Here is a 72,089-nt window from a genome sequence, read left to right on the forward strand (position 1 = left end):
TGCCATCTGCAATCCCACACTTGATGCGCGCCAAGGAACGCTACACGACCGAGCCACCCAGCGTCATCAGTCGCATGCTATCTCGCTATCTCAGTTTCGCTACGCAACGTTCCTATGCGCCCACGCGCTGCCTCCCGCGCTCCCGATAACTTAACTGCTCTCTTCGCCCTCCTCCAGTGACACCCCTACCCTGTGCGGCGGCAATCATATGATCATAGCTCCGGATCGGTGGCTGCGGATCTCGATACGTGCACCGCCCGAGCCGAAACGCACACCGTTCGTCACTGCGAATTCTACATTTCCTGCGGCTCGCGTTGACCGCCAATCGATTCACCAATGATAAACAGGAATTTATTTATAAGGGCGAACATCCCTTTCCTCTCGCTCGTAACGCCCTTCACGCCTGTGACAACCTCGCGAAATACTTGCATAGACCTCGCCTTTGAGAACCAGGCATTGGTGCTTCAAGAATTCTCCCACCACGAGGATTCCTTCATGACAGTCAAGAACTGTTAGTGGAGTGTTTCTTGCAGAATAAATTGTGTGAGAAATAAGTTGTCAGTAATTGTACATACGTGTCTTGCTCGAATTATTTGCTCCTATCTATCGAAAAGCTGAAACAGCTGATGAGCTGCGCTCATTTCGTTAAACATGGACGCACACTAATTTCTACCAAATAATGCAATTATGTTACCTGACATAACAAGAATATTAGTTGCAGAGATTTCCGTTCGGCTTCCGTCAGTTATCCATGATTCGGAGCCGATCGGTACGCGCGGCAAGCGCACCTCAGACATCGACACGGCATATGCGCAGCGCTATCAGCAGAACATGACCAAAACACATACCTCTGCTCTGTTTTACTTTTACAGCAGACTTTCCAACCTCTTGTTTCCCTTCGTTAAAATCAGTTCTCTCGGCGCCTTCCTTTTCTTTTAGAGAGCAGCAGTGTTGCCAGTGTTGCCACGTACGCTACGTCGCTACCATGCATTCCATGTGCATTCGGCAAAAACAGGTTCCAAGTCCGCTAAGCTAAGTATCTGCTGAATATTTTTAGAAACCACTCAAACATATCAGCTAATATTCACTTCGATGCTCGAATAAAAATACTTGAAGAGCGCGCTCTGTACGGCTTAATCACAGAATCAAATGTAAAACAACCGTTACAGCCTAGATTGAACAGGGAAACCGAAAACGAAACAAAATACGCAGCGTCTGCTTGTGCGCGTATGACAACCTGCTATGGGTAAGGTCAAGAAAAAGTGGCATATTTTATGGCTCTGAGATAGGGCCACCATACCAGGGAGGGGACGACAGTAATTTCTTCTAGCTTTCACGCATTCAATGTTTGGCAAATTGTTTATCATCCTGCAGCGTCCATGGGCAGTGAGCCTTCGATCCCACGTGCTTAATTCTGTTATGCACAAAAACCAACATAAATAGGCTTTACGAGTTTTTGCTTAAATTCACGTACCACACTATCGATCGAGAGTGTCGGAAGCAGCTAGGATGTCTCCGCGGCTTCTTTCAGCATGCAGAAAACCTTCGCGCCTAGCGCCGTACGTGATGACACGGCAAAAGAGCACAAAGCGTTGTGAAGTGCGCGTTGCGCGTGCATGCACGCCAGAGCTGCGCAGGAAACTGTAATAAAAAGCACTCCACAACCAAGGATAAATTGGACAATCGTTTGCAGAGCAGGTCGTACACGGTAGCTCGGCCCAATCGACCGCTGCTTAGCAGTGGGGCGTCCAAATACACCAGCTTCTGATGCCACTGCAGAATATTATACGGGTGTTTGACAATATACAGTGTTGTGCAACTTTATCGAACCCCCGTTTGAAAAATTCTCCCGCCTCAACCGGAGGCTAATTTGCGCTGAAACTGCGCAGAAAGCTTGCGCGTTGTTGTCCCTTTCTTTACAAGGTAAGTTTGGCCATGGTGTTTACTTGGTTTGGCAGCGCGTGATGAGAAACCAGAACCGTCTGCGACGAGACTGAGAAGCAAAAGAAGGAAACGTAAATTTCCCGCCGAAGGGCAGCAGTAGCGCCATTTAGTGTCATTACAGGAATGTGCTATGTTTGCCTCGGCGCTTACCGCAGCACTTTCCTCCAGCTACGCCAGATGACGCTACAGCTGCCCTTTGCTTAAAAGTTTATCGAGGGGCTTTACCTTTGCTAGAAAAACTGCGCTGGCGTTTCTTGCTCCTCAGTCTCGTCGCAGACGGCTCTGGTTTCTCATCATGCGCAACCAAACTAAGTAAGCACCATGGTCAAACGTACCTCGTAAAGAAGGGGACAACTCGCAAGCTTTGTGCGCAGTTTCAATCGTAAATGAGCCTCAGGTTGAGGCGGGATTTTTCAAACGGGGGTTCGATAAAGTTGCTGAACAGCTGCACGACGGTCCAAATTATCTGAATTAATAGGGGCCAAATTAACAATTGGTTGTTTAGCGTGCATTTCTAAGAGCAGCAGTAAAGACTGATGACAGCAGAGACAGCTGCAGCGGTATTTTAGTAATACATTTGTATTGTTTTGAAAACAAAATGACAACTGTTAGCACAGTTGTAGCTGCTGAGCCATAATCCTGTCAGTAGGGTGCGCAAGTCATATGCATAAGGAAATTTCAATTTCTTGAGGTTCAAAGTTCGGAGTCTGGGTTATACAATACAGCAAGTCCTGAAATTACAGGCCATTTTCTGAAATGAAGGCACTCTAACAACGATACTGTGCTAAATGCAAATTGACTGTTAATCAGAAAGCAGTAGAATATGGCAAAATGTACCTGCAAATACTTTATTTGAGCACAGTAAAGTGCAAGCAATGGTCATACACAAAAGGAAACAGTAAAAATTATAGGAATATTTAAGAAACAATGAGAAACTGATTTCACAAAGTGGACAGTATTGAATAGAGTGGGGAGTTAGACATTATCAGTGAATGGCTGACACAGAACCTCTCCAAGAATGCCTAAAAATAAATGCATGTGTCCTTTCAAGCCAGAGGTTATTTCTTCCATTTTCAAATTGTCCTGCCACGATACTCAGGGGCTAGGGTTTCTCAACTGGTGAACTGAAGAGTACGGAATCAATTCCTGGCCGCAGCAGTTTACAGGGATGTTAAACACTGTAAACTAAACCATTTCAAAACCAACACACACAGCACCAGAGGCACACTAACTGCATGCACTCCACGTAACTGAATATAAAGCAGGATAATTCTGCATCAACAGGACATATGAAGAACTTTGAATCTGAAAGAAGCATTCACAATAGATACCACGTGCAGATTCTTTAAATCAACATTTTTTATCAGCATTTTTTTTTGTCAAGCAACAAGTCAAGCAAATTATGAGGAAACCATATTCTGCACTATATTACAACGTTAACATGCAAACATCGAAGAAGCCTCATCATCTTTGTAATCACGTCACAAAAACCATAGTTAACCGCCGTTCAAGTGCCCACCCCTCATGTAATGTCCCACCTGGGGGCCCTTGAGGTTCTAATAAATAAAAAAAAACACTGCTGCTTACAGCTATTTTGTGGGAAAACATATCTTTAGTCACTCTAAAATTTCAGCATCAGATCTAAAGACATCACACAATGTAGTACATACACTGTTAGCATGGTCAAAATATGTTCCAGGACCCTTTACTTTGTGGTTGAATTTTCGGATTAATAAAATGCACAACAGTTCAAGCAGAGCATCCCCGAGCGTTGGAAGAAGTGCTACGGCATTACTCAATGGCAGATGCCTTAGCAGCAGAAAGTATTGTTCTCATGTTACCACTGAAGAAGCCTGTCCACAAATTTAGCTGAACAATTTTAAGCTACAGTGTTCTATTCTTGTGTGTTTTCATGTGACGATCTCTGTCTGCCTTCCATGCAAATGCCATGGGACAAAGGTGGCACTGGTATGGCTTCTCGCCAGTGTGCTTGCGGAGGTGATGTGTCAGGCCAGCACGCTGTTTGAACTTTTTGCTGCAATGGCTGCACTGATAGGTCTTTTCAGCCGTATGCGTGTGAAGGTGTTGTGTCATGTTGACCTTGTATGTGAAACTTTTGCTGCAATGACTGCACTGATACGGCCTACCACCTGAGTGCGTGTGGAGGTGATGTGTCAGGCCAGCACGCTGTTTGAACTTTTTGCTGCAATGGCTGCACTGATAGGTCTTCTCAGCTGTATGCGTGTAAAGGTGCTGTGTCAGGTTGACCTTGCTTGTGAAGCTTTTGCTGCAATGACTGCACTGATACGGCCTATCACCTGTGTGTATACAGAGATGGTGTGTCAGAATAGCCTTCTGTGTGAAGCTCTTCTTGCAATGAATGCACTGAAAGGGGCGCTCTCCAGTGTGCATCCTCTGGTGGTATGCGAGGTGGTAGTGCTTATCTGTGGCGTAGGTACACTCTGAGCACTGATACTGCAGTCTTCCTCGTTGAGAGTTTTGCTGAGACAGTGAAGCAAGCCTGCTGGCAGTGGTAACTGAGCCTGCACAATGAAACAAGACATACGTGTGTTGATTTGTAAGAGATGCACTTCAAGAAGTTGTATGAGCTTGACCAACTGTCAAGAAGAATTAACAAATGGTGGAGATGCTCTTGCTGATACAGGTGATATCAAAATCAGCAAACATTAGCAATGCATACAAACAAAAAAAACCTGCTCTTTCAAACTTGCAATGCACTTTTATGAACACAACAGATAATAAACAATGCCATCAAAACAAAAACAGCCTATAGAGAAGATGAGCAAGAACCTGCATGCAAGCACTATGAACCACTGCAGATGTTACCAATCTCTCTCGTGACTTGGTCAAAGAAAGGAGCATGCCTTTTTGTCACATGTTATGTCCCCAGCAGGGTTTGTACAGGTACTTACAGCCTTTGTCAAAAGTTTAGAGTCCAGAGGGTTAGCTTTTATGCCATATATTATGACTTCTCTAATAATTGTGGAAGTCCTAGTTATTGCAGAGGGTAGGACACAAAATCGCCTAGCCCTCAGCAAGTTTGGAAACCTGGGAATGCATTACGAGCCATATAGTATGGCCCAGAAGTAGACGCCCTGGGCTCTAAATTTTCGACAAAGGGTGTACTATAAGAAAAAAAATTCACGGATAATCAAGGACTTTCAAGACCATTTAAACATTTTCAAAGACCTACATGGAGCTATATTTCAAATTTTCAAGATATAAGCATATGCACAATTAAAACAAAAACAGTTCCTGTGCTCAACGAAAAAAGCCTGTCCATCTTGGCAAAACTGAATCCTGAAATATTTTTACACTGAATTCCACTTCAACAGCTGCCTAGCCACAGCTCAGGAGAAGCAATGATTTTAGTTTTCTACAGCTCTGCAATAGCTCACAAATATATATATATATATATATGTCTAGCTAACACCTTTCTCAAAACAAATTTTTTTTTTTTTCTGAAACAGCTCCATAACCTCCAAACAGTAAAGAAAATTGGGCAAATTGGCAGATTCATGGTAAACAACAGTGTGACAGGTAAACAACACACACTGAAAAAAAAAGAAGCGAGAATGAAAATTTTCTGCAAGTACAGTCAGTGTCTCTCTGTTGGGAAGTCAATTTTTCTGTAGCAATGGACACTGCTAACAACTTCGCGAGGTCTGCTTGACACGTTTTTATTGCTTTTTTTGTGTGTGATTTTTTTTTATAGCATGCTTGCTGACCCGAGTAAGTCAATTTGCCTCATGGTTTGCATTTTGCTCTGCAAATCTGTAGCATTCGGCACCACCAAGTCTATAGTCATTGTTATCGGGCCACACACTTGGAAATTTACTTTTCAGCCATTCTTTAACACTGCAGCATAGGTGCATTCCCACGGAGAGAGAACTATGTAAATGTTATGAAACTGAAGTCTGTGTATGGAGACAAACGTCAACACACGAGCAGTGCAACACTACAACACAGCAGTGGCTGGTGCCATAGTTGTCAAAAATAGAACAGATGAAAGCAGCAATGGCTTTAGCATGGCCAGCTGTGTAACTTGCATCCGTCTAACCTGTGAAACAATGGAGAAAATACATTAAAAAAGTAGAAATATTTGCCCCGAGGGAAAAAAATCTTTTCTTATTCACTGATTCGGTGATATTTTTTAGCTGTAATCAGCGACTTCCATTTATGGGGCAAGATTATTCAACAACTTTTAAAGGTAAAAAAAAAACATATCAAGTATTTTCAAATTCAAGGCTTTTCAAGTTTCAAAGACCTGCATGCACCCTGTCACAGGTACTGAGGTGACCATAGCATAAGACTACATCAGATATTCATTTTTTTTTTTTTTTTTCAGCAGTGACTTCCTTCAAAAAAACAATAAACAAGTATCTGACATGGAACAAGCTTGAACTCTCAGCTTTCATGACCAAAGGTGCACAGAGTAATGCAGCATGCCTAACCGTGAAAACACACCTGCAAAAAAAAAAGGAAGAAATGATGTGAGGGATACAATAAAAAGGAGGTTACAAGACAGAAATGTGAGACACCGCATATTTGGTTAAAGGTACACTAATGACAAAGGGAAGGTGGCCTCAATCAACAGAATACCACATTTCAATTGCAAACAGATCAATGGCATTTAAAGCAGAGCTTTTATGAACCTGAAAAAAAAAAAAAAGAAAAATGAGATACAAAAGTCCCTTTTATTGGCTGATATTGCAAGTGACACGCTTGCATCATCACTGATTTCTGGTGCAGTTTATGTGCCACAGAACTAAGCATAGCACAGCACAACACAAACATCAACTTTTGGAACTGATCCCGAAAGATATGCTACATTGCCATTCAGTTTAAAACAGTGGCAAACTGTAACTTTAATAAGGGCACCATGAGCTTGCATCGAGACAGGCGGGACAATTTTTCAATTTACTTTTCTCAGCGATAAACGTTCGTTTTGATGCTGGGAAAATAATTTCCAGAAAGAGCCACAGAGTCAACAGTGGACAATAATTGGTTACAGAACCCTTAGCACCACCTTTACCACCAGATGATGCAATGATACAGTCCAAGTTACCTTCATCCGTTCCACTATTCCTACTTTCCTGATAGTGCCAACCTGACCTGACTGGTAATCCCGTTGCCCAAGTAGTCTCCAGAACGTACAACCACCTTCACGACAATGCGTGAAGTTGCAACACAGGGAGCTCTAGGGGTACTTCAAGATGCATTCTGAATGTTGCAAGCGAAGCCAAACATAAAATTTAGGTACAGCAACTGCTCCTGCAAAACCAATGTGAGAACATGCGCAAGTTTCATGAATAGAAAACAAGGAAGGGTTTGCTCCAACTATCTAAACTTGGAGCACATGTCACTGTTAATGCTCAAAATGCTGCACAGTAGGAACACCGGGCGACCAAGAATGCCCTGGGCATGAATAATGCACATAATAGCAGTGCAGCTATGACTTGCACTAATCCAAAGTGCCTGTAAAAAGGGTTGCCACCTGAAAGCAAACAAAAAAGAACAGCACCATTATTAAGCATAATTTTTCATGAAAGTATTTTAGTGGGTTAGTTGAAGCATGATTAGGTAGGGGACGGCTAATTACACCACTGCAGTAGCTTGCAGCCTTAGCTTCAAAAGGATGCGACAAGACTGCGCAGCACCTGTAGTCTTGTCACGTCCTTGTCTTTATTGCATCCCCCCCCCACACACACACACGCGCACACACACGTTTTTTTTTCTGCCTTTTCCCACACTTTCTTGTTTTTTACATCTCCCCACCCCTCAAAAAAATTGCAGAACAGGCTGTCACAACCCTCTGTTGCTTGTTACAATTGAAAAATACAGCTATAAAAAGGACCAAAAAGCTACAACCCTTGATTAAGAATTTCAATTTGCTTTCGTTATCTTACTGATCTTGTTATTGAGGAGAGGAAATCTGAATGCTAGGTAATGATGACAAACACAATCATCACACAGGAAGAAAGCAAAAGTGGTCGAAAAAAAATTGTTACAAGCACTTCACCCCAACACTTTAGCATGAGGATATGCATCACACAGAGGTGGCATCCATAGTGACCATACTTGATATCACCTAGAAATTAGCAAATTATTAAGAGCAGATTGAATTCTATCCATCGAAGTTCCAAATGCTGTTAAGACTGCTTACATGTAGAAAATAACCTAGCAGATCACTCTCAACTGTGCACACCATGCACAAATACAAGTCAATCCAGAGTTGAGGAGAAAGTCATTGGCCTCAAAACTTGACACCTGTGATGCATGTTACCAGGTATGGCTGCATTGCTACGTTTTTGCTCTGTACTTATCAGACTTGAGAAACTGTCAATCATAACTTGCATTCTCAATTCCTTGTACACAAGCCACTGCTTCTTTCACAAGAAAATATCTGCGTTGAAACACTCATGGAATCATGTCCTGCAAGCCATGACAATTAGTGCGGTAACACAACCTGTAAAAGGTCCCTTCACAGTGCGAACAAGTTTGTTTCCCAGTTGGTTCACTATAGTGAGATATTTAAGACAAGTCATCATTATAGCAAGAGCACACTGAGTAGTTTCCGCTTAACACAAAAGCAAAACACTGCAAAGGCAAGAGTAGGAGTCATGCAACAAATAGGCTTTTAGCTGAAATTTAATCTGTGATTACAGTGACTAAACGGCTAATTAAGACTTTGCTTGTGCATTAGAGTACCTGCGAATGCACAAAACTGCAATGCTCATAGCAAGACAGCCAACCACCGACTGAGCTGGAATCACAGAGTGTGTCTGCAGGAATTCGTTGAAACACAATGCTGCTGAAAGCTAGTAGAAGATTAAATGACATTGGTAATAAATTCAATTGCGACCATAATGCAAAAGTGTACCAGAAAAACAGTAGCTCTATTTTACTTAGTCAAAACGGCAAACAAGTCTAAAAGAAATAATTAAACATGCTTTTTCAGTACTGAAAGGCATCAGGGGAGAAAAATTGGCAATGGGGGTCCAAGAAAGATTAACATGAAATATCCTGTTAATATATTCATTACACAGTCAACATAGTTGAGTAGCAATGGCTTGGCAATAAATTGTACTCCAAAATTGGGGTAGTGGAGAGCATCTCAGTAAATATGTGAAAAATGAGCTTCCAACCTCAGAAATAAAGAGAAAATACATCAACTTTAAATAGAAACTACCTTCATTGTTCCTCATGCATTTTTATCAGTACTTTCTAGAAGAAAATGTATTGGATGTTACAAAGTGCATCTATTATGAAATGCTACAGCATAAAGGAAGCAACTCAATTGTTTATTGAAGAAGGAAAAATATACTGGATCTTAAATCCTTTCTGAAAGATACTTAATTCTGCATGTACTCTAGCTAGAAAAAAAAAAAAGAAGCACAGGGGACGCTTAGACTATGCCTTTAAGGATATGACACAAGTCTGCAGCTTCTCTTGTGGACCCTCGTTCATGTACATGTACTTTGCTACTTACTTCATCACCAATCCCTTAGTGTATGCTTCTTAAGGCCGAAACTAGTCATTAGTACACAGTCGTACCACATTCTGTGAAAGACGCCCCGACATCGATACAAAGAAATTAAAAGCCATAACGACCATCTAATTCTTTCCGAATCCCTCAACAGGGTATCCGAGTGGTGCTCCCTCTGGCAAATGTCTATGAATGTTAATAAGTCAGTAGCAATGACAATTAAAAAGCAACAGCATTAATGACACATCACTTTTAAGGGTTGATTAACGTAAATACTTAGGAATAACACTGACATCAAATCTTAATTGGGAGGCACACATATATGTTATGACTGCAGCACTACAAAAATTGTTCTATCTAATAAGACGCCTGAAGACCACCTCAATGAATATTAAGCTTTTGGCCCAATAAAACATTTGTCAGACCATTTTTAGAATAGGCTAACACAATTTGGTTTCCTTATACAGCAACTAACATAGCTAAACTTGAAGGCGTGCAAAGAAAAGCAGCAAGGTTTATTCACAGCAAATACCGGCGTACAGACTCACCCCCACTTCTTTTACCTCATTCAGATCTAAACACATTATTGACCAGAGCAAAAGAAGCTCGACTAAAATTTCTTTTTCAAATACTATACAGCCAGTACAAAACTGATATCACCCAGTACATATCGTATTCGCAGTCTAGAATAACACGGCACCAACATGAGCATGCACTAACGAAATATTCTTTTTCTAACGACACATTCAGGTACTCTTTCTTTCCTCGGGCGATAGAATGGAATTAACTAAGCTCATCTCTAAAAAACACAAATTCATTGTCGCAGTTCATATCCAAACTAGAATTAATCATGAGATCATTAGTTCTTCTTATTTTTATTCCAGTTTCTCCTTTACATGACACTGACAAAGCGTGGGATTAATATTGTGTACTCTGATTATTGTTGCAGACTATTGAAAGTTTTGTTGTTTTTTATGAAAACTCACCATGCTGTTGCGTGCATGATTTGGTTGTTTTTCACAAAAACTGTATACTTTGTTGTCTGCATTTGTTGGAACTGTTTTGCTTCTTTAATTTTTTCTTATGTATGTATGTACATAACATGCATGTATTTGCCCATCTGCTAGGCTCTCGGTTGAGAGCGGCAGTATTGTTAAATAAATAAATATAAAGTCCCGCTTTAGCCAAACCGTACAAACATGCCTTCGTGGCCTAGAATTAGTGTGTCCGACTTAAGTGTTCCGATGGGTTCGATCCAAACAGCGAAGCCAGAGTTGTCTTTGTGGTCTCACGCCATCACACAACTGGCTTACGAATTAGTGCCCGTGCATGTAACCTGTTAACTACCACCTGGTAGAGGCATACTTGTGATTTTTTGCTCACGCACAGAATGAGGTGGTCGCAAACCACTTGCTCTCTTTTGTCACACCTGTGCATGCTGTCGAAGGGAGTATTTTGATCGTTGGTAACACAAGCTTGACACCAAAAGACTGCGAAAGTACTGAAAATTGCCAGGAAAGCATTTGATTACAGGGCAGAAAAATCACTGTGGAAAAGCTAGGGAGATGACAGCAGTACGCACAAACAAGGCAAAGAGCTTAGAGTGAAAAGCACTGCAGCTACAGACTCATTCCATGTGTAATCTCCTCAATTTACAGGGCAAGGAATCACAAACAAAACAAAAAACAAGAAAAAGAGGATCGTATCAAGCTTGCAGTGTGGTTGCAAAGCTTGTGAACTCATACGTAGCACTCTACAGAAAAGCTTGGGTATGGCACAGCTATGAGTTGCTGTTCACTGGACAGTATCCATGGCACAAAGGGAAGGTTTAATTTCATGGATCATAGTAGTTTACAAACACTGTATTTTAAGCTACAGTCAGAAGATGAATGTGGCAGTAGCTTCTCAAAATTAGCATTTGCCCTCGTGCTCATTTCCTTGGCTTCCATACACGAGCTGCAACTGCTGAAAAAAAAAAAAAAAAAAAAAAAAGAATAGGAAACATTTTAAAAGCTACAACTGAGCTTAATGGTTGCGAGTTTTCCACATGGACATTTTGGGCAGTGGAAGCAGTGGAAGGTGTATCTGTTAGTGGAATAAAAAAATTGAGAAAAATTTTCAGTGGGGCTGTTCTGACTAGCTGCTGAACGTAGCTGCGGAACTTGACAACACTGAGGAGTGGCTTTTCCCGACAACAGTGCCCTTGTGGAAAAGGAAACTTTGTACCTTTTTCCACACTTCATCTACATTTAGAAGTTAGCTCAAGCTTACTGGCAAAATATATTACTATCCGTTGTCCCTGCCCCTCTCTTAGACCTCTTACACATTCTGGATGGTATAAAACATGAGGCCACAAATGACCAGTCTGGTATCATTAAGCGTGTCGAGTGCATTGCTGTGCAACAATTTAGGACAAAATTGCTCCCTGTGGTCCCTAAATTTTCGACAGCTCCACTGATCCTGCAGCCCACAAAATACTCATCTTCAGAGATAATTACAGGTAGGTAAACATACTAATGAATGACCTAAGCTATCCCAGTGGCAGTAGCTGTCATTACATGTTAATGGAAGACCGGTCACCCAGTATCGATAAAGGTCATACAATATATGCACAGATGCAAATGGAATGCCCTCCTGCTGTTTTGCCGAATTCTTTGTATTTTTAAAAGCACTGTAATGCTTGTGACCTGGAGCTCAGTTTTTTTATGTTCCGTCTGCGTTGTCTGGTGGTACAGTAAACAAGATTTCATGCCTTAAATCTTCACATAGGCCACTAAAACAGTGCATTGGAAAGATGCCGACGAATTCTGACCTTGTTGGGTTCTTTTCATGCACCAGCAATTCACCCCACATGAGTGCTTTTGCATGTCACCAGCCTCAAATTCGAGCCACCTCTTTGCAGTTAAGTACCTTAGTCCAATCAGATATGGCAGTGGGTTGCTGCTGTTCAACGGATCCCATGCTGAATAGAGTGGTTTGCATACATGTTAGTAAGATACCTGTAAAAGTGTAAGCTCGTTGAGAGATCAGCCCTCCACTATGGTGCCTCTTTCTCTCTCTCTACACTGTCACTCCCACCTTTCAGTAAGATGCAATTCAGGTGTCCACAGAGGAAGTGTGGCAGATACTGTGCCTTTCCTTTCCTGTAAAACAATTATTATTGTTGTTGCTTTTAAAAGATCATGATAACACGTCAATAACTTAGAAGCACTCCAGCCACCCCCTTCATACAAACACACTGCATGAAGAAAAGAAAAACCTGTTAATGTTACATTCGTCAACACAGTTCATTCATAGTTGACATAATCTAAAGGAAATAAATATCGACTCTGCCCCAAATGATTCCCTGCACTGAAACATTAAAAAGGAACCGTTCTCGCGCGCAAAACGGATCGGAAGTTAGTACCTCCAACGCCAACAACCATTGACTAGTCTCACAAGGCACTTCCGGGCGACAGGCGAAGTTTTCTACAAATCCAGAAACCGAGCAACAGCGAAAAGCGGCAATGCTTTGGTGGCCCTCAGCCCGCCGCGCGACGCTGGTCGCCGCGAATTGTCGCCTCATGCGGTTAGCGCTAAAAGGAAATCAAAACATGAGTTTTAATTGCTAATGCTATTGCAGCTAAAATCATTCTAGGTTGAAAATGATATACCAAAGACAAAATACTGCATCTGGGAGGCAAACTCAGGACTTTCGAAAGTCATGCCAGCTGGCTGCCCAAAAGCTAGATTTTACCTTTGTACAAGCTTGTTCTGACAAGCACAACGAAGTCTTGAGGAGGTGGAAGCAACGCTCATGGGCCAAATACTGTCTTTCCTCTACACCGTCATATTACCTTGCATCTAAACTGATCACATAGGCTGCACAGAGTTTTTCACAGTTATAAAAACCATCAATTTTCCTGTGTTTCATCTAGATTCAAAGGCTGTTTTCTGCTTTTGGTGTATGCTCTAAGTAAACATAAAGCCTTTTGACTCTTAGCCAAAAGCAAAAGCAGCAGCCACAAACAGCATTTTCATACACATTCACCTCTCAATCATAAGATGTTAAGACGGATTGTAAATTTGATCGAAATACATGAAAGGGAAATGAAAGGGAACCTTTTCATACACTTTCATGTTGATGAGACTAGAGCTTCAGTGTGAATTGCCTGGCTGTTCATATCTCCTTGGCAGAACAGAGCACTTGCTGTTGAACGCCAGAAATCACCAACAGGTCACGGTTAGGCTGTATCCTCCTTGTGCACAAACACCACAATCACACCACCACCTCCAGTACGGCTGTGGCAAACACCGTTCAGACGAGGCAAAAATGAATAACACGGCCTCGAAAAAAAAGATTTCAGTGCATGGCAAAGCAGTACTTGCAAATTAACAAATGCCACGCACTACACAGAGTAATTTTTTTCTTCTCCTTGCTCCCCAAATATTTTATCACAGCCTGCGGCCATTTAGTAGCTGTGAACAATTTCGTACAATTGCAACTTTCAATAATATTCATTCATGTGAAGCTTTGACACAGACTACTGTTGATCAATCGCTGATCCCTGTACAGTATCAGCATTTAATTAGTGAATTCATTTTAAATACTTCTCGCAAGGTGGGCAGTTGGCAGGGGAACTTTAACCATGTCCAAAGATGCAGCTGGTTTTACCGAAAGAGCTGTTCGTTATAGGTGGCAAAGTTCAGTGACACGCATCACTCACTTCACATATGAGGAAAAGTGCGAAAGGATAGAGAGAAAGGTTGGGAGGCGACAGGTGGCCCAGCGGTTTGGGACGTTATATGGAGAGCGGAGGATGGAGCAACGCAGAATGACCAATGCTGCCGCAGCTTTCACTGATGCATGCTCTAAGCACATACCCTCTGGCTCCCATCAGTACAGCCTTTGTCAGAAGTGTAGAGCTCAGGGGGGGTCTGCTTCCGAGCCGTGTAGTGGCGCTGATTTAGCATTAGTGGAGGTCCTTCCCATTGGAGGGGGTAGGGCAAAAAATCTTCTTACCATAAAGATAATATGAAACACTGGAGATCCATTACAAGCTGCACGAAGTGGCTAAGAAAGACTGTACGTACGTGCAACACGGACACTGTCACATGGCACGTGGGCGGCACTTACAGCAGCGCTGTAAGACTAAAACGCGTACGGTACCTCTGTCCCTCTTGTTTGATTTGAACTTCAATGAAGTACCTGTAAATGAAAAACGTCGCCTCATCACTGACGTCGTTCCCCTGATATCCAGCTTCTTGCAAACAGGATTCCCTCTAGCTTTTAGCGTAGATTTCGCACACAAAAAGGTACAGTTCTTTCGCTTGCGCGAAACAACCAACGCCGGCGCAACTTTCGCGCCTTTTTCAACTTCAGTAACATTAAAACATACATTCGTTCGTACAAATATTCGAGCCAAACTGAAGCTAACGTTGCCTTGAGAGATGACCAAAGATGTCGCGTTGAATTCCTGCAGTGCTCTAGTTGAAACAACGCCAAGGTAGGGATGGACCTTGACCATGCTACCATGCATTAAAGGGGTCGTGAAACGTTTTCCGGAAATTTTGCACGGCTTAGTTAAATGGAATCCTTGTCCTGCATCATATAATATACCTCGATTCGTTTCATCGCCCGCGTTGATTTAATAGCGACAAAAACAGAATTTCGGTTTCCTAGCGCGCGTCCTCCTCAACTCAACAGATACGTCATAGCGCTAAGCCAATGAGAAGCTCCCGTTGCCGGAGCCTGCTGAGCCAAAGTTGACCAAGCTCGGTGTATTTTAGAGGTTCTAATTGTGCCCTGCTCTACGCTTACACAGGGTTTTTTAATATGGCCGACGCCTAGGTTGCTCCGTGGGTTCCAGCGTCGCTGTGCTGCTATAGTGAACTAGAATATAGTCGCTACTGTTAAAACATGGTTACATCGTGGGCTTTGAGTCTTACGCCGACGCAACTTTTCGGGTGCCAGGTCGGCGAAGATGGACCCTGCGAGCGACCGGTACAGTAACACTTGTGTCGAGAGGCCGCGGTAACCGCGGCACAACTCCGGCTTGCAGAAGCCCCGACCGTCAGCCTCCCGATCCCAGCCGTTTCGGAACTACGCATTGGTATGTATGTCCGAGTCTTGCAGCCTAGCCTACGTTTGACCGTTGCGAGTGCGCAATCGCTAACCGAAGCTTTCGAACAGGTGCAGCTGCGGGCGGTGCGTGCCGATGCCGACTGCTCTTGAGAGCATCTGGCGAGATCCCGGCGGCGACTACGTAGTTGAAGCAGCCGTCTGGGTGTTACAGATCATCCGCATTTACTCCAAATGCTTCTTGATCATGGACTGCTAGTTGAGAACACAAGGTAAGAACCTTGAGCGAAAGGCGACATAACTTGAACAAGCGGCACCTGTTTTTCATTTTCTCGAGCAAGAAATGCTGTAATGAAATCTATTGCGGAAGGCAGTGTTAATAAAATAAAGCTTCCCCTTTAACGTTACTTACCTGCGATCATCTACACTGTCTACAGTGTTGATATTGCGCCACGTTAGTGCGAACACATCGCTGGTTTTCATATTTTTCTTGTTTTCGTAGAAGCGCATGAGCATGACGTTTCACCATGCAAATTACTGGTTTGCTTAATTCCATGCACGAGTAAATGAGAAAACACGCATCATCTGATAGTGTGAACTTGCTAAATGGAAAGGGCATGCACATTGATGTGAAGTAACGAGGGGGGCGGGGGACGCTGTCCGGACACATTTGCTTGTTTTATTAGCCAGGTATGACCTTCAGCAAGTGCAGCACTTCAAAACATAAATACATAAGGAATGCCACAAGAAATGCAGTAAATAAGTACAAAAGCAATCTCATTTCGGAGGACTCTGTGCTAAGTGAAATTGCATGCAGTGAAGTAGCCTGTCTCCTGCGGAAGCCGTGGGAAAATGCACTAAAAAACGACACAGAAAAGAAAAACACACAGAGCAGGACTGGCTTCTGCAGACGATCACTAACTAGCCCGACAACTGTTGTTATAGCCTGTCCCCACTTGCTGCCAGAACAATCACCATACCAGCACTCAAAGTTTTATTTGCTAGTTTTTTTTTTACCCACTTGCATTAGGTGAGTGTTGTATAGTGTGCAAATATAATTAAAAAAATTGACTTCACTGATACCATCATCAACACCTGCACACAGTAAACCTCTCCAAAATGCTTTGACACTGACATTTTACATGTGCTGAAATGTAACAACCAAAAAAAAAGAAAGACGTTTTCCCAAAGGCCAGTACACCGAAACTTCCACAGTTTGAGTAAGTGTTGGAAATTTTACAGTTAGCAAATGAAGTTATAGAGTAGTTTTGCGGCACTTGCAGAAAGTTTGGCACGTGCCGTGTTGTGGGAAAACAACGGAGAGCTGTTGACAGAAGTGCACTTGTAGTTTATGGCTCCTTCGAATAGAATGACTCCATGCACGGAGCTGCTTAATGCATAAGTCGCATACTTAACATCTTCGTGCTATGCGGATGATATCAGCGTGGACATTGACATCGGCCACAACACTAGTATAGAGGGTGTAAGACGACTACCAGGTTTTGTCAGTCAAAAGCTGCATTGCCTTCAGGCATTATTTTGCTGCAGTAGCAAATTGTGATTGCACTGGAGTTCTAATATTGGGTGGGTCTCATTCTCTCTCAATCGCCTGCAGCAGAATTCAAAGTTTGCCATACTTCCAGGGAGAATAAATTGACAGTGAAAGTTACACTGTACAGCTTCTGTTAGACGGGAATTAATTGTACAGATGCATGAATAACTTTCAAATTTGTAAAAGACCTAAATCATATTTTCATTTTGCTATGCTGAAAAGTGAATATTGCTTTTTCTCTTGTCAACAGGAGGCACCACTACATCTGCTACAGCCAGCTTGCGCACTGGCTTTGGGGATGCCTCAGCAGACATCACAGTAAAGTCCTCCCTATTTGTAATGCAAGCCAAATAAGGGAAAGGTTTCCATCTGACAGTTACACTGGTTTCCAGTCTGTGCAAGGTTTGTAGAGTCACCACCTTATTCATTCTGAAACAAGCCGGAAAATATGAGAAGAGAGAATTGCAGGACAGCTGGACTAATAACTGGAATTTTACTAAAGGATAGAGGCAAAAGAAGACTTGCACAGAGATGCACATGTAAAAAAGGCCCCAAAAGACTGACCGATTTCTTAGCCACACACACGTCCTTAGCCTTTGCAGTATAGTGTGCCTTTGGACGGATCTGTGGCTTCCCTTTTGTAACGAGTGGTTCTTGACCATAAGGAATTTGCTTTTTTTTAGATTTTGATTTTTTAGACCCTTTCTGCTTTCCACGCTTTCACTGCTTTGCGGGGTTTTTCGTGCACGTGCATTTCTGTGCGAATCTTCTTTTGCCTCTGTCCTTCAGTAACATTTCAGTTGTTAGTCAAACTTTGTCTTGTGCTCCTCTCACGTGTTTCGTCTTCTGGCTGGTTTTAAGATGAATCAGTACCAACTCATCCAGTTGTTAGTCTTGTTGATATCACTAGCCTGACTGCACCCACTGCTGGGTAAATGCTTCTCCCATATCCATCCGAATAACCCGATCCTGTGCCAGGTGCATGATTCTCGCAAACTTCCTAATTTCATCTGCTTGCCCGAGTTTCTGCCGCCCCCTGCTAAACTTGCCTCCCCTTGGAATCTAAAAGACATATATAGGCTCACTTAGAATGAATTTTGTGTACTCACTCCCTTCCTTTACCTTTGACGGGTAGAATTTTTCTTCTTTTGGAACTGACCGCAGATACATCAGCTGCATCCATATGATCCCCGCAGACTTCCTAATCTCATCTGTCTGCCCGTATTTCTGCCGCCCCCTGCTACGCTTGCCTTCCCCTGGAATCTACAAGACATATATAGGCTCACTTAGAATGAATTTTGTGTGTTCACTCCCCACCTATACCTTTGATGGGTGGACTTTGTTTTAGCACTGACCGCAAATGCATCATAATTGTGCAGTTGTGTATATACCTGCTTGTATAGATGTCTCTCCCATATCTATCCAAATAACCCGATCCTCTGTCAGCTGCATCCATCTGATCCCCGCAAACTTTTTATCTGCCTGCCTGATTTTCCGCTGCCCCCTGCTATACTTGCCTTCCCTTGGAATCTACAAGACATATATAGGCTCACTTAGAATGAATTTTGTGTACTCAATCTCTAACTATACCTTTGTCGGATGCATTTTTTTTTTATTTAGCACTGACCTCAACACATCATGATTGTGAAGCTGTATATACACATTTGTATATTTAGGAGAGAGGAAGACAGCAAAGAAGCGTGAATAAAAGATGCCTTGCTCTAGGTCAACTTCCTTCTAGCCTAAAAATTTTGTATGCACTGATGAACCTGCGGCCAACCAATAAATTATTTTGAAAGCAACATGTCTCTAACACTCATTTGGTAACATTAGATAATGCCCAAATGTACTACAAAGTGGTGGTCCTTGTGGCACTGACAAACCTAGATTTTCTAGTTGCCGCGTTCACCTTTACACGACCTTGAAAAATAGTGGCTCATGGGGAATAGAAAAATCAAACCGTTTTCTGCAAAAGCTGCTTTGAAAGGTGGCCACTGTTTTCAGCATTTTGCAGTCTCATTCAGAAGCAAGCCAGCATAATCTGCAATCTGTAGACATGCATACAATAATATGTGCCTTATACTTTGAAATGTACCAGACTTTAACCAGTCATAAAACAGCGTGCTGAAAAGGTATGTATAGTAAAGCCTCCTTCGTTGATGATACCCGTAGTTTGCATGAAAACATCTGCACTAGAACCTGCATGACGTTGAGTTAATTGGCCTTCTGGTTGAATATGCCACCAAAATGCTGGTAATACAATGAACTTTGTCGGTGCTGGTGTCAAGTCTAGAAATATAAAGTTGGGATGATTTAATTGTGAAACCTTGCTGCTGAATTCACTGCAGGCTAGAATGTAACAGGATTAAAGGGCAGCTGTAGACGTAAGGGCAGTCCACATTGTCACGGCATCTTATGCGTCCTAGTACACATATCTACATACCGTGCATGTTTTGCTAGTAAACAATGTAACCACAGATTTGCGAAGCTCCAAGAATGCTACACTGATGCTGTCTGAGTAGCTGCTTGTGTCGCTGAATATTGTGAAAGCCTTTTGATGGAACGAAAACCGCTTGGTGAATACTTATGCAGAGTGAGGTTGGTCAGGAGCGCAGGTGATATGTACACCCTCGCAATTTAACCATACAAGCACAGACTATGACACTCATACAAATTGAAAAATATAAGGGAAGGAATTGAACTGAAGACTTCGCGGTTCGACAGTCCAAACTTCTACTACATATGCTTTGGGCTGTGTGTGCTAGCCCGCCTGCAATCTGATTGCCCGAGCCAGGAAAATGGTACACACCCATATGAGCACCACTCCCAGCACTCTGTAACATGTACATAGAAGTGCAGGTGCTTGGGATAAACTTTGGCTGCTGCAATACACCTCAAACAATGGCATGTTAGCCAGAATAGCAGGTTGGGCTTGTTGGTTTTCCATCCTGAGGTAACAGCGCAAAACGTGGATGGGAGCACAAGACGAGAAGACGATGAGACATTGTGTCGTCTTCTCGTCTTGTGCTCCCATCCACGTTTTGTGCTGTTACTTCAGAATGTCACGTGCCTGCCCAATATCTACATAATTGTCACACGAACCACTTTGTGTGTATTTACGACTACTTGCACAACACCATTGCCACCCACTGATGATGAGCAGCTGAACAGCAGTTTTTCACGTACACTCCGCTGCCATTAATTACAAATGCTATCACGCTACGACTTCCCATACCACCCCACCCAACCTCTGTGTGTAATGACTCAACCTTTGGTGCGTTTGCATGTTCTCGGGATACTGGAGAAATCCAAGATATCAATTAGTAGATTCAAGCAACTTAATCTGACATACATCTGGTGAGAATATTACAACTCTATCCATGTATACACAGATCTGTATCACCGCAAGCGTCGCCTACAATTGTGGTGATGCCGCTCAGAACATGTCTCATCTTTTTTTTAAGGGCATAATTCTCCACAAACCGCTGCTGAGCTTGTGGCCCCTTGGTAAGAGGCTTTCCACATCTGTGGGAAACCACTTTAGAAGTGGTGTGAATTCACAGTTTCAAAGCCTGCATTACAAATTTTTGGAAGTTTTCAACACCACACCCTTACCAGCCTTTGGCACTACACATCACTGAGTTCCTTATATCTACTTGTGCTCAAGGCCACAAGGTAGTGCTTTAGTGGATCCATACCCACTTGCCAATTATATGCCATTATGCATGCTTTCTCCATAGACTGCATCTAAATGTGGTTTCACACACAAATATTTATACTTAATTGGACAGGCGGACTGCCCAGAATGTTCCACATGTGACATTACGGAGACTGCAGCGTGTACTAGTGGTGTGTCCCAGTATATGCGTGCAAAACAATAACTCGAGTTACTTCTTTGAAGTGTTTTGGCAACAGGCCTCTCTCAGAGGACTTATTGGCCGGTTGGCCAGAAATGGAAGGCTCTACAGGCAGTGCAGGCTTTCTGCTGCTTCTTGCATGACACAGGACTTGACTCGTGACTGTGGTGCAAGTTACTATTCCTGTATATATTTTAATCAAGTCATGACCCTCTTTGTTCTTCTCTTTCTGTAGCAGGTCAGATATTAAACTTTTAAGCCAATCTATCCGCCTTTCCAATCAATAACACTTGCGTGAATGCATTTCTCCTGGATGGTTGATCTGGTAATCACACCATCGTAATGCAAGGACATGGGGCGTATGAGCTTTTGAGGTGAACAATTTTTACCCTAGAAATGTCTTTTAAATGATGTGAAGGATTCTGTATATATTTTAATCAAGTCACGACCCTCTTTGTTCTTCTCTTTCTTTAGCAGGTCAGATATTAAACTTTTAAGCCAATCTATCCGCCTTTCCAATCAATAACACTTGCGTGAATGCATTTCTCCTGGATGGTTGATCTGGTAATCACACCATCGTAATGCAAGGACATGGGGCGTATGAGCTTTTGAGGTGAACAATTTTTACCCTAGAAATGTCTTTTAAATGATGTGAAGGATTCTGAGCTCTGCTCAACATGATCCTCCTCTTTGGAGTCTTCATCAGGTTCTATGGGACTAGATGAGTTCTGTGGAAAAAACGTGATCGAAGTGGAACCAAGGGGCCTGTTCTGGGTGGTACGATATGCTGGTAGGGGCACCTGTTGTGCTGGCCTCACGGTATCGTTCAAAATAAAAAAAAAAATCCAAAATGCGCATATTACTGCTATGAGGGCAATCTGGCAGGAAACAATCAAATAGAACTGGTGGCTTCTGCGAGTCGAGTAGTTCTCAAATAAGCATATCTGTAAGGCTACAAATCGCAACTACGTTTACTGCCTTTATCACGCGAGCTACACTTTTTTTTGCCAATGCACTGAGCCAGCGGTTTTGCGTCGGTACGACGCATCGTTTGAGGTGAGCTTTCTTCGTTTCCGGTCCATGCCGAGGCTTCGAATGACGCCGAGGTTCATTTAGGACTTCCAGTAGAAAGTAGTACGAACACATGAACCCAATCGGTGTGCCAAAACTTGTGAAAGCGAACGTTACTTCCACTCGGAGAAGCCGTGCTGCAATCGATCGCGACGTACACGGTTGGCATAGTGAGCACTCAAACCCGCAACCCACGCCTAAACCCAGAACCTAACGGTGACAGGAAAAATAGGCGAAGTCTGAGCACTGTAGACGTTGTAGGAAGTATGCTTCCTCTTTTTTTTTTTTTTTTCTTTTTTTTTTTTTTTTTTGAGAAAGGTTACGAGAGAGGCGTCGGGAAGGTGGGGGAGCAAAGCTGCGACAACGCGTATGGTGAAAGGGCCACCCAAGTACATTGTAGCAACCTTTTTTTTTTTTCGGTTTCCGGCTTTCCGTGTAGTGCCATAGTTCAGGTCATCCGGCCGAAATAAAGGAAGCGAAGCTCGACACGCTATTCTCAGTGATGCAGCGCGGAGGCGAGCAACTAATATACGAGTACGCGCCGCGGCGCCCGCTCCTGAAACACTCCACCCACCACTCGGATTGAACACACTTGTCGATTTCTTTGACCTGGAACCGTATTTAGATCGTATCTTTAATGACGCCAAGAATAATAATAATAATAAAAATTACAGCAGCGGCCGCACAACCAAGTTGTGTTGGTGGTATGAGACTGCTCAAGACGTTGTGCTCCATCACGAATGTTCACAAAAAAAGAAAAAGAAAATAACAACAACAAATTAGATTGGAACCATTGTCATTTGGAGTACCCGGCGGAGCGAGGTATAGCCGTCGTTACCGAAAATCTGAACTTGAGCGTCACCTCTCGCTCTGTTCCAGAGCGCAGCGAGAAGCAGACACCACCCGTAAAGTGGGCTTTACCACCCGTCCTGCTCTGCCGCCGCCGCCGACCGCGCGTCACGTGACAGTATTGTTGAAGAAATGCGTTTGCGTGAGCGAATAATTGATATAATATATTTTTATTTGCTAACTTTAACAGCAACCTATTATTGTATGGGAAATAATGATTATATCTGCGTTTCCAAATGGCTAAACATGACGTAGGCGAGTACTTCTAATTCCGGCCTACAGGGTCGCATGGTCGCTTCAGGAACGCAAAAATGCTTTGATTTCAGAATGGTATTATTAAATGCAGAAGCAATATTTCGACGAGATATTTTGGAATAGGCATACCTAATGTTTACTGAAGCAAGGAAAATTGCAACTGGGCTGCTACATTTTCGTTTCACGACCCCTTTAACAACGCCGCTTGAGTTTTTCCTTCCGCCATGCTTCCCGGCTTCGCCGGTCTCGGGGGAGAGCGCGCGCTCTCTCTCCCTCGAGACCGGCCGTGGCCAAGGCGGGCTTCGCTTCGAGAAGGCGCTGGCTTCGGTCATTCGAGCCTCAAATCATCATCATCATCGACACATTTTCTGTTGTGCGATGCTCAAATTAACTTTCGGTTTCTGATTCAATGGCAGAAAGACGATGCATGGCACTTGATCATTTTGTTTTGTTTCTTTATCGGGGTTTGAACAAAAATTTAAGGTAACTAACATAACTGATGACAAAAAAAAGACGATTTAAAAAAAAAATATATATGACATCACTTTCGGTTTCGAAATCTAGAAGCGTGTAGCATGCGTGGTGTGCTCGCTACCTGACCATGCTGCTGGCCAGGGCATGGTGCTTTTGTGCTTCTATGTCTACGCCATGGAGGAAGGAAAGAACTTAGGAGAGGCCCTGAAGACACTTTTTTTGAAGCCGGCGGGGCCTATCGTGGCCGCGCTAGCCGCGCCGCGACCGGACGCTGCAATGTCTCTCCTCCTCATTTACCCTCCGCATTTTCTATCTCCGCGACGCTCATGTACCTCTGACCCTTAGCAACGCTGTTGCTAGTGGCCCGAGTTTTCATAGCAACAGCGTCGCCGTTGCTAATGGCCCGACTTGGCTAACCCTAAATTTGGACGTCACTTCCGCCACACTTTCTCCAATGCATTGGGAATGGCAAGGGCCTCTCCTAAGTTGTTTCCTTCCTCCATGGTCTACGCACTTTACAACAAAAAGGAACGTGCCTACCCAGGTAGCACCGAAATATTAGAGCAATGTTACATTTTTGTTTCAATCGAACATTATTTTGATGTTGTTAATGTCTTTTTTGCAATGTTTTAGCAATGTTTCATAAAAATTGGTATAATGTTTCGATAAATATTTAACCAACATATATATAACATTTATGCAGCATAGTTGTAACATTCGTGAAAATGTAGAACAACCTTTCGAGAGCAAGTAGGCCCATCGCTCGTGATGGTACACAGATTGGACGCTTTGCAAATACCACAACTCCATGATATCATACAGTCAAGCTTTTATATTCATCGCCGACGGGTGTTCATGAGCGATAGTGTCGAATGGATAATACACAAAACTCCTAAGAATATATTAGGGCTGTGCTTGCAGTTTACGGTGGGCATCATCTCAAATCTCTAGTTGCAAAAAGTATTGTTGAACAAAATAATCATTACTGGAAGAAAATGGCAAAAGTGCTGGGACTCAATGTTTGATATATATATGCTATGTGGTTTTATAATTATGATTCGAATATTACTTTAACATTTAGAAGACAATTGATTGTATCATTAAAATAATATGTTTGTAATGCAATAAAAACATGTAGCATTATAATAACATCCAAAGTACATTAAAGTAATGTTTATTTCGAATATTAAACTAATATTATTCTTATGTCACAGAATGTTAGGGAACATTCAAGCAACTTAGATAACAATTTTAGGTGCTACCGTCTCATAGTGCGGCAGGTACTTGAAATGTCTGGATCTACCGCAAAATAAGCATCTACACAGTGCCGCGATGCATATATTGACTATGGAAACCACCGACTCCATCGCGGACTAGAGAATGGAGAAAATAAATTTAGAGATCACAGCAGAAACTGCACTGGGAGAATGCAAAATCATTAGCATTGGCTCGACGTTGGTGTCAGCCTTCTTCGTCTAATTTCAGAAAATTAATAACTAGAAGGCGAACATTTCACTCCAATTTCCTGATTAAAAAGATTGCATACAAGCGAGAGAGTAACCAGAAAGGCAGCCACCCAGCAGAAACCATTGACGCTGACAGCTCCGAAGGTTCACTAAAAAAATGGCAGTGGCTTAGCTCAGTTATGCCAGGTAATGTGAAAGCACGGATGCTGCTGTTCTTGTTTCTAGTTGCTTAATTCACTTCTTGTTTGCCCATTTTAGTCTTTGGTACTTTCAAATTGCGCGCCAATCCTTTCTATGCCCTTTTTCAGCTCTACTTCCGGTTGTGTGACGTCACATTATCTACCTCACATTAATTCACTTCTTGTTTACCCATTTTAGTCTTTCGTACTTTCAAATTGCGCGCTAATCCCTTCCTATGCCCTTTTTTTTTTTTTGCTCTACTTCCGGTTGCGTGACGTCACACCCTTGACGCCGGCCATATACACTACGGCACCGCTTTCTCTCTTTCCGCTTTCAGTTCCACCTTCCTCCCTTCCCTTACGCTTGGTTCAGGTCCACAGAACAAGTATGGCAGATACTGCGCCTTTCCTTTCCTGTGCACCAGTTATTCTAATTATATACCTAATTAACTTATTGGCGTAATTATTTTTTGGCAACAACATTACGTCAGCCTCTATCGATTGACACCGCTCATTAACCTCCACCACTTCTCAATTACAACTGCTGCGGACACGATTTTGCGGACACGTTCTGCGGACATGATTTTGCGGACAGGTTCTGCGGACACGGCCTGCGGACACGATCTGCGGACACGATCTGCGGAAGCGGCCTGCTGACGCGGCCTGCGGACAGAAATCTGTGAACATAGCGAAGTAATGCTTTTGCATTAATAAAAACACACGAGAGACTCTAGGCCGGCGCGTTAACAGGGCAGTCAGGTTCACGCAGGTGATCGCGGCTTATTCCTTGTTCTTGGGGGCTAGGAAAGATCCTGTGGTAGCTATGTATTCAAGCAAGACATGAAATTGAGGTAATCGATTCATATATAGCTTCCGAAAATTCAAAACTGAGCGAAGAAGACGGGGCGAATAAAGCGACAAGAATACGCACACACAGAGTGCAGACTGACACGTTACGTTGACAGGGCTCTCAAGTTCACGTAAATGATTGCGGCTTGTCTGTCTTTTAGCACTTCTTATACCACTTTATAGCACTTCTTTTTAATGGCCTACAGTTCCGGTCATTGAATGATATGCCACTTGGTGATGACGTCACAAAAGGACCTGTTTCCGGTGACACATTTTGTGGGTACTTCCGACGCCATAGTAACCTGCTATAATGCTTACGGCCTGCGCTTGACGATTTGTTATAGCCATGGAGGATTTTAATGATATCGAGCGAGGCTAGCTGTTCCTTACTCGCAAGAAAATATCTTGCACATCACCGGAACTGTAGCGATATGAGGGGGACGGTCTTCCGCCCCGCTCCTATTCCGCAGGTGCAACGTCCTCGCTAGCGACCCGCGGAGGGGAACAAAGGGACAAAGGACGGGGACGACACATAGTTAATACTCGAATGCTATTTATTGCCGCCTCTCCCGGCATTTGCCGGGAGAGGCGGCGGGAGACGACCGCTCTCGCTGCCGGCTGGATCCAGAAGCTCCCTCTCGTCTTCTCGCGGGAACCCGCGTAGACGTCTTGGTGGCGCACCCATCGCTGGTCTCCTTCCCCCAAGGGGAGATATTTACCTCCTCTCCCAGCCGGCGCTGCCATGAAGCTCATTGGGGTGGTGGTCGGTCGCGGCGAAGGGGGAGGAAACTGGTTTTCCACATCCCTCCCTCCTTAAATGTTCACCTATGGTTGCCGAGAGCTGCTCCTATGGACGCCATCCGCGAGGTAAACACCAGGCTTAGCAGGGCGATCCAAACGTTGGTGTCATCGGACGAGCAGCAAGGTGAAGGGGCCCCCGCTGTCCATCGGCAGGTCCCAGAAGCCAGCGTGACGGGAGGGTGTTGTTCCCGCTGACGCACCTTTGTTGGCAGGCAGGGGGTTGGCCTCCCCTCCCGTTAAGCCGGACTGGTTCCATGAGACTCCGAGCTTCGGTGATTCACGCCGCAGGGCAGCAGGCAGGAACGTAAACAATGGCAGCAGGTCCAGGCGGCTTCACTTGATATCTGCACAACCCTCCGGATCTCCAAAAAGGTTGAATAAATTGAGCAAAATGACCATTCGGTAAAATGCGGGCCAATGCGAGTGCCAAACAATTTTATCCGGCACCGCACTGCGTTCCGTTAATCCGAACGAAGCACGGCCGGGCATCCGCGGTTCGTTTGCTGGCATAATAATCTGGTTCCACAAAATTTCTGATTCGCCTTCTCAGCCCAAAAATACCAAGTTCATTTGAACGAAGTTAGCTTTCTCTAGTTCAGCGAGATGTTCGGCTACAGCGAGGTCAATATAAAACAAGCAAAACGCATTTGCGCATGCTGTATGCCACGGTTAGCCTGTCCTCCGATGTGCGACAGGCAGCTCCCAAAAAGAGCCTTAAGCCTACTCGCTCTAGCGCTAAGGACAATAGCTAGAACACCACGCCGCGAGGATGTGCATCTCCGCCAGAGAACCCAGGGTGGCCCTACTCGCTCGCTGCCATCCAAAGGCAACTTCTGAGCGAGCGGCGCCCACCGCGTCCAGCGGTGTCGGAGCGCCCCGGTGCTTCCCGGCAATCACGGCTGCAATACAAGTCAGCCGATTGCGGCACCTGGCTCCCAGAGCCAAAGAGACAGAATAGGGAATATTTACAAGTTACAACTATATACAAGAAAAGTAGGGCCACCGTCCCGACTGAGGCACTCACTCGCTTCCGACGTGCTGTTCTCCGTGGACGGCTCGGTCTCGCGCTCCATGTACGGACCTCGTGGCTGCACCTCTCGAAGGTCTCGGCACATATAAACACACACACACACACACACACACACACACACACACACACACACACACACACACACACACACACACACACACACACACACACACACACACACACACACACACACACACACACACACACACACGAATAAAAATGCTCCACACACACACAAATACATGCACAACCATTTGTTCTCGCTGCGACTGCTCCCACCTCGCCGTCAAGAAAGCATATTAGCCTTGCTAGCATAGCGATGTCGGGTCCGGCCTAATGTTAAAAGTCCGGGCAGGCACTCCACGCCGCGAACTGACTATCGTCCTTTGTCCCTAGGGAGGGGTAACTAGCTCAAGTGCTTTTGCACGAGAGAACCACGTTGAGGCGCCATTGTAGCGATATGAGGGGGACGGTCTTCCGCCCCGCTCCTACTCCGCAGGTGCAACGTCCTCGCTAGCGACCCGCGGAGGGGAACAAAGGGACAAAGGACGGGGACGACACATAGTTAATACTCGAATGCTATTTATTGCACTTGCAAATAATACAGAGCATGCCGGCTAGCTATACATCAACAAGGTTTTCCTTGGAAGGGCAAGGCTACGTAAGAAGGACTTTTGACTCACCGGCTGGGGAATGGGGGTGCGATTTCGGCTGCGGACATTTGAACGCGCCGTGAATATGGCGGCCGGGATCTCCCGTGCGCGCCGCATCCTTTGGACGAAGCCATACCACGGCGTTTGCCGCGGGAGGCGGCGAGAGCGTGCGGTATTTACCGGTCGCTTCGCCGTTGGGAACCAGAAGATGGGCGGTCGTGCACGACGGGTCCTCCCGTGTGCGCAGCGTACTCCGTGCCCGCTATCCCCCGGCATTTGCCGGGAGAGGCGGCGGGAGACGACCGCTCTCGCTGCCGGCTGGATCTAGAAGCTCCCTCTCGTCTTCTCGCGGGAACCCGCGTAGACGTCTTGGTGGCGCACCCATCGCTGGTCTCCTTCCCCCAAGGGGAGATATTTACCTCCTCTCCCAGCCGGCGCTGCCATGAAGCTCATTGGGGTGGTGGTGGTCGGTCACGGCGAAGGGGGAGGAAACTGGTTTTCCACAGAACATGCCACACACAAGCCAATCAATACACTGTCGTGACGCTGGGGCTACGTCGACCCGGCCTTCACTTGGTAGCGTGCAGAGACTCGGGGTTGAAGTAGGATTGAATCTTCGAAGTTGGTGAAATATGTACAAGCAGGTTTACTGGCACTTTGAGAAAACTTATTTACAATATTTACACGAAAAAGAAGGGTACATCAGCAAAATGGCAAGCGTTAAGAGTTCATAGCGAGAAGCGACTGGATGAGCCGTTTACCCAGGGCCCAGAGCGACATTTCGTGCTCTGCAGCGTCCTTAAAAACCCCCTATGTCCAGCCCCTCTCTGAAGATGCTGACCAACCAAATCCAGGGCACGCCCCTCAGGTATCGGCATCCAATCGAACACATCACTGCACTGATGGTCTGAAGCACTGACTGGTCCGGCATTCATTCGTTGGGCGTGATCACTTGTTGGCGGGAAAAGCTTGGGAACGGCGAGGAGAGGAGGTACATTTCTATTCTTCAGCAAAGAAACCACAGGCTGGTTCTGACAAGGGGTTTTACTTCTCAGAAACCCGAGTGCACGTGGCGCCGCATAGGGCTCCCAACATGGTCCCTTTTCGACAATTGCAAATCTTTCCTGCATTCCCGGGAAATCACTTAATGGCCGTATGAGTCATGCTCCTTTCTTGTCCTGCACGTCAGCGGACATGTCACTCTGTCGTCTCCTTTGGATAGGAGGCATTCATCACTGGAGGATAGCACTTCTCGACTGGAAGGGTGAACAAAAGAAAGAAAGCACTTCCTGCTATTTCCCGCAGGGGGACGTTTCTTTGTGTTTTTCCAGACGTTCTCTTGACAGGGTCAATTTGGCATTTGCAGGTTGTCCACAAAGCAAAACATGCTTACAAAACAGGATTCCTGGAAACAGGCTCACTTAGAGCCATTGGACCATCACCACATATTCACAAAACTTATCCATGCCCACAGGCGAACAATAGAGCGCGCAAATGCGGATGCACGGTCGTAACAGCCTCCTCCCCCGCCAGAAGAGACTCGGAGGGCAGCAGCCGCAGCTGCTGCATGAAGAGACGACTTAATGGCCTGCACGTGAACGCTTGAAGCTCGCTGTTGCTTGTCGCGTTGTCTTGATTGTTGTAGGCCAAATTGCTCGAGCTGTCTGAAACTCAACCACATGTCGAAGCAAGCACTCGGCTCCCGTCTGAAGAGACCAGGTCAAAAGAAAACTGCCATTGTTGTTCGAGAAAAGCCCACACTCAAGACGTTCAGGACCCACGTATTCCTAGAAAACCAAACGTGCTGCTTTACATAGTCACACATATACAAGCGCACGAAAAAAAAAAACCTGATTATCAATTTGGATACATGGTGAGGAACATCTCGGACCGCTTAGAAAGAGCGGCTAAGCGCGTCCGCATTCCCATTTAACTTCCCCTTTTTGTATCTTATTTCAAAATTGTACTGCTGTAAAATCAAGCTCCACCTAAGAAGGCGATTGTTCTTCGATGTCGCAGTTTGCAGCCAAGCCAGGGGACAATGGTCCGTCTCTACAGTGAATTTGGCCCCTCCAAGATAGCACTGCAATTTTTGAATGGCCCATACAATGCAAGCGCACTCTTTCTCTGACGCGCAATAAGCCCTCTCTCTAGAACTCAGTTTTCTGCTCAGGTAGAGCACCGGGTGCTCATTACCGTCGTCATCTCTCTGGCAGAGAACAGCACCTAACCCTCGATCACTGGCATCACACTGGACCGCGAATTCTCGGTCATAGTCTGGAGCTCGCAATACCGGACGGCTAATCAGCACAGCCTTCAGGTTTACGAAGGAGGCTTCCTTTTGTTCGTCCCAGACTACATTTGTCGGTTCTGTCTTGCGGAGAGCGTCGGTCAGAGGGCTAGCCAAAGCTGAATAGTTAGGGATGTAGTGATTGTAGTACCCAGTCAGACCCAGGAATGCTCGAATTTCCGTCTTCGTGCTCGGCCGCGGGTAGTCTGCTACCGCAGAAATCTTAATCTCGCTGGGTTTCCTGAAACCTTGACCTACATTGTGACCCAAGTAGTCCACGGTCGCCCTTGCCAGGCAACATTTCTCGGCCTTTACGGTTAGTCCAGCTTGACGCAAAAGGCTCAGTACAGCTCTTAGATGTACCATATGGTCCGCCCATGAGTCGGAAAAAACCGCAATGTCATCTAAATAAGGCACCGCGAATGTTTCACACCCCTTTAAAACCCTATCCATGAGTCGGGAAAAACAAAATGGAGCATTTTTGAGCCCGAAACTCATCATTGTTGGCTGGTAGCTGCCCGTCGGAGTGACGAAAGCCGCGTATCTGCTGGCGCGTTCAGTGAGCGGTACTTGCCAGTATCCTCGAGTAAGGTCCAGCGTAGTCACATATGCCGCTCTACTGACCTGTTCTACTCTCTCCTCAATATTCGGAATAGGATACACTTGATCCCTGGTGAGAGAATTTAGCTTTCGGTAGTCTACCACAGGCCTAGGGTCTTTACCTGGAGCTTCTACTAAGATCATAGGCGAAGCATAATCGCTTTCCGAGGGTTTTATTACTCCCAATTCCAGCATGCGAGTTACTTCCCTATCCAGAATTTCTCTTTGCCTTGGAGAAAATCGGTAGCACCTTGATCGCACTGGCACGTCTGAAGTCAGCTCAATATCGTGCTCAGTCAAATCAGTCCTGCCTGGCCTGTCCACGAAGCAGGCCTCAAACTCTGTTATTATTTCGCCCAGATCGGACAGCTGGGATTTCTTTAGTTCTCCTCTCTGCTCCGTCTTTCTGAGAAGCTCCTGAGCGTTGCTTCCTTTTCCGCTGAGGCAAATCAAGTTGTCCCCCATCTCCTCGGGAAGGTTTAACGTTAGATTTACCACGGCTTCCCTCTGCACATAAGGCTTCATAAGATTGCAATGATAAATGCGCACTTCTTTACGCCTACCGGGAATTTTCACTGCGTAGTTAGTGTTAGAAAGCTTTGCAACGACCTCAGCCGGTCCTTCCCACTGTACTTCGAGCTTATTCTGCCTTGAACTTCTCAGCAACATCACCTGGTCCCCGATACAAAACGTCCTTTGACGGGCTGTCTTATCATAGTACACCTTGGAACGAGCCTGGGCTGACTTCATGCTGGCCTCAACGAGTTCCTTAGTGTTATGTAAGCGATTCAAGAGGTTCAGAATGAATTCTACTACTGTTGGGTCTTCTCCGCGCCCCTCCCAGGCTTCGCGCACCATTCGCAAAGGTGAGCGCAGTGACCTTCCGTACACCAACTCGGCTGGGCTAAATCCAGTGGATTCGTGCGGCACTGACCGCAAAGCGAAAAGTGCTGCAGGCAGGCAGGTATCCCATTCGTGCTTGTTTTCATAGCACAGTCCCCTCAGGACTCGTTTGAGAACAGAGTGCCATCTTTCTACGCTGTTGCTCTGCGGATGATGGATCGAGCTATGCACTACCTTAATGCCGCATCGCTCGAGAAATGAGGTGGTGAGGACACTCGTGAAAACGCTACCCTGATCACTTTGGACCTCGGAAGGGAATCCAACTCGTGCAAACACTGACAGCAGCGAATCCACTACACTCTCGGACGTCACCTCGCGCAGCGGAACAGCCTCTGGAAACTTTGTGGCTGGGCATAACATAGTGAGGATATAACGGTACCCTGACTCTGTCACAGGAAGTGGCCCCACTACATCTATTACTAACCGGTGAAACGGCTCGGTAATGATTGGTACTAACACCATCGGAGCTTTCCACTTATCTTGTGCCTTTCCAACCCGCTGGCACGTGTCGCATGATCGTACAAAATTTTCCGTGTCCTTAAAACATCCAGGCCAATAGTATTCTTGCAACAGCCTCTGCTTTGTTTTCCTTATTCCAAGGTGACATGACCACGAGCTGCCATGGGAAAGTCGCAGTAAGTCTCCGCGGTACTTTTGGGGAACGACTAATTGGTCCCGCTCTACTCCGCGCTTATCCTTGAATAAGCGATACAGCACTCCCTTTCTCATCTCAAAAGAAATGTTATTTGCTGTCTTAGTGGCGCGGTGGCGCTCTCTTATCTCCTGTATCTTGGGATCATTGGCTTGCTCCATAGCTAAGTCCTCTCGAGTTCCACTTAAAAGTCTCGTGAGATTACTAGACACTGGCGGCAAGAGGTTACTCTCAAGAACGTCCTCATTCCGCGTCTCATCAAGCTCACTTTCAAGTTGACATATCTGAGATGCCTCGCTCTCAAAGTTTTCTGACCTGCTATCTTCCGCATTTACCACTGTTTTAACTGCCGTTTCCTCCGCTGTGGATTTTTCTGGAATGAGCAGTGTAGCTAGTTCTCGCGCCTTTGAACGTGTTAAGGCTTGCACAACTCTGTCTCCGAAAAGGATGCCCCTCTTTCGCAGCAGCATGTCCGATTTGTTGGAGAACAAATACGGATAGCACTTAGGAAGCTTTCCTGAAACGGCAGCCTCGGTTGTTAATTCGCCGAAAGGGCCCTCGATGACCACGTTCGCGATCGGCAAGCACACACTCTGTTCCTCAACTACCTGTCGGATCCATGCACACTGTCCTGTATAGTCGGAAGGCGACACATACGCCGGATGGACAACATCCATCGTTGCGGCCGAATCGCGCAGTACCTTGCAAGGCTTCCCGTTGACTACTAGGTCATGCAGGTAGGGTTCTAAAAGCTGCATATTTTCATCGCAGTCCCTGACATACGAGAAAGCAATCTTTTCTTTCCGGCAGTTGACGGCAATGTGACCCTGCTCATTACACCTAAAGCATGTGAGCGGCTTCCTAGCCTCAAGCTTTTTCTTTGTGTTCTGCGCGTTGGTCACTTCCCCACTTTTCTCACTGCCGTCCTTTCTAGGGCGTTTGCCTGAAGAAGCCTTCCTTTCTTCGTTTGCAAATCTAGCAAAGTGCCTTTTCTGACGGTTATTTACACTGAACGTGGGATTGCGGAGCCTATCTACTGCTGGGTTGCTGAATTGTCGGCGCGAAGCGTACTCCTCAATGAGTTCGGCAGCTTCAGTTGCCGACTTAATTTCGCCTCGGTCCTGTAACCAATTTCTTTCTTTTTCTGGGAGGCAGCTATAAAACTGCTCCAAAAGAATTCGCTCGACTACAGCGTCCCTATCACGGTAGGAATCAGTGCTCTTTAGCCACTCGCCCAAATTGACTCTTAAATTATACAGGAATTCAGGGTAACTCTCGTCCCTGGACTTAGTAGCGTTCCGAAAACGTTGTCTGAACGCCTCGGCGCTAAGCCTATACTTTCTCAGAAGGCAAGCTTTGACCTTCTCGTAGTTGTCCGCGTCCTCCTTGCTTAGCCGCGCGACAACCTCCGCTGCCTCGCAGGGCAGAACCGTCAATAATCTCTGAGACCAAGTGTCTCGCTGGAAGGACAGTTTTTCGCAGGTTCGCTCAAAGTTAGCCAGATACAGACCGATATCCCCTGTTATCACATATGGCTGCATGTACTTTGACATCTTGAAATCTGCCTCCTTGTTGAGAAGAGGTACCGCTAGCTGGGGACAATTGCCCGACCTCTTGCTCAACTCTAGTTCTAATTTCCGGAGCTCAATTTCTTGGTCCAGCTTTTTTGCTTCTCTTTCACGCTTCTTTTCCTCTTTTTCCCACTCACGTTCGCGCTCCCTTTCCTCTTTTTCCCTCTCAAGTTCACGCTCACGCCTCTTTTCCTCTTTTTCCCGCTCTTTCTGCTGTCTGAGCTGCTCCTTTTTTTGACCGATGAGGTTCCATGCTTCACTGAGCTCCTCATCATCGGTTCCCAGATCAGTGATTGCCTTTATAATCAAGGGTTTTCGTGCCAAACCACTTGTATCAATTCCCAATTCCTCACACAATTGCAACAGTTCCGGTTTCTGCAGCTTTTGTAGGTCCATGATCGCTCCGAGTGTCGGCTACTTCCAAAACAACAGTGCAAACTACCAAACCTAAAGGCGTTTCAACACTTTTTACCAGTTCTAAAATCTAACCCTGTTCTAGAACCTGGTCCACATCAGAAGAAAAGCCAAGCACTCACCCACACATGCGATCGATGTTCCGAGCTGCTCTCTTGTTGGCCGATTGTTGCGCCTGCTTGTTGCTTGAGATGCCACCTCCGATCACCAGATGTTGTGGCTTGTAGATTCAGATCCCACCTCCAGTCATCAGATGTTGTGGCTTGTAGATTCAGATCCCAACGCTGGTCACCAGTCGTTGTGCTTGTAGATTCAGATCCCACCGCTGATCACCAGTTGTCGTGACGCTGGGGCTACGTCGACCCGGCCTTCACTTGGTAGCGTGCAGAGACTCGGGGTTGAAGTAGGATTGAATCTTCGAAGTTGGTGAAATATGTACAAGCAGGTTTACTGGCACTTTGAGAAAACTTATTTACAATATTTACACGAAAAAGAAGGGTACATCAGCAAAATGGCAAGCGTTAAGAGTTCATAGCGAGAAGCGACTGGATGAGCCGTTTACCCAGGGCCCAGAGCGACATTTCGTGCTCTGCAGCGTCCTTAAAAACCCCCTATGTCCAGCCCCTCTCTGAAGATGCTGACCAACCAAATCCAGGGCACGCCCCTCAGGTATCGGCATCCAATCGAACACATCACTGCACTGATGGTCTGAAGCACTGACTGGTCCGGCATTCATTCGTTGGGCGTGATCACTTGTTGGCGGGAAAAGCTTGGGAACGGCGAGGAGAGGAGGTACATTTCTATTCTTCAGCAAAGAAACCACAGGCTGGTTCTGACAAGGGGTTTTACTTCTCAGAAACCCGAGTGCACGTGGCGCCGCATAGGGCTCCCAACATGGTCCCTTTTCGACAATTGCAAATCTTTCCTGCATTCCCGGGAAATCACTTAATGGCCGTATGAGTCATGCTCCTTTCTTGTCCTGCACGTCAGCGGACATGTCACTCTGTCGTCTCCTTTGGATAGGAGGCATTCATCACTGGAGGATAGCACTTCTCGACTGGAAGGGTGAACAAAAGAAAGAAAGCACTTCCTGCTATTTCCCGCAGGGGGACGTTTCTTTGTGTTTTTCCAGACGTTCTCTTGACAGGGTCAATTTGGCATTTGCAGGTTGTCCACAAAGCAAAACATGCTTACAAAACAGGATTCCTGGAAACAGGCTCACTTAGAGCCATTGGACCATCACCACATATTCACAAAACTTATCCATGCCCACAGGCGAACAATAGAGCGCGCAAATGCGGATGCACGGTCGTAACAACACATTCCGTTCTTTTGCACGCAAACCTGATTCCGAAAGGGACTAGTCGTAGAGCACAAACAAAATTCTAGTGTTATGAAGTTATCCATACCCGCAGTATTCGAAGCGACCGTAGACTTTTCGTTTCAGTGCATGTTGTTTCAGTTGTTGATAGAAGTCTTAACTATCGTTGCGGAATGGAGCAAAAGAGGTGAACAATATGTAACATGTTACCTACCCTGTGGATGATCTATTAATTGTTCTTCAGCGAAAAATAGTGTTGCTGCGAAGATACCTGGATGTATTGCCCTTGTACCCGTAATTAATTCTGACATTTGATTCTGCGCACTCGAAAAGAGCCCCGCGGCCGGTGCTTGTAATCTTCCTGAAAAAAAAAATAATAATAAGTCGTGCAGTTACGCAGAGCAGAAAAGCTTCGTAAAAGTACTTGCTGAAGGGCTAGTTGGTTCATACTAACCAATTTTTCTTTTCCTGTGGTCGTCTCCTTGCGCCGTTCCATCGGTTAGGAAAGCTTCGACGGCCAGATTCGTAAGCTAAAACAGGGCCCTGGTTTTTCCTTTCCTTCTTCGAGTTCAGCAGGTGTCGGCAGTGACATCGAGCTCTTCACGAGTCATCGCCTCGTCTTCTTCATATTAAGCCTCTGAGTGGGGACAGTGATATTCCTTCGACGAGGTTTCATTTCGTCTTCTCCTTGTGGCTCTGAGCGAGGACGGTGGATAAAGACATTTAGGAGCGGAACTCCTGAGTTCACCGCATGTCGGCGAAAGACCGTCAAGACCCTCGCAAGGTCAAACCAATCGTTTAGTTGGGATTTAGCTAACCCGCATGTAGTGCTTTCAGACTAGAAAAAGGGGATTAGATTGGTCGGGTTCAAACCCTCGTACTCGGGGTTGTAGCCGAGCGCCTCAGCCATTGAGCCACCACGGCGGGTGCTTTCTCGCGTTATAACCACTTTTATGGGTCGTAGCCGAGCGCCTTCCATTGAGCCACCACGGCGGGTGCTTTCTCGTGTTATAACTACTTTTATATAGGGTTAAACCGCCATTTTTGTAGTGAGAGCTTCACTGGGCTACGGCCGCTCTGAGCTATCAGTCGAGCATTTCGCGGTGGCCGGGAGAGGCCAGTTGTGCGCATGCGCCGTTACCATGGCAACCGGAGAGGAGCAGCAGGTGCTGCATGCCCGTGGCGGCCGTGCATCCGCTCCACCGTCGGAGCCAGAGCTCTTCAATACTACCAGTTGCGAAACTTCCCATAGGGCCCATGTATCAAAAAACGGCGGTTTTGATTGGTCAAAATTCGGGATGGATGGATGGATGGATGGATGGATGGATGGATGGATGGATGGATGGATGGATGGATGGATGGATGGATGGATGGATGGATGGATGGATGGATGGATGGATGGATGGATGGATGGATGGATGGATGGATGGATGGATAAGGCTGAACCCTTTGAATCGGGCGGTGGCGTCACAAGCCGCCTAGTCATGAGTACTAATATAGTTTGGACCTATTCTTGCCTTGCTTTCAGCCACCAATCAGTTAACCTTCGTTTGGTTATTTCTACCCTTTTAAAGTCTATTTTTCCTCCATTATCCTTAAACCCCAATGCTTTGGCTAAATCTGCCCCATTGCCTTGAACTATAGGACGGAGCCCTTTACAGGAAATTATTGTGTTCAGCCGTTTCTTCATCCTCCGCACACACCCTGCACAGGGTGTCTATCATTTGGTACTTGACTCGGTACGTCTTAGTCCGCAATACTCCTGTCCTAGCCTCGAACAACAATGAGCTGCCCCTAGAATTATCGTAAATGTTTTCTTTGACTATTTCCTGCTAGAAAATTCTGTACATTTCCAATGCTGATTTGGTCTCCATCCCTGTTTTCCACAGACCCCTCTGTTTCTTAACCTTTTCCTTAATTGATAATTCCTGGCTGGTCCCCTTACTGCTGTCCAAATATTTGCTTGCCAATTTTCTTGTCGCCTTCTCCATCTTGTGTCAACATTCCTCATGTAGAGGTAGCTGAAGACTTTCCTAGCCCACCGCTTTTCTCCCATTTTTCTCAATCGTTGCTCAAACGCTATCTTGCTGCCAGCTTCCCTGCTCTCAAAAGAAGACCATCCCAGGTCACCCTGCACACCTTGGTTTGGCGTATTCCCATGAGCTCCCAAAGCAAGCCTACCCACCCCGCGCTGCTTAATTTCCAACCGTGCTCGGACCTCTGATCTCATACACAGGACTGCATTGGCAAAAGTTAGACTAGGAACCATCACCCCTTTCCAAATCCCTCGCACCACTTCATACCTATTGTAATTCCGCAGTGATCTCTACAGTGCCCGAATGGTGGCGGCACCCGAGATCATTAAAGGAAACTGCGTCTAAACTCCAAACTTTCTGATTATTGATAAATGCACAACCATCATGGAAAATAAAATCAGTTGAAGACTTGCAGCGGCAAAAATTATTAGGATAAAAGTCATACAGTTAATTAAGATGAAAAAGAAGAGAGAAAATTTTGATTTACAAAAGGGAATGGCGGAAATAGCAAAAAGCTTGTATTGAACACATCCAGACGGCGCGTCATAGACACCCAAAGAATGCGTACAAATGTCGGTCACATTTTGAAGCGGAGTTTCGCAACTGGTATGATCCAAAAGTCCTGGTCGGAGCCGCGCGTGACGTCACGCGGATGAGCAGCTGTGCGCATGCGCCGATACTATGGTAACCAGAGCCCACATGTGCGCCGCGAGCACCGTGGCTATAACGTGGCCGCGAGCTTCATCGCCGCCTCGCCGCATGCAGAGAAGGAGAGTCCAGCCGCTGTTAAACGGAAGCGAATAATAACTCTTTCGATCTTGAGGTTGTCGCCTGGCACTTGACTACCCAACAAAGAGAGCGTAAGAAGGCGAAGATAGCAGCGGAGACGCCCGGAAAGAGAGGAACGGCTAGCCAAACGGAGATGCCAGACTGCCAAGCATAATATACGGTGCATAACTGCCTAGATGGAGCCCATGGAAGACGTCAATCAAAGGAGAGCAACAGAAGAGGATGTGAAGGCCCGTCCCGTGTCTGATCACACCATTCGAGTTTCCGAAATGCAACTGTGACCCGGACATATTTGAAGCAGACTTTATAAATAATGCGAAAATCGTAACAGGTCTAAATGGTTTAAGGAACAATTCCCAGTTGATACTAGTTAGATTCCAGTTGAATCCCAAAGGGCACATATATCTCTCGCTACGTATATCCTGGCGTAGCCGAGCTAAGCCACTGCCAATCTTTTTCTTTGTCATTTCATGGCCCTTTCCAATGGCACTGACTTTCTTCTTGGTCAAACCTCTGCGGGCATTGTGTCAGTACATGTTTTATATGCAACGGGCGGGACGTGGAGTCAGTTTCTGCACAGCGGCCTTCGCTATATTTATTGACGTCTGGTCATCGTATAAATGATAAACATTTGTGGGTCGGATACCGGTATGCTTCAAAATGGGCGCATAATTCAAACTCTAGCGTTGTTTCACTTTGTCATTACGGCGACGTTAAAGGTCCCCAGAAAGGGGTCACAAAGAAGGGTAAACAACGCCATAACACTGATAGTTATAGAACCACCCATCATTCTCCCGCAAAAATTTTCGATCTAGCTTCTGCAACACCAGAGATATCGGCGATTAAAAATGACCCTTCCAATATTCCCTCTCAACTCGTGCGCCGAAGGGAGCCATAAAAAAACAAAGAATACGAATACAAGCAAGTTCAAAGCTCCGCCCAGACATACGTCACTTCGACGAACTTCCGGTTGCCGCGCGCTCGCTCGCTGGCGTAGTCGCAGTAGTCGCAAGGTATATGTACAATGGTAGCGAAGGCTGGGCCCAAAAACGGTCCAGCGCGACAGCAGCACAGCCACTTTGGGGGGGCCAAAACACTTAGATAATGAAATTCAAAAGCACAAATAAAAACGCTATAAAACAACATAAAGAAATACACATTTTAATGCCACGTTTTATAAAATAGGTAAACTATTTTAGCAAAATATTACTCCCCATTTTTAATTTTTTGCAACGTTCTTGTTACGCCCCCTGTTGATGAGTGTGTGGTGCATTTGCAGCTTGACTTTGCAGGCCTTGTTTCGGCACCCAGCCACAGTGGCCGCGGGAGCTCACGAAGCGGTTTCTTATCGCCAGTCTCGAAATGCCCCTTTTGCGAAGTTTTCGTCGTCCTTGCGCGTCGCGTCTCTGTCACCGTTTTGTAAAATTTGCACCCCGCCGCACCGCTGCGGCAGTTTTCTCGGTTTTTGTCGTTTCCTTCGACGTGCGGCCAGTGCGAAGTCTTTTTCCGTCTTTGCACGCTTCGCGCTGTTCTTTTGAAGCGCTTAGCGCTTTATTTCGAGATGAGCTTGCGGCGTGTGAAGAAACGATGCGCCGTGGCACATTGCGACAGCATGGACAGAGGCGTCGGTGTCAAGCTACACCGCTTCCCGCTGGACTTTCACAGGTGAGCTGTTGTCAGTGTCGTCTGCTACAAGGCGTCTGCTCTAGGTATGCTCCGAATGCTTTCGTTGGGCTGTTTCTTCTGTTTCTGTTTGTTTGGGCTTCTGTTTCTGTAACCAGTTCGTGCGCACGTGGCTTCATTTTTTCGGTGATATTTATGTAATACACTACAGGGCACACACTTTAAGTGCTGAGCTGTGCGAAGGAGGCCCCCCAGGCCCACCATTTGTCTGATTTATGGTGAGTTTCATGCAGCCGGCTATCACCAGCGTTAACTTGATACCGGGCTCTCAGGAGCAACCACGCGCATGCCACTGACCGGAAGGCCAATTTAAAACCAATTGTGCTGCCTGACAAGTCTGAGCACAACACTGTATAGTTTTCCAACACCGCGAAGCCAATTTGACCCTCGCAACTGGTAGTATCAAAATTCAGCCACGTGTATATGCGCGGCCTTGAGGGTGCTTTAACTGAATTCACTCAGGAGTTACTGCCTGTCTTCTTATTGCTATCCTGCATATGCATGACCGTTAGGGTAACTTTAAACGCACTTCATTCTCGTCAATCTTAACCATAGAAAAGTATAGCTACCCGCATGCCATGAGGACGAGCGTACGTAACCGCACTCTTAGGCGCTGAGAGCTTGGGGCGAGCATTTACTACCATAGTTCAGATATAATGGAAATATAATGTACTGCAGTTAGCATTGACAGGAATAATGACGCATTGGCGTTTGGAGTATGCAGTATTCCTTACGGCGCAATTGTGAATAACGTGCACGTTGCATCACGTCCAGGTGCCGAGCGTGAGCGTGGGTGCTACCACAACGTCAGCCTGGAGAAGAAGACACCATGGCAGCTGCGAGACTTGCGGGGTTTTTTTTCAAGCACTTCGAACCGTCTGCGTATCTGTCGTCAAAAAAGCTGCGACCCGTGTTGATGCGCCTACTTATGTCATGTCATGTTTGCCTCAATTGAAGCAGCACTGTCTTCTATGCTTTTCAATTTCCTACCTGGCAACGTTCGTGGAACTGCAGGGCTTTTTTCTATCCGCACTGTGACCATTAAGATGAATAGCCAGCTTAAAGAAACTACTGCTTGAGCTGCCTGTGACGTGTATTTTTTGTTGGTGTGCTTTATCACTGTATTTGTTTGGTTGCTGTAATAAAGCATGAATATGAAAACCATACTTGCCGTACACTGTATTGCAAACTGTGCACTTGAGCCTGTGCTTTGTGCATCATACCTTGTACTCAAAAGTAGTAGCACCAGTATTTCCACAAAGGTTTCCCCTACGAATCATGCATGATTGCATTCTTAGCCAGCCAAGATAAGCCAGCATCTGAAAGTGTTGCTGCCTTTCTATGCTGCCTTCTTTGCCAGTAACTTTCATTGGGTTCCGAATTGCACATTACCAAGGCCATAACTAGCAGGAACTCGAGCACATTTGACTGGAAAAGGTTGGTGCGCACTGAAAGGCAACCTTCATGAGATACCGGCTTGAAAAGGCGGGTTCTTTAAAAAGACCACTTTAAAATTCGCGCTAAAAACATACGTATGCGTGACGTCATTCAACGTCACTCATACGTAGTTGCCCCCCAATATGGCGGTGCCCATGAGCCGCCATTTTTTGGACCAATGGGAGCCTATGGAACCTTCGCTACCATTGTACATATACCTTGGTAGTCGCGCCAACCCGTCCTCGCTCGCACACGCCTATAGTGAACTAGTTCACTATACACACGCCTGAGGAGTTCGCCAGTTCGCGCAGCGACGGTTAGTGTAACCGCGAACCCGTGGTTATCCTATGTTACACGGCGGACCAAACCATGGTTGCACCACTAACCGCGGTTACCGCAAACCGAGCTTGACGACCTCGGTTTGCGGTGTTAACCGAGGTTATGACGGCGTCTGTTGACGGAAGCTACTCGTCGGCGCCCGAGTGCGCGAAACGTGCGAGCGGGTCTGCTTCACAAAGTTATTCATTTGCCCACTGTATCACGTTTAAAGATCGATGTATAGATTATGGTGCCGTCCGACGTCTTCGATTACGGCCGACAGCGCAGCGACTGCGTACTGAAGCCTTGTCTTGCCTACAGTATCGTTTGAACGGCTTGTTGCTGAGCAGAACGTCAAAAAATACGCGGCCTTAGCTATGAAGGTACACGAGTTTGCAACGCTTGCAGCACGGGATGCCGCGAGCAGGCTGAGCTACGTTACACAATTACCGCGGGGGTGGAACGTGCGAGCGCGGCAAACGCCGGCGCCGTGCGTGACCGTCCCTAGTCGTCGCTAGGCCTACATTGTTTCGCTTCGAAGCCGCGGCGGTCGACGCTTTGGAACATGATCAACGCTGTCGTAAATCGTCTACTTATGAAACTGCCTTATAGTGATTCCTATCCTGCCATAGTAAAATAATTATAGGATTAACTCTGCCGACGCATTAATCGCAGAGCTAGTACAAGCAGATCGGATCAGCCGAAATGCGCCAGCGGCAGCTGGCTTGAGCAGAAACTAGCTTGTATCACGGCTATCGCTCTTACCAGCAATTTGCTGCTGGTCAGCGATTCTCACGAGGGCTTCATACTTGATATTCGGCTCAGTATTCCAGACGCCGACAAATTTTAGCACGCTTTATTTCGGACATCGGTGCTAACGATCCGCCGTGTCGTTCGCGAACGGTATGCGGGAGGAGGGGCCACAACGGCGGTGTTTACCGGTCGAGGAGGTGCTGCCATCGTGCGGTGCTTGACCGTGCTGTTGACGCCTCGTCGGACGACACTCCGATACACCTGAAACCACGTTATATAAATAAGATATTTGTAAATGCAGCTTCGTTCTGCCGATCCCTGCGTCGCTCCGGTTGTTGCACTTAATGGGCAATGGCCACCTAACCGATAAGGGCGGCGAGCTGTGTAATAAAGCAAGCCTTGCCAGTCAACCGACCCGTGACGTCACGGGACTAGGAAATAGTTAGGAAATAGTTCCATGTGACACCGCCAAGCGACAATCTCTCTGCTCGCGAATTTCAAAAAACGCTGTTTTTAAAAATTAATAATAAATCGCTGGCTTTGTTCCAAGGAGTTATACTTTGCGTTAATGTTCAAAAGGATGTGTTCTACACACTGAACCCGTTTATTAGTGGTTTCTTGGGGGCTGTTTCCGTGGGCCTTTAATGATGCACTCAATGTGCGTGCGTGTATATTGCTGTACCGACAAGCCATCGACAATAAACCCGTTCCCACCGGCGTCTCGACTCTAGCAATGGCGACTACCACGAACCTGCCGGCCCTGACTCAAGCAGCAAAACGTAGCCAATGTTACTCAATGACGCAGTAGCGGTCATGAACGCCGCCCAAGAATAAGCACCGTTCATCGGACGTCTGTTGGAATTCTGCGCAACGACCGCCTATCTACCTTGAGCGATTCCAGGCCGTCGCGAGAGTGAATAAGCTGGACGAGCTTATCACTATACCGAGTGACGGCGCATATACCACTTTGCGGAACGTGATGTTCCCGGAAGCTCCCGCTTCTGAAACATTACGCTCCGAAGCGTTCTGTAGTCACAGATCGGTATAACAACTTCCATAAACAAACACAGGGACCCCGGGAGGCAGTTGTTGACTTCATTGTAGAACTGAAGCAGTTGGCGACAAACTGCTCGCTTGGAACGTTTTTGTCTGAGGCATTCAGGGACCAGCTTGTCGTGGGTGTGCGCAGCGAGGCTATTTGGTGCAAGCTTCTGGCCGCTGAAGACGACAAGGGCTTAACGTGGGATAAAGCGTGCGTTATCGCCACGTCTATGGAAGCCGCTGAGAGCCACGCGAGGGAGATGCTACCAGGACTCAGGGTGACATGAGAACCGGAGGAGGAGGTCAAGTGGCAACGTGGTGACAGTGCAGGGATTATGCAGTCGACCAACCACGATCGGCGACGTGGAACGCCGGGCGCAAAGAAAGTGTCCGCTGACGAGGACAGGATACCGTCGTGCTTTCGTTGTGGGGGTCACCACCATCCGCAGGACCGTCGATCGGCACATCAAGGTACGGTGCTACAATTGCTCTCGGATAGGACATTTAGCTAGCATGTGTGCTACAAGGCAAAACAATTTTACTGGGGAGGAGGTGTCTAGTTTGGAATTGCACCAGCTAGGAGAAATAATTCATCCGTATAAAATTGACATGCACGTAAAACGGGAAATTCGTTGCTATGGAAATAGATACAGGCTTAGCGGTATCTATTATTCCTGAAGATTAATTTGTGAAACATTTTGGACATCTGCCATATCAGCGTGTGCCATTTCGATTACGGACATACAACGCTTCACGCTTTTACCGTTTGGTGTCGTGAGCGCCCCTTTCATTTTCCAATCGGTTATGGATCGGATATTGGTTGGCTTGGAGGGTACAGTGTACTGTAATATCTCGATGATGTCCTCATAACAGGAAAGACTTAACACGAGTGACTGAGACGTAGTACTGAACATGTGCTACAGAGATTGCGAACGCATGGTATACGTGCCATCGCCGATAAATGTCAATTTATGAAACACCGCGTCCGCTACCTAGGTCACAAAATCGCTTGCAGCTGGCATTCATCTCACGAAAGAAAAAGAAAAAGTTGAAGCCATATTGAAGGCCCCAACCCCGATTAGCGTCTCCGACAGTGCTTCCTTTCTTTACTTTCCTTTCTTTACGCTATAGGTTCCTTTCTTAAATAGCAGCGATCTTAGAAAATATTGTTCATGGGAGTGGACAAAGGAGTGTGAGAGCAGCTTTCAGAAATGCAAGTTACTTCTAAGCGATGAATCAGTGCTAGCTTTGTGCGATGGAAACAAACCGCTCCACCTGACGTGTGACGCATCGGCCTAAGGCCTCGGAGCGGTGCTCGCACACACTGAGGGTCACGACGGGAGACCGATCGCTTTTGCGTCCCGCACGCTCACAGCGACCGAAAGAAACTATGCACAAATTGAGCGCGAAGCTTTAGGCATATCTTTGGCATTAAAAAGTTTCACAAGTACTTGCTCGATAGGCAGTTCGAAATAGTGACTGATCATCAGCCGCTGACGCAGCTGCTTGATCCGAGGAGACACGGTAGTCTAGCGATTGCAAAAGTGTAGCGATGGAAAAATTTCTTGGCCTCTTATCAGTATTTGATAAAGCAGGCCACGCGGATGGTTTATCAAGGCTTCCGTTGGAAACAACTACTGGCGACGAACAAGAAATAAAATTTTTCTTGCCACTATCGGAAGTTCCTTTCACAGCCGAAGAAGTAGCTGAAGAAACAAGCAGGGATGAGGTTCTGACAAGGTTCTGAGAGCAGTAGTCGACGTGACGTGGCGGGGTTGGCCGCAAGAAACAGAACAGCAATACCGCCCTTATTTTAATCGTCGACATCAGCTGAGGATAGAGCAGGGTTATTTGTTGTGGAACAATCGGGTTGTTATCCCGACAGCCCTCATGCCAAGTGTTCTGTCTTTATGCATGAGAGCCAGGAATGTCAAAAATAAAAATGCTGGCCAGAAGTTGGATTTGATGGCCAAATATTGATACAGATTTGGAGGACATAGTAGGAACATGTGAGTTCTGTCAAAGTGCGTAGAATTCTGCGCAGTCAGTACCGATTCAACCTTGGCCATTATCTGCAAATCCTTGGGAAAGGGTTCATTTAGATTTTGCGCAAGTAGAAGGGAAATCATTGCTGCTGCTGGTAGACGCCGCCTACTCTAAATGGCTCGAAATAAAGGTATACATGGCACATCAGCCTTGACCACGGTGGAGGCGGTAAGGAGCAGTTTTGCGGCGTATGGCCTACCCAATGTTTTGGTGACAGACAACGATCTAGTGAATTTCAACACTTCTTAGAGCAAAATGGTGTAAAGTCAATTTTCACGCCACCATATCGCCCTCAATCCAACGGTGCCGTGTAACCGTGGAAGGACTTGTGCAGACCACAAATAGGGGTATCTTGAAATTGCAGCTCGAAGATGAGAGAGCCGGCCGAAGGGCATTGATAATTTTCTGTTTTCAGCACAACGCCTCATTCATTCACAGAATCAGTGCCCTGCGAATTGTTTCTCGAAAATTCGAACCAGACTGACTATGCTGAAACCATGCAAAATGACAGTGTGAAAAAACAGAAGTGAGAAAAATAAGCTCACGGCAGATGCGAGAAGGGGAAACAGCCGTGAGTTTACCCCAGGCGAAGAGGTATACTGTCCGCACCGTTCGCAACGAAAGGATGAACTGGTGGCTTGGAAAATTTTTTAAGAAGGTGCCAAAAGTGACTTTCCTGGTGCGGGTAGACGTTCTTCGGTTTTGTCGTGCAGATCACATAAGATGTAAAGTGGAATCGTCAAGGATTCCCTGGTCCGAGATTCCGCTGTCTGCGAATGCAGAGCCTCAAAGCGAGACGATACATATATATACGATACATATATATACGATATATATATATAAGTGACGCGATAATCGCACACAGCAATCGCATGCACAGTATGTATGTATGTATGTATGTATGTATGTATGTATGTATGTATGTATGTATGTATGTGTGTGTGTGTGTGTGTGTGTGTGTGTGTGTGCGTGTGTGTGCGTGCGTGTGTGTGTGTGTGTGTGTGTGTGTGTGTGTGTGTGTGTGTGTGTGTGTGTGTGTGTGTGTGTGTGTGTGTGTGTGTGTGTGTGTGTGTGTGTGTGTGTGTGTGTGTGTGTGTGTGTGTGTGTGTGTGTGTGTGTGTGTGTGTGAAGGAAAGAAGCCAACAGTCGGCTTCTGAGCACCCTCTACTTCCACGTAATCGTGTGATTACGTGGAAGTAGAGGGTGCTAGAGGGGCGTTACGTGCATAAAAAGGAGCCCTGGGCTCCTGCCTAGGTTACAACACTATATATGTAACTTTCAAAAGTGGTGCAGAAATGAATGTATTGACATTTCGGCCGCGGGATCGGCCTTCGTCGGAAGAAAGTAGGTTACAGGCAGTGTCCTATATTCATACCCTAGGTCTATCAGTATCAGTGCTGATGACGGTGACCATCTAATAATAAAGCAAAACTAATATAGGCAACACTTATGCAGTCACACATGCGTCATGATGCAGACTACAATTGTTAAAAAAAAAACAAGAAAATAACACGTGGTGGCACGGCATTATCAAGCCCACGCGTGCGCAAAAGTGCATCACCATTCATCGAATTAGTAAGCATACCAAGGCACGTGGCAAACTGCGCACAATGATGTGGTCACGATACGTACAGGTTAAAAAAAAAAAGACACAGAGAACGGAGGACAACAACAGCAGTCATTCCCCGGCTGATCTTTCAAGGTTGCAGAAATCAGAAATACTGTTACTGATGACAACTGATTAATAAATGTAAAATGAATCACCAAGAGTTTGAAAACATAACGGTGGATTTATTTCGACGTTTAGACCGGGGTCCGGTCTTTTTAAGAATGAAGTACAGGAGGTTACACGCATCTTCTTAAAACCGTTCACAGAAAGGGTGAAAAGGGGGAAGGAAACGGGTGAGGCAGAGATGTTACCTGCTGCGGCGACAACAGACAGTATACACACGCACACCAGGGGGGGGGGGGGGGGGGGGAGAGGGGAAACGCCCGGCGTAGCTCGTGGCTGAAGTACAGCGCCCTCAGCTTTCCGTCTAGTTAATATAAGAAACTCTATGCTTTAAATGAACTACCGCCGAAATGTTGCGGGCATTTGTACTTCGACGACCAGCAATTTATTTTGCTGCTATAGCCGCCGCTGAATTGCTCAGTTATTTGGGAGCGTAGGCATTCTTTTCAACACCACACCAGACTCTTTGTTAGTTGCCGACAGCATTTTTACTACCAAGCAACAGTATACACCAAATCTGTACAATAAATTATTCATTCAGCCTGATACTTTACATATTATTTGCGACATTTGTAGACGATTTTAATTCTCCGCACATCACTAGGACTGAGTCCCTTTTTCAAGTGAACCTCAGACAGCCGTTTACCATCTTTGGTCAGCATGGTTGCCAGGCCTGGTGCACGGGCGAAGGCGGATGAGCCGTACAGCATGACGGATTGTTTGTCAAATGCTGTGACCAGTTTGTTCTTGCTCGGCAGTAGCTTGTCGAAGTTGTACATTAAGCCTGTATTTTGAAAACAACAAAATTGAAGGAGAAACAAATGATTTCACATATAATTTGGCGAAAAATGACGTATCTTTTTTTATACGGTCAATTACCCCCACGGACGCTAAATTTATATTCATATCTCTCATGCGCCCCGTGCTTAACCAGGAAGCATTCAATTAAGCAGCGAGAAGCGACAGATTTGAGAGCGTCCAAGAAAAGGATGAACGCTTTATTTATAGTCGACATGATTACGAATTCCCGCAGTTTCAGGTCGCTTATTTTGCATTACTTGAAGACTTTTGCTTGCACTCTTTCCAATGCTCTTTAAAACAACAACAGACAATGTCCTTGGTGCTCTATAATGCGGTCAGCAGCACCTATATTTTATTCCCTGGGTAATTTTAAACATGCAAAAGGCCGCCAAATGTGGTTTCATGTTCTAGGCTCAAGCAAAGTACAGGACGAAAAAAAAAACATTTTTTCGTCTAACAGAACACATCCATCACTCATATCATGCATTGTTTCGCAACCAGCCAGCCTCGTGAACCTTGGGTACTTTTTCTCGTTTGATTTTTTTATAATAGCCTTTGGTAAAATATTTGAGGTCTAGAATTCAGTGCATAAGAGAGGCGGCTTTTCTGCACCATTCATTATATTTAGATTATCAGCTGCTTTTTAAGAGAAGCATACACTTAAAGAGTTTTTTATTTTTTCTGCCAAGCCAGTTGGATGGGAACCAGAGCATTATACAAATGCACAGGTAATATGATCAGCGGCACCACTTCGAAAAGACTGCAGTATCATTTGTTGCACCCTCCGCGAAACAACTTTCAACTGCTGCTACAGAAGGCAGCTGCAGACGGAAACAAGTTAAGTGATCATTAGGTGAAGTTCTCACGACGCACTAATAACGTGAAAGTGTTCTGTGAAATCTGGTACTTCAGAAAAACTGCGGTGCAGATCGCGGAAGCTGTGGCAAGTACCACGTCCACTAGTCGAATGGCTTGAGTAGCTGCAATATTAGTTTCATAAAAACAATGGTCATGCGACTACTCATATTCAAGAAATGATAGCGCTAACAGACACGAACTCAAAGAGAGTGATAAGGCAAAATGTTATGTTAAAATAGCGCTGGAAACACGGACAGATAGAAAGACAAACACACATTGCGCTGATGTCTTTGTCTTTCTATCTGTCCGCGTTTGTAGCGCTGTTTTAAATGTCCGACCAACTCGCCCAACAAGCCATATTGCTTAATAGAAAATGCTATGCACTATCTTCGGGTGCATGATGATTGAGGAGCTCACGGTTCAGTGAGGCACTTACGCTTTTGGCGACCATTTCTTTTATTGCGAAATCAATACTACTCGCAGTTTGAGCCTTCAGCGTGGAATGGCGGTGACCACCATTGACCTTTGACCTTTAGACGACCCCCGTAGACGACCCCAAGCTGGCAGGAGCTGCCAACTTGGGTCCCTGGTTTCACATGGAACGGTTATGTCAGAATCAGCCTGCTAGGACCCTGGCATTCACGTTACCCCTATAGGCCACTAAGGCACGTTGATACGGCTTAGTTAAAGCGGGGCTTTATATGTGGGCTGAGGAAGAAGAAGAGAAGAAGAAGAACGCTCGGTAACCCGCAGCTAATGCTGTCGCCCAATATTTAGTTCAGCAGCGTTGAACCCTTGTAATTTTTTTTTAATGAAGCGCTTGTCCTTATTTCATTTACACGCAAATAATTATGGCTTGTTTTAGAGGATTTAACGCCCCAGATCGACTTAGACACCGTAGTGGAGGGTTCCGAAAATGTATTTATACGTTTTGGTGATATGCTATGTTTAATAGCAATTTTAGTGTGCGATAAGGAGTGGTCGAAATGTGAATTGGTCGAAAAATCATTTCTGCTCGCTTTGTTGAAGTAAGAGGACCGCTTCTGATGCATTTAGTTAAAAAATTCCTCTCGCTGAATGGCGACGTGTTTTAAGCTCCAGTAGATAGGCCCCGGCCGGGGTGGCGCAATGGTTACGGCGCTCGACTACTGTTGCCAGGGGCGCGGGATCGAATCCCGGCCTTGGCGGCCGCTCTTCGATGGAGGCGAAAATCAAGGCGTTCGTGTGCTGTGCGATGTCAGTGCACGTTAAAGCACCCCAGGTGGTCGAAATTTTCGGAGCCCTCCACTACGGTGTCACTCATAGCCTGAGTCGCTTTGGGACGTTAAACCCCACAACCCAGCTCTAGTGGATAGTTATTTAGAACCAACTCTCGAAAAGCCAGAAATGGAAAAAAAAGTGTATTAGTGGCTAGTTGACAAAACAATAGGGCACCCCCGATATGTGCGGGTATACCGTAATTCTTTAAAGGTGCATTTTCATTTTTTACTTCTTTTCTAGTGACATTTATTACCTTTTGTTTTTCAATGTGAAGCATCATCGCGAACGCGCAACGCACGGAGGTCGGGTTATTTGTTCTTAATTTCAGCTAGGATGTCACTAGCTTGCGTTTTTTCTCTAATAATTAACCCACTCTCCTGTCTGCCTCTCTCATAACGCGGCCTATGCCATTTTGGTTTCCGTTGTTTCCTACGCTGTGCACAATTTAATTGCCAGCCCGCTTGGAAGGGGTTAAATACGTGCATAATTGCTCGTGCCAACACGAGGACGCCGGCTGCGCAGTGCGCAGAGCTAACTTCGATCGTGAAGCTGCCGGAACGTGCGCGCGTGCACCTTTTCCCAGAAATAACACCATAACGTCATTACGGCGGAGCGCGCTCGGTTGTCCCGTCCTGCTTCCTACCAGTCGATTTTTGTCTTTCCCCGCCTCCTGTCACCGGGTCTTTAGTGTTTCACTTCATCTTTCATTCTCTTTCACTTCCTTCATCTTTCATTCTCTGTTCTTCCTTCGGCTTTCCCGTTCTTCATTCACAAATAAAATGCATTCCTGTTATTTGACTGGCGTAAATTCTTTGTTAACAGCTGCGGCACCGTTCATACAAGGGCCGTGTGGCTTTAACTACGCAGCTGTATGTCTGGAGAAAACTTAGTCATAACGTCAGATCGTACATAATGCCAATCGTGTATAAATATCATTTCGCGGTTTTCAGAACGTTTTTATAACCCCTTTTTTCTTTCTGAAGTATCAACAAACGCGCTCACACTATGAATCGTCTGCGTACCATCGACATAACATGTCCAGCTAGTTCACAGTACATTTCCGGTGTTTCTTGCACGCGTTTTCGCGAATTATGAAAGCATTTCGTCTGAGAAGACGAATGTCGCCAATTTCTGCGGCATCAATTCACTAGCAAAAACGATATCAGCAGTCAAAAGTAAACTAATGGTTTAAGCCAGTCTCGTATGGGCGATATTATCCCGCTCTGTGTGGGTCCAACCCATTTCACCTCCAGTGTGGACTGTCCCACTTAGTGATAATTTAAGAACTGCCCTCGAGCTGTTGTTGCGCTTTTTTTTATCGTACTCTTACCACATTTTTACTCCACCTTCGCCCAGTTACAAGCGACAGTGACGTTAAATTACGCCATATGACCTCTTCTTGAGCGCCCATCCAGTGCGTCCACTACCGCGTCCGTCCACTCCGTCCTAGCTCTCTTCCCCTGTAAAGCGTGCTTCGCCATTTGCAGCGGAGTGCGCGTAGGGAGCACACTTTCGTTCTCGCGGGGTGAGGATCTCGCGGGCAGCGAGACGGGATAGCGGCCATTGTCGTAAAGAGGATTTTGCAGTTAGCTCGTTTCCGGTAGTGGAATTTGCTGTTGGAGCATTCGGGTAGGCGGTTCGAGCTCCAGGGGGGAGAGCTGGGTCTTGGCCGGCTCGTATCGCGCCGAAATCCACATTACCTTCAACCACTCCGCTATCTGGCCAGGGCACTTAAGAAGAATAATAAAATAAAATAATTCAGCCCACTTTAATCTCGGACTGCATCTCTGTATTCCAATCAACATGGTGGCCTCCTTTTAGTCCATTACTTTTACTAAATTCCATCACCTGCGTAGCCTTTCTAATGTAATGATTGTCGCGTACTGTATGATACTATAAAATGTCTTGTCGTGAAGCTTGATATTTTTTCCCGTTATTTAATATATTGAAAAGTTTTAGATCGCCCTTCCTCCATAAGATAAACTCGGCAATCATGTGAGTACGTTTTTGCTGTCATATATCCCCTCGAATGTAAAGTCTTAATCAGTGTTTAAAGCAATACACTATTATGGCTATGAATACTACATCCTATAGACCCGGTACATTTTTTTTTTCCCGGGCGTATTCGGTCGCTGTGTTGCGAAGCTGTGGATAAATGTGCGTCTGTTCTCAAAGTCCAACATATATCCGACGTCGCTGTCTCATAGGTTTAGCATTATGACTATACGAAGGTGTTTGGTTCGGTTTGTTTTCGTTTATGGGGTTTATGAGGCCGTAGACAGGTGCGGGTGGTACCAAACGAATTGTCATTTCACGATGTACACGTTGGTATGCAAATGAGGACCTAGGAATAAATTCTGTAAAACTCGATGTTAACGCTCGTAATCCTACGCCTGCGGCGGTCGAGCTTTTTTTTTTTTTTTTTTTTTTTTTTTCCCTTCACTTATCGTATCTGCCACTATGCCCACAGCCGAGTGCCGCAAAGCTCATCGGCGCAATGACCGATTTTCTTTTGTTTGCGACTGACAGCTGCTGAGATTTTCTTAGGGGCGACCGACACCCGGACTGCAGCATACAATATACCTATTCTTCCGCATTTTCCGACTCATCGGTGCCAAAGTTGCTTGGGCGGACCGAAGCGTACGCTCTGTTTGGATAATAACACTTAACACCTACACATGTTCAAAAATGTGGGCTTACTATGGGGAAAAGGGACGCGGCGCAGTACTGATAGTTTGCTTTTCAACAACGACTGGTAAGTTGGCCACATTGTTGTGTACCAATTTAAAGTAATCAAATTCCCTACCATGTGCGACGTTCTCTGGGAAGACGTCCACGTACTGGTCTCTGTCGGAGCGCGTGTGCTCGTGGAAGAAACCAACGGCGTGCAGCAGCTCGTGCAGAATGATGCCTCTGTAGTAGCAGCCGGAGCCCAAAGACAGCCTCTGCATGCCGCCCCGGCGGCCGATGAGCGAGGAACAACTGTACGAGAAGAATGCGGCTGATGTTCACATACGTGACTCTCGCATGGGTCTTGGTAATAAAAAAAAAAAAAAAAAAACAACGAAAAAAAAAAACCTTCCTTCCTTATTAGTATTGAGAAAAAAGTTAGCTGGTGGTTTAACATTGGTTAACCCTGGAGGGAAGTGAAAGCTTCACGTACATTTCACGTACGCGAAGTACGTGAAGTGTAGCCGTACGTGCTTGGATTGAACACATTGTGCATTCCCCAAACGTAAAGCCCGTTCTTCATCGGGCACTTTGGCACGCCGCCTTTCCAGGGCCTCATTCCAATGTGCCTTCTTCGCGTTCCGACATGGTGCCGACGCGCTACTGTAGCGGGGTGTTCGTCCACCTCCATCTCGCGCAGTGTTGTAACCTAGGCAGAAGTCTAGGGCTCCTCTACTTCTAGCTAGCACCCTCTACTTCCACGTAATCACACTGACGTCACCTCACGTGACATTGACAGTGGTCACTATGCCCCAATGTCACATGGCAACCATCAGGCTCAACAAAAAAGTTTGACCCCTAAATCTCCCTGAAGGTGAAAAGCGTGCATACCCGACGGCTCGAACTGCCTGGCGTAGTGATGTTTTCGCTTCAAAAAGGTTGGTTAACTGCGCTCCAGTAGATTGGTGGCCTTTGAAACGCATTGAAAGCTGCGGTTATCGCAAATCTTTAAGAGAACAGAGCAGAGGCAGAGTTGCGCACTGGGTGTTGAAGCTTCTGCGTCACATATTGCGTTTCCTCGCATACTGGCCGATAGGGCGTATAGATCGACGCTAGCTACGAATCGGGACCAGTATACAGAATTAATGACGCATCGGCCGACCAAAAGAAGCTCCGAGCGATCGACGTTCAAGTAAGGATGAGCTTAACGCAAAGCATACTGGAGTTACGGTGGCACCAAGGGAGGCTGATCACCAGAGACGGTACACTTATGCACCAGGACAATACCGTTCCGAAAAACACGTGGCGAGATTTGAACGTGTTCTCTTCGTTCTGTGAAAGAACGGCAGTGATCCCTGACGCCCGCTGCACTGCGGAACGTCGCACCTTGTAAGTGGTAACATTTAAAAGGTGCGCAGAAAATTTCGTTTTGCCACTCCACGCAAGACCGTCAACCGTTGCTTTATCCAGCACCTGGCGCACCTTTGGGAGGCCTGGAACTAGCGTGCTGCCGGATGTTTTTCGACGCCTCGGCTCCTAGGAGAAGACCTAGTAGAAAAGCTAATGAAAGCGGCCGCAAACGTTAGGGCGGCATATTCACCGCGCAGCTGAACGAGTGGCGGGAACTTTGGTTTTACGAAGAGGCGCTGGTCGGAGCGTTGATGGCGGAACGAGGTTTTGTGTTTATCTTCGCATCGCCCATCTTTTGCGCGGCTCTTTCAAAAAGAAGGGGAGGTGGAACCTTTGCTCCGCAACGATAGCTACAATTGCTGTTCTTTTCAAATGCTGAGGAGTGGTTATGTAATACAAGACCTATCGAAGAAGCATATCTGCCGCCGTGCTCTTCATTCTTTAGTGTTTGTAGTAAACCTCGAGCTTTGATCTGGCCGCAGTTCACGTACTAATCGCCACCCGAATGTGGAGAGTGCAATTAAAAATAAAAGAAAAAAACATAGCAGTCATATGCAATACGGTATTTACCTCTTATGTAAATAAGGCGAAATTGAAATTTAGAAATAATAAGCAACACATTTACATCATTTATTACGGTTTTCGCACTGCATCATAGACAGTGCCTGCTGTAAAACGTTAAATGAGCAAACTGCAGTTCTTTTTTCACGCCAGCCATGCACTATACAGGATACAAAATGACTTAATTTTGTGCCAATATCACTTCGCATATGTAAATTCATCCTCTTCAAGGCTCGGTACAGCTCCTGAAAATAACTATACGATAGCAATAAGGTTTCTTCCAAACTCTATTGACCATTCGGGGTATAATCTTTATGCACACTCAGACTCAGAAGAACACTTTTTCACGCGACATGACTGACTGCGAAACGGTTGAGGCGAAGTTTAAAAGAAGGAAATATAGCAGACAGATGATGAGTACGCATATAACAATATAAGTGTAACAAAGCTTCTTGGTGTACGCATCTGAACTTTCGTGACGCATGTTGGAAGTGACACCATGCACTGGGAAAAGTTGCTTCAATAATGCTTTCTGGAAGGTACTAACATGAAGTTATAGAAAGGTGGAACAATGCATCCAGAGTAAGAATTTCTTTAAAAGTATGCGGCCCTGGAAGCATTGCTGCGTTCGAACCATCGCCAGTTTTCTGCTGCAAGTCTGATCCCTGATGAATGCTGTAAGGTATCGCTAGGCACCCCCGGATTAGCGGCTATGTACTCAGTACCTCGTGGTAGGTTTGCTTGTAGCATGAATTGGTGCTAGCTGCATGCAGACGAGAAGGCGCCGCGAATCACCGGATAAAGCAGGGAAAGCCATTAGAGTGACGAGTGTCACTGGGCGGCTGACAGGCGATCGAGCCCCAAGAGGGGGAAGTTAAGCTGCTTTGTGCATACCTGCAGTAGGTATGCTTTTCATATGAGCCGACACGACACCGCCGTCGCGGTTGAAACGTCCGTTCATAGACACGCCGCGTCCAGACAGAAAGGTGACATTCGGCGCCGGGGGAAGAGTGATGGGGAACGTTGAACAAAGGGGAAGACGTCCGCGGGAGGACCGATTGACCGGGCGTCTTTCCGTCGCGCCGCCGCTAAGCCGGAGGTCACGGACTTTACAAGTCCTAGGAAGAGCGGGGGCGAGAGACGGCGGCGGTCCGCTAACGACCCTGCTCATTTGCTTTGATGACCTTGACGCTAGAACGCGGCAAGGTGTACAGTGGAATGTGGGCAGCATGTGACATTTTGTGTTTTGTGTTTTTCTTTCTTTCGTTGTGGGGAAAGGGTTTCACTCACACTGCTGAAGTTGCACGTGGCCACGAACCAATCATGTTGAAGTTCGTGGAGATTGGACGCAACTGAAATGTGGGCTGGACACGGAGGGCTTAAAACCAAGCCCGAGAGACCAGTCGGATGTTCTGAGCTATGGCTTGATGTGTACATCTTCGGCTAGGCCGAGCTAGCCAGATCCATGTATATTTTGCCTAACCTTGCTGTAAATATTGTAAAGTTTTGTATATAAACTTCAGTTAACCTCTTTGTAACTCTGAAGTGTCGTTATCCATATTTCGACGTCTCTGATCACCGTCTTGGACGGGGCGCACCTGTGGTGCAATTTGCCACGTCTTCAAGTCACCGAAAAGAACCTAATTTCGAGAAGAACAACGAAAATTCACTAATGCATTGCACAGGGCTGCCTACCCACGTGCGAAATGAATAGTAGTGGTGCAATCATTGAAACTGTTCTACAGAAATGCCGCGAGTATTTATTCCGATAACAAATTTCGCCAGTTAGCTCCAAAGTGTTCGTTAGCGCACAAAGACGCACTATTTCATCAGTAGTGTCGGCAACTGTTCACATTGTAGGTGACTACGACTGCTTTCAACTCAACTCATCGCAATTGCAAACTCAAATAAAAGAAAATAGCACTTCCATTTATCTTCCATGGCCCTTAGCGGCCGCTTTTTAGCGCAAATATCTATTTCGTCTCGTTATCCAGCTCTATGGCGCCCTATGCTCAGTTTTCGAGCTTTCCCTTCCACTGGTTAATCGAACACCACGTCGTACACTCTACAAGAAAAAAAAAAAAAGAAAGAAAACGTCCTTCTCCTAATATTAGTCGGAACTGAATCGAATCTCCTTTAATACATGTTCCAGAACGCTATGTTGATTCTTCTTAAGAGGAATACAGTAGTCTCGCTCAAACATTTATCCTGCTGTACCTAATCTTAATACACCTTCAAAACATTAAGGGAAATTTTAGCTTATTCAAGCTGCCCGTTCATCTTTCGAGTTTTGAAGCGAAAGCTTCACTATACGCCACCTCTGGTAAGGACAGTGTGGGCTTCTATTTGACTTTGATTTCACCTTCAAAGAGCGGGAGGACAAATATTGGGCCAATCTGACCTTCGAAATCCCTCTCCCATTCTTCTCTCCTGCTATCCCCCGTCAGCTGCGCTTCGCGCCCGTTTGACGTCTATGAAGATGAGAGTACCACCTGAGTGGCGTGATACGGCTCAAAGACGACGAACTCGAAAACAGCTCGCCGCCCAAAGCTTGGCCGCGAGCAGCCTCGGCATTTGATGGCGGAAGCCGCTCCATTTGTTAAGTAGAGGCAACTATAACTGAACTAAAACGTGCAAGGCGCTCCTGTCGAGAAGTGAGCGATGCGGCTGGCATTGAAAAAAAAAAAAAAAAAAATCGACATTGACCCTACCATTATACACCCCTTAATCTCACCGTCTTTCAATCTGCGAGTTCGTATTCATACTCGTACGCCGCGATGACCCGACGAACGGCATCCGACTGCCAAGGACAGAAATAACTTTCAGAAATAATGGCAGGAAAACGCGAAGTAATGTTCGCTTTCACGGGATACTTAATGACATCGTGGTAGTAAAAGCGCGCATCACTTTTTTCTATGGCACTACGCGCAATGAAGAGTTGTTCTCACTCTGATCCACTGTAGATTAGGACGTAGTCTGTGTCGTTCTTCGTGCGGTTCACAAAGCGCAGGCAGCTGACGGCTTCAATCGATGCCATCGCACTACGGATCACGTGTGCTCTTGCATCTGCCGAAGAGAAGATTTAAAATGCAATAATGACACGTTGATTCAATTGAGAATGGAAACGTTCGTGAAGGTCGATCTATATAACGACTTGGTAGCTTGTAAAGGCTGAAGTCAAGCTTAAGAAAAACCTAGTATGAGAACACTGACTGCAATTAATAGCAGCTGACAAGCATGGGACATGATAACCAATACAACAGAAGTGTGCGATAAGCACAGGGCAAAATACGCGCACAGACACACAAATGCACATGGGGCTGGCAATCTGACAAAAAAAAAACCTTTTCATGTTTTCTTTAGGCTTTTTAATTTTCGTTTGTGTGTGTGTGTGTGTGTGTGTGTGTGTGTGTGTGTGTGTGTGTGTGTGTGTGTGTGTGTGTGTGTGTGTGTGTGTGTGTGTGTGTGTGTGTGTGTGTGTGTGTGTGTGTGTGTGTGTGTGTGTGTGTGTGTGTGTGTGTGTGTGTGTGTGTGTGTGTGCATACGCACGCTCCCTCACACTCGTCCGTCATTCCGTGCTGTAATGACTCGCAGCATTCGTTTTGAAAAGCATATATACGTTTTCGGAGTGGGACAACAGTGTATACAACTGCGTGAGATTTTGTAGCTAATACGACAGATTGTAAATTGTTCACTCACCTAAACTTTTGTGGATAGTGTACGGAATGACACCTTTAGGCCACAGCTTTGCCGTTTCGGGGACCACAGCCCTCTGCACAAATGCGCAAATAGGTGAAAACCTTTGTAAAAGACGTCACGACAATATAACTTGCAAAGCGAGTAGCATGAGTGATCGTAGTTGCCACAACAAAACGTGTTCCTTATTCAGAACGTGATACAGCTGTATACAGCCGCTAATTAGAAAACAACGAAGAGGGCAATGACAATGGACTGTCATCCATCTAATCATATGCCGTCGTCATCTCTCTCTTGGTGATATTATTTAACATTCCTCCACCTAACCATATTCTACGAGTTGAATTTAGCGTACAGATGGATAATGAGTGGATGCTTAGTGGGACGTTCAAGCTTGGACCTTTCCATTCCGCAATTTTCATCTATATTTTTGTTTGAGTTGTTTTTTCCGGGGGATAGAAATAAACAGTATCTGTCGCAGCTATCGGTGGACAACCTAACGGCATGCAGTTGCAGGTACTAAAGCCGTTGGTTCGAATCCCTGTCATAAAATAGCCTCCCACCTGATTACCAGACGAATGCTAAGTGGAAAGCGAAATGGTGTGACGTCATCCTGAACGCTGCACACAGAATGATTGCGTCACAATTTTGATACGAAATCACGTGCGTATATTGTTCTCCGACACGTTTTTTATGCGATTTCTCAGGTAAGGCGGTTATGGCCACTGCTTTTCGGCCGAAAAAGCCCAATACGATAAAGCGTAAAATTCAAGATCAGAAATCAGGAGCGGCGAACGGCTCTGTGCAAGGTATTGAGGTGTGGAATTTTGTGCTCGTAACCGCTGGTAAGTGCAATTATAGAGATGCTTCCAAGCTAAAGTGCCGTCCACTTGAGATATTTTCTCTTGACCATGTTTATTTCTATCACAGAGGTAAGCATAATCCAGCTTCAAGTACGTCGATTTTTTGCGTGATTTCAGTCGATGTTCGGTTGCCTGGAAAAATGGATTGTTATATTCTTGTTACCTTTTCTAGACTGTAGAAAGTCACTCTTCACTGAACGTATGCTCTCTTTCATTATAACGCGAGTGTCTATCTGTTCCAAGCCCTACTTTCGTATATCTTCAGTGTCCGTTTAAGATGAATCTCTAGCCCTCTACGGCGTGTCGTGCAGTCCATGGAGTCATTCCAGCGCGAATACACAGGTAACCATTACTCTAATCACGTAAAAAAAAAAAAGTAAATAATGTCCCAGAAGTTAATTTTCTTGGGTACACATGTGGCTGATTATTTTTTACTGCCGCTCCTCGCACTTAATTATTAAAGTTCGATCACGCGCTAGTTTCACAGCTGTTTAGTGGCAACAATACAATCACTGCGAGTCATACTCAGCTTCTGAGAAAAAAAAAAAAAAAACACGGCTGTGTGCAAATACTTCGTTTATAAACAGGCTAAAATATCGGCTTTCAATTAATAAATTTGCAAAAGAATCTATACGTACGATAAAAACAATGAGTAGAGCATACATCATTACGAAATAACGGAGGCTAGCCTAAAGTTTACGGTCATCATGAAGGTGTGTGATTTTTTTTTTTTTTTTTTTTTTTTTTTTTTGTCGTTGAAATTGTTGCTTTCCGCTTTGCTCTGCTCTCACTGGCACAAGGCTTTGAGTGAACAGCCCTAACCGTTATGAGACGTCAAAGGCCCCAGTTGTTTAGTGGCGCTTATCACGTTTTCTCACTTTGCTTTATATTACGTATTTTTTCCATAAGCGTGTTTGTCGCAGACGCGTCTGCAGGTGCATCGCGGTATTTCTTCAATCTATGCATTGGTGTCTTAGTTAAAAGAGAGGCGGCTTACGTCTTCCGAGATCCCCTCGGGCAGCACGATGTCACCTTCGAAAAGCCCCTGCGCTTCTAAGATGCGGCGGCCTGCGTCAGATTTAAGCGAAAAATAACCGTCAATCACATAACTTTCTCTGTTTCTATACCGTTCCAAGATGTGCGATTCAGCAGTGCGCGCCTTTACACGGCCCTGCTGGCTACTTTCTTTTGCTTCAGCATGAAATAATCTACGATTCTTCACTGGCACGCCCGGAACTCTCAGTATATTATACGGCAGGGTCCCACCTCACCTTCGTGCGGCTGATGAGTGGAAAGAGCTGCTGTAACCTGGCACACCGCTAACGTCGTTGCAAAGAGGACGTGAACCCACGATGGCAACTGGAAATGCATGCTGCGAATCTTCTGTTCCGCTCGCTGAATAACAAAACGTTCTCTTCGTGACTGGCCGCTTCCGAGCTGAGAATTTATATAGGGCAGCCAAGTTTATTCGAGACGCACCACAATAATTTCTTTTTTTTTCGTGAATTCGCGAGTGCGATAACTGGCACTACAATCAAGTCTAATGTCGTTTACCCCGCATGTTCTAATGTACAATGTCAGGAAGCCATAATCGATTATCAACAATGGCTTAAAGCACAATGCATTGACGCCTTGAGCAGTTCTACCCCATGGCGCTATCTACGCGGTCAACGGTCTGGGTACTGATAACGAAAGAAACGGAGGTGCGGAAACATATTGCCCTATTTCCCCGAAACAGGCTTTTTCCTGCAGGTTCTTCAACTCGATAGCATTAATCACACTGATAAGAGCTACTGCATGCTGGCCGCAACCTAGTGGTATCGAGTCTGATTGGGTGGTATTCCATGGCATTCGGACCGAGAAGTATAGCTCCTTTCATTCTTGCTTGGCTGAAAAAGGAAATGGATTGAAATGGTTTTGGTATATGAGGTTTAACGTCTAAAAGCGACTCTGGCTATGAGAGACACTGTATAGTGAAGGCCTCCTGAAATTTCATCGCACAACACATGGGTGTCTTACTTTTCACCTAAACCGCAGCCACCGCGCGCTGTCTGGATTCGATCCCGCGTCCCTGGTTTCAGTAGTCGAGTACCCTAGTATTCTAGTGCACTGTAACCCTAGCCACTAAGCCACCACAGCAGGGATATGGCTTGAACTGTAGAGGAGGTCATACTTCTGCAGTGCAGCTGGTATCGGATGTGGGCGGCAAAATATACGAGAAAATGCGAAAACGAAAAACTCTCTTCCAACGAGATAAATACTATACCTCAACCACCCTCTCGTCTCCGCCTGTTGTATAGGCACCGTTTCCGAGGAATAATTCAAATAAACATTCCGCGATGGAAGCTGAAGCAGAACTCGCGTCCGTTACGACTATACCTGACGCGGTTGTTGGACCCAGCGCTAGGGACGTACGCCCTTTCAAAAGTCCCATATCATCCGCTGTCTGGCTCCCAACTCCGGGAAAGCTGTGGTTCCTGGAATGCGAGCGCCTGTGAGGTCACGCCAGCGGCTCGGGGCGGAACGATTCAGCCCCAGAGTTTGCATTTCACCAAAGCCGCTGATTCGTCCGTCTGGGGCCCGGGACTGTTTGGAGACGGCGGCGCGGAAGAGGGTTGCTATATGGGCGTACTGTGCAATAGTCGGAGAGGCAGTCAATCGATATATGTAGATTTAGAGAGTGGTGGTGATGTGCTCGCTAACCGCCTGTGTGTACGGTGTGTCAGCCAGGAAACGTCTACTCGTCGCAAGGTGTCCCGCCCAGCGAGGAATCACTCAGGCGAGCCCACATCGACAGTCTGGCGCTCACCTCTTATCGGACCCCAGTGCCGGTCTTCACTGCGGCCGCACAGGGCGCCATCGAGAAGGGGGCGCCGATCAGGCCTGTGGATGTCGTACCATCATCATCATCATCAGCCTGACTATACCCACTGCAGGGCGAAGGCCTCTCCCATATTTCTCCACTTAACCCGGTTCTGTGCTAGCTGCATCCACTTGACCCCCGCGAACTTCTTAGCCTCATCCACCCACCTAACTTTCTGCCGCCCCCTGCCCTCTCATGACAAGCGTCGTATCACCACCGTTCTATATATATCTCCCAATCCTGCACTTCTCCATCTGCGATCCTACACGCCTATATAGGGGTAAATGGGCATTGCATTTCCAGAGGCGTCCAGCACGTGGCAAACTTGCACTACGCACCGAACGCCGTTAATACGCCACACTTTTTGCATCTTGCAGGCTTTATATTGGGTATGTAAATGTTATGGTTATAAACATGTTAGGCTGGTGGTTTTCAACAGGAACGGTAAACCTTGCATATTGCAAGTTTCTATTTCGATATTGACTCTCGTAAACTTTCTTTAATGCTCCGTTTATAGTTATAGTTCATAACTCACAGCAATTACCTTTATAGCTGGTTTCATCACCGCATGACTAAAGTCATTTTTCGCTCTGTTAAAAACGAATCCCACAATTTCTCCCCGGAAGGCACCTAATATTTCTTTATTCACTGCATCGTGTTCATTTCAAAGTAAAGATGCACAGACTGATCAGTTTACCAAATGATTGATGTTGATACTTCTTTATATATGCTCCCAATACATTCATTCGGGAATGTGTAACACGCGGGCACTTGTCCTCGGGCACAATTTGCAATACGATGCGCGATCTAATACTGCTTATTTTTTTTTTTGTCATGTCTACTTGTGCAACAGCTTTGTAATAATGCAGTGGCAACAACAGACTCCGATACATAAGCGGAGGGCTATCTTAGTCTTCATAGGTCCCTTCGTTACTATAAGGCCTACATGTTTTTACTTCTCTTTAAGTTGCTTACCATGTGACCACAGGGTTTCTTGATAAGTACCTGAGTCGAGGCCCGTCCTGTCATCACTCTGACAAGTGTTTTTCCTTTTTTATTCTTAAATCGCCTATTCACTATTCGCACTTAGCTCCTGCGCGCAACGTCTTGAAGAAAAAAATTGCCAATGAATACGTTACCTCCTAACGCGAAATTTGAACGCAGCTCAACAGCCGTTTCAGATTGAGGCAAAGAATTCGAGCAAGACATGTACGTACAATTACAGACTTTTTATTTTTCACACATATTCCATGCCAACTAGTTCCTCTTCCGCGAGTGACAGATACTGGGCCTTTCCTTTCCTGCAAAACCACTTACCTGGCTCTGAGTTTCGATGGAGGCGAAAAGAGGCGTCCGTGTGTTGTGCGATGCCAGTATTGTTGTTGTGGCTGTAGGAAGAAGGAAAAGAAAATTCACTAGCCCGCTACTGGCTCTGTAGTTGAGCCACCTCCACTGCCTTGTGCGGAGAGAGGAGAAAATAAAGAAATGAAAAAGAAGAGAGACAGACGCGCGCCGCAACCACAGCCGTCGTCCACCACCGAAACGGTGGCGGGTGCAATGACGGCCTGCAACAGATACAATTCGGTGACTGCGCTAGCCCCCGCCGCAAGCGGCGTTGACCTACCTTCCCAGCCCCATAGGGCTAGGAACTGCCACCCTTCTCCACCTCTAAAGATCCCCAGGTGGTCAAAATTACTACGAAGACCTCCACTACAGCACCTCCTTTCACTCTTTCCACTCTCACTCCCACCTTCCTCCCTGCCTTGACGGCGTGGGTAAGGTGTCCACTGAACAGGTGTGACAGACATTGCGCCTTTCCTTTTCTGTGAACCAATTATTATTGTTATTGGCTCTAGCTAATTACCTAATTAAACCACATCAACCATATTTTGTCACTTGCACACCTTTCCTTGGCATTCCTTCGTATACAAATTTCTTTTTGGCTGCGGAGATGGTATCGAAGGACAGCAGCGATGGCGACAGCAACGCCGCGAAATGCAGGAACGGGCGCCGTAGAGCTGCTCTCTAAAATTGGAGAGCACTGTGCAATCTGCACTGCAGATGTGAAAGCCTAAGTGTTGCTGGTGCGCAAGGTGCATCAGGTTCGCTCTTATTATGATTATCAACTAAATGCACCGTCGTTATCATTGCTGATGCCATCATTGTAATTATCACTAATTGTAGTGTCATTGTCATCGCTACTGTCATCCTCTCGGTAGACGAGGAGAATTATATTGTGCGTTTCACGATTCCGGGCGTAACGCAGTTGGCTAAAGCGCTCTGCTGGAGATCCAAGGGATGGAGTTTCGATTCCCGGTGGCGACAGGATTATGGAGACAAGATTTATTTATTTATAGAGCTAGTTACGAGGGACAACGGCAATGCTGCGAAACGCAGGAACGGGCGCCAAAGAGCTGCACCCTAAAATGAAACCATATGTCCCCAAGCAAAAAAAAGTGTGTGGCAAAAGATAGGGCCGACCTTTCTCGCCGACCAAAAAGTGGCCGGCCGACCTTCGGCACCCGAATGAGGGCCGGCGTCGGGGATTGACACTGACCTAACGTTGGCCGATTTTAGGCAATCGACTACGGCCCAACCTTTTGGCCCGACGTGACCGACCACCTGCCGCACGTGGGCCTGCCGTCTGCCAGCGTTACTGAATGGTCGGCCGCTCGTCTGCCCTAGCATTTTGCTGACGAAAGACCATACGTCGGCCGGTTGCTTCCCGACGCCGGTTAGTGGCCGGCATCGGCCCTCGTGCAGGTATCATTCCATGCATTTAATATATCGTGGGCCATGCATATATAACGGGGTAGCACATACAAATGCATCAAGAAAAGCAGTAGCTTTTCTGATGCCACGAAGAAACAAAAGCTGCAGTATTTGGTGAAAAATTTATTTGTCAACAGCGTTCAGAAAAAGCTCGCGATTTGCTTTTTAATAAGCGTGGATATATGACTGCGCGTGTGCCACATATGGAAGATGGGCTTGAGGCTTGGTCTCCTTCTTTTGGCAGCCTGTCGATCACTTGATGTCTGCGACTGGTCGGATCTGCGGCAGGTTCCATCTTGGTCAGCTGTACGAAGACAAGTGTTTTAATGAAATATTTCCTTTTCGCCTAGACTTTTACATTGCAGGCAAATATAGGGTGAAAGGTAGAAAAAATAATGTCTGCTCACTGCCACCAACTGCACTATCACATCAATATATTTTATGCGCTTGACTTCATGCGACCCTACTGAAAACGCATTAGCGCAAAGCCGCAATAGGTAATCAGGATCCGTGAATCCGCGAGAAAGGCGCGATCACTTCGTTTTGCTGGAGTCATGATGTTGCAATTTGAAACCGTAGCGCAGTCAAACCTTATCCTCCCGAAGCGCGTTCTTGAATGCTAATGCTGCAATTTAATAATTCTAGCAAAACCAAGTGTCCGCGCTTGTCACAGAGCGCGTATGAGGGATTCCAACGCGGCTGAACAAACAGTTTCCGCGATATTTACATGAAACCTACAATAAGTTTATTCCGTAGAATACAGCTTAATTTTCTCAAACTAGATGGAACTTTTACAGCAAAAGCGACCGGATATTTAACGATAAGTCATCTGATTTATTTTCGTTATTTAACAACCGAGCATTATTTTAAAAATTCGGCTATTTAGACAGCCCAACTCTTAGAAGCTTATAGAACCCGTTGTAAATTTTTAAAGCTTGAAACAGGTTAGCTGAACACCTCATGAGCATGTAAGCACCAGGAAATAATCCGCACGATGAAAATACAACTGCTTGCCCAGAAAGCAAGCGCACAGAGCAAAATCAATGTGAAACGGCTCAGATCTGTGTGCATCACATATATAATTCCAAAATCCACAAAATGAACGCACTGGCTCACTTACCTTGCCAGCATACCGCATCACTCAATCATCAATTTTCACGTATAGACATCATTACAGCAGCAAAAAAAAAAAAATAATAATAATAATAATAATAAACACGGCATAAACATTGTACTCAGTCCTGGCACGAGCTTGCTTGGCAGCAGCGATGATGCTTGTACAGCTTCTGATCGCTCCTATGGCGAGGGGTGCTGCAATATTTATATCAGTGATAGCATTTGACATTTAACTGGGTTGCATGCGTCCCATCGATGTGAGTCGGATAATCGAATTTTTCAAACAAAATCAGCGCTAATACCTGTCCGGCAAGTGCACCGCCATAAAGAAGTGAAAGGCCAGCGTTTTAGTGTAGAGGAGACCAAGGACTTCGGGCTTCGGCGAAACGAGCTTCCACTGTCGCAGCCAGTTTCCAGATCAGCTGATATCGCCTCCCTGCACGATCAGCGCAAGGCGCGCATACCAATTACAAAATATGCATTTACAGTAACAAGATGCGCATAAGTCTCAAAACAATACATAATTAGTTGCAGTTCATTATCGTATAGAAGAAAATCAGCGCTAATTTGACTTACCTGATGGGTATACATGTCAGTGCATGCACTTCGATATGAAGTGAAAGACGGGCGTTTTGGGGCAGAGGAGATCGGACCTCGGACTGCAGCGAAAAGAGCTAATTCCACCGCCACAGCATCGTTTCCAAGTCGGCTCAGCACGTCTTCCTGCGCAATCAGAGCGAAATGCGCACACATCGATTATATATTAAAAAAAAAAAATGCACGTAGTAACAAGATGCGCATATATATACGCGCTCCAGAAACAGTTGCAGTATATTGTCGTATCGAACAAAATATGTGCTAATTGGACTTACCTGATCGGTATAGTGAGTGTCCCTCCATGTTAAAAGGCGAGCATTTTGGGGCAGGAGATACCGAAGGACCCAGACTGCAAAATGAGCCAATTCTGCCACCGCAGCCAGCCGCAGCCTTGTTTCCAAACGGCTCAGCAAGTCTTCCTGCGCGATCAGCGCCCACACCAATTATATATATATATATATGAAGAAAGATGCAAGGGGTATATAACAAGACGAACATATGCTCCAAAACAATACATTATTATGTTCAGTATAATATCGAATCTAGCAAAAAGCTCCTCTGATCAAGACCGAAAGATCATGTACTTACGCATGTTTTGGTGAACTTCGGCACGAAGAATCTGTACAAGCGGCTGCAATCATCAGCTGCATATATGGGCTGTTCTTTTCAAACGCTGACTGCACCAGGAGGTTGAGACAGATTGAATTTGCGCGAAATAAAAGCGGACGATAAGATTAGGCAGTACGCATCGCGCCCACACGGAGGCTGGCCGTCGACTGAGTGACGCCGCGGCCGCGCATCTTAGCTCGCGCGGGATGTGTTTTCCCGCCATTTGGACATGTGACCTCAAGAAGGGAGGAGGGGGGGAGAGAAGCTGCAAAAAGCAGCGAGAATCTCCCTGTGTGCGGTGCATGCAATTCTTTTTTTTTTTTTTTTTTCGCGCTATCTCTCTCTGCTTCGGCATTCCTGTCGCCCCCCGCGGTAGGGTGCCTCGATGCCTTTCGCCTCCCCGTGGTTCTTTCCGCTTTGCCGCAAGGAAAAGAGATGGGCCGATGGGGGGCAGCGGGTCCCGCGCAGCGAGAAGCAGTTTTCTTTCTTTTTCACGTACTCCCCCTCCCCCCCCCCCCCCCCTCCCTCGTCGTTCAAGAAGCGTCGAGGTAGTTTCTTTTCTTTTCTTTTCTTTTTTCTACGGCTTCTGTAGAACCCCCCTCTTGATACCAGCGGCTGTAGTTCTTTGCATGAAAAAAATATGGCTTGGAGTGAATGTATGTAATGTTCTTTTAACCGAATATCTTCCACATAAACCAAGTGTGGGGCAGTAGAACACCTGCAGCTTCATTTAGCCAAAATAGCAAGACCTGGCTACGTATATAGTGTTCAGTAACTTTATCGGAACCGTCTTGGAAACTTTTCCAAGACGGTTAAGTTGCAGAACACTGTATATTATGAGTGCTTTTGCAGAGATTACATAGTCCATGCGGATTTATATTTCCCAAAGCAGTACGTGGGTTATTTAGAGTCCCTCGGGCTGTCATATTAATCGCAAACCACATTTCCGTTTTCGCGTTTGGTTTCCATCATAATGCGGCTTCTGCAGCTCGACTAAAGCCCGTGACTTCGAGCTCAAGCTGGTAAATAACGATTGAATCACATAGTAACTGCTGCAAGTTTCTGACAAAAATATATTTTGTCCATTTGTTCTAGGGATGCATGAAAATCAGTAGAAGGTCGCAGGGCGAAGTGCACCGGATCCGGATGAAAGCTCATAAAAGCTCACCGCCTCTTTTCTTGACCCCGTACGAAATGTAAACTCACGGAGGCTGCGAAACGAATTTAAGGGCGTTTAGGATTGATAGGTTTCGAGGGCACTGGCAAAAGTAATTGACGGTTAACATATAAACCTTAAAGGCACGTGATCTCTTCGGTTTACCGTGGGTTTGCTTAGAGTTATGTTATAGGTTAACTTTATGATGAGGTTGTTTAAATTCAGAGGTTACCATTTAACCATAAAAAAAAATGGACAATTACATTCGTAGGTTCATAGCAGTTACCGCGCAAATCTTAGGCACTTAATACTAAGTATGCTTCAAACAGACAATCAGCGCCTACCAGTTCACAAATTCAAGCATAAGTTCATGACAACTCGCGATCAACCACAGAGTGTACCATACCCGCCGCGGCTCAATTAGCGCGCGGTTAAAGCGTTATTTCAAAATATGTATAAATAACAGTTAATTTCACCTCCTGTTGCGCAATGTATATTTCTATCAGCAGGCTCAAATGATATAGTGTCAATATATATCATGCACGCGGTATAACTCAATGTTGCATAAAAATAGCTGTTTCAATGATACGAATTTTCCACTTTTCTCCTGCTAAGCCGACTGCCTCATGGAATGTAGAGGGGAAACCTGCGGTATTGCAGGAGACTTTACTTTGATATGGACAATGTTATTTAATGATATATTATAGCAGCAGTGAATACGCGGCTGGGGAAAAGGGGATTCGAGGAACTTTATATATATTCTGGCATTTCATACCATATTTCTGCGTGTGAGGCTGACGTTGAAGAATTTAACAATGTAGACCGCCACTGGTGCAGGAACCGATCGATCCTCGTCATGTTGCGCGGGATTCTCAAAACGCAATCCCTTTGAATTTTCTCAAAAGAACCAAATGTTACTTTTTGCACAATGCTTGTGTTCGCAGGAAGTTACGTTAGACAGGCGAATCGTCCGGGCGATCGGCTCTTTGCGTGCCTTTCATTTTTATTTGAAAACTATCAGGACCACATTTGTGTTCTGGATAAACACAGTCGGCCTCGGCATATTGATATATAAGGAATAAAGCTTTCCTAATCCCCGTGTTTTAACTGAGGCGGGCAAATATTTGTCCCAAGCTGTTCCATTTATCCTCATGTCGGCAATATACCCGAGTTTCGTCTATCGAGAGTGCAGCATATATATGCGAAGCGTTACAGCTCATTTGGTCCAAAAGCCACCTCGCTAACCCGGTTTTCGCTTGAGTATCGTCGAGTTTTGTCTGAAATATTCGGAATGTGGTAGTAAATATGCAGATGCGGTCCAGGTTCCCACCGGGATCTGTGACAGATGCTGCGCCTTTACTTTCCTATAACCAATTTGCAATTAACTGCGGTTGTCCACCGAAATAGAGAGATAGAGAGAAGAATGAGAAGGCGTTGTATCCCGTCAAACGTTAAGGGGAAGCTTGAGCGTCCCCCTAATTTTTATTTCCTTCTTTCAATTATTATTAACTATTCCATCGTACCACTGTGTAAGGTCGTGGAACAATTTACTCTGTGCGACTGCAGACGTGCGTAAGTGCGTGCGTGCGTACGTGCATGAGTCACAATAGTCACACTAGGGATAGATATTAACTCAATAACCTCGGACATCTTGTTCATCCTAAAGTTATAGCTAATTAACGTATGCGCGAAACTTCTGATAAAGCCTAGTGCACACAGGTGCCAACTTTCCCACATCTGTGTTCATTGATTGTTAATTGATACAGCCTCCCAATGATACGACCCTGCATGGCTTAGCACGTGTTTTCTTGTGTATTCCTCTTGCAAAGTCAATCTACTTTGATTATATTTTCACTATAGCTAGGTGGTGGCGCCTATTTGGGTTCCGCCTTGTCTTCATTATGCCCTTTGTTGTGCGCTATTGGGTATCCGAGTTAGTGGATCACATAGGTTACGTTGGGCGGCCTTAACTTTTATACTGGCTTGGAAGTAGAAGGCAGATGTTTGTAGTGCATGGTCAGGGGAAGCAGGCGCACGTGTTCGCATAGTTAGAGGAGATGTTCGTAGACGGAGCATGGATAGCCATAGCAGTATCTAATCTCTGCGAAGCGCTCTGCTATTCTGCGCCCCTACACATATGTGCCAAAGGTATGCGAAGTGGGAGACGCCTGTTGCACCCAATCTCCCGCATGCTGTAAGAGGTGGCGCACTGAGTGTGGCGTATTCGATCCCCACCAAATTAAACAGGCTTTACAGCTGGCATATTGATCTGCACTGTATCAACTTTGGTCAGGTCGAGTCTCACACACGTGTCCTTAAGGACTGTGTCGCAGCTTGGACATTCCGCTGCCTAGCGCCGTGAGCTTTTTCGTCGCACAGTGGAAGGCCGCGCGAAGCGTTCGAACAACGTGTAGTGAAGTCCGTGGGATTGATCATTTGGCAGAATAGGAACGCGGTCGATCGTATTCTTTCGGTGACCCCGTTGTCTACTGTTCCCCATGCTAGTGCGTCTCACCTAGATATAGCCATCTGTTAGCTCTTGGAGAGCAAAGCTTTATCCGGAGGTTGTTGACGCGGCACATCAAACTCAGGAAGGTCACTTGTACATCGAAGTGATTTGAACTCGGTTCTTGTCTTGAAAGACGCAAGCCTGCGGCTCACGCGTATATGTGTGAGCACAAAGGATCGAGCAATCGACTGTCTGGAAATTTGTTAGGTGG

General features: G+C 45.9%; 2 protein-coding genes and 2 long non-coding RNA genes across 5 annotated transcripts; 1 reads left to right on the forward strand and 3 right to left on the reverse strand.

The window, feature by feature from the left end:
• Positions 1-2,681: 2,681 nt before the first annotated feature.
• Positions 2,682-5,773, reverse strand: LOC146179156 (uncharacterized). The gene is made up of 2 exons (XM_084580130.1): positions 5,694-5,773; positions 2,682-4,534 (listed from the first exon to the last, which is right to left on the reverse strand). The coding sequence occupies exons 1-2, from the start codon at positions 5,771-5,773 to the stop codon at positions 3,829-3,831; spliced, it is 786 nt and encodes a 261-aa protein (XP_084436256.1). The 3' UTR covers positions 2,682-3,828.
• A 9,507-nt stretch (positions 5,774-15,280) lies between these two features.
• LOC146179157 (uncharacterized) lies at positions 15,281-18,544 on the forward strand. The gene is made up of 3 exons (XR_014700696.1): positions 15,281-15,546; positions 15,627-15,787; positions 17,318-18,544. It is a non-coding gene; the product is annotated as an uncharacterized LOC146179157 (long non-coding RNA).
• A 30,058-nt stretch (positions 18,545-48,602) lies between these two features.
• Positions 48,603-61,679, reverse strand: LOC146179158 (astacin-like metalloprotease toxin 5). Its single transcript, XM_084578838.1, has 6 exons — positions 61,528-61,679; positions 61,254-61,324; positions 59,397-59,469; positions 58,646-58,763; positions 53,863-54,038; positions 48,603-48,921 (listed from the first exon to the last, which is right to left on the reverse strand). The coding sequence occupies exons 1-6, from the start codon at positions 61,625-61,627 to the stop codon at positions 48,695-48,697; spliced, it is 765 nt and encodes a 254-aa protein (XP_084434964.1). The 5' UTR covers positions 61,628-61,679; the 3' UTR covers positions 48,603-48,694.
• A 4,322-nt stretch (positions 61,680-66,001) lies between these two features.
• LOC146179159 (uncharacterized) lies at positions 66,002-68,720 on the reverse strand. 2 transcript variants are annotated; one of them, XR_014700695.1, is made up of 5 exons: positions 68,193-68,720; positions 67,880-68,019; positions 67,584-67,730; positions 67,310-67,443; positions 66,002-66,195 (listed from the first exon to the last, which is right to left on the reverse strand). It is a non-coding gene; the product is annotated as an uncharacterized LOC146179159 (long non-coding RNA). The 2 variants fall into 2 exon arrangements; XR_014700694.1 differs by having other exon boundaries at positions 67,880-68,023.
• Between the last annotated feature and the right edge of the window lie 3,369 nt (positions 68,721-72,089).

The sequence above is a fragment of the Amblyomma maculatum genome, chromosome 9 (genome assembly GCF_055883805.1).
Source record: "Amblyomma maculatum isolate TAMU_Amacu chromosome 9, ASM5588380v1, whole genome shotgun sequence".
NCBI lineage: Eukaryota > Metazoa > Arthropoda > Arachnida > Ixodida > Ixodidae > Amblyomma > Amblyomma maculatum.

What these genes read in the sequence shown, in the direction of transcription:
- LOC146179156 (XM_084580130.1), bottom strand. Translation starts at nt 5,773, where the DNA reads ATGACTATAGACTTGGTGGTGCCGAATGCTACAGATTTGCAGAGCAAA. An exon ending in AGGCAAATTGACTTACTCGG is followed by an intron (nt 4,535 to 5,693) that starts GTCAGCAAGCAT and finishes AACTTCTTGAAG; the next exon opens with TGCATCTCTTACAAATCAAC.
- LOC146179158 (XM_084578838.1), bottom strand. Translation starts at nt 61,627, where the DNA reads ATGCATTTCCAGTTGCCATCGTGGGTTCACGTCCTCTTTGCAACGACG. An exon ending in CACTCATCAGCCGCACGAAG is followed by an intron (nt 61,325 to 61,527) that starts GTGAGGTGGGAC and finishes AATCTGACGCAG; the next exon opens with GCCGCCGCATCTTAGAAGCG. An exon ending in CCCAGAGAACGTCGCACATG is followed by an intron (nt 48,922 to 53,862) that starts GTAGGGAATTTG and finishes TTCAAAATACAG; the next exon opens with GCTTAATGTACAACTTCGAC.